Source organism: Durio zibethinus, chromosome 4 (genome assembly GCF_047325235.1).
Source record: "Durio zibethinus cultivar Kanyao isolate XHJ-2024 chromosome 4, ASM4732523v1, whole genome shotgun sequence".
In the NCBI taxonomy this organism is placed as follows: domain Eukaryota; kingdom Viridiplantae; phylum Streptophyta; class Magnoliopsida; order Malvales; family Malvaceae; genus Durio; species Durio zibethinus.
In genome coordinates this window covers 30,995,928-31,068,016 of record NC_143165.1, presented here as the reverse complement: position 1 = coordinate 31,068,016, position 72,089 = coordinate 30,995,928, and the positions used below count along the sequence as shown (strand labels likewise).

The 72,089-nt window shown below is 30.4% G+C and overlaps 2 protein-coding genes and 1 pseudogene across 7 annotated transcripts; 2 read left to right on the top strand and 1 right to left on the bottom strand.

The window, feature by feature from the left end:
* Positions 1-27,740: 27,740 nt before the first annotated feature.
* Positions 27,741-31,677, top strand: LOC111287983 (WAT1-related protein At5g40240-like). Of its 5 annotated transcripts, none has more exons than XM_022878710.2 (8): positions 27,741-28,064; positions 28,149-28,211; positions 28,373-28,486; positions 29,515-29,746; positions 29,849-30,007; positions 30,122-30,273; positions 30,529-30,709; positions 31,135-31,338. In XM_022878710.2, the coding sequence occupies exons 1-7, from the start codon at positions 27,886-27,888 to the stop codon at positions 30,680-30,682; spliced, it is 1,053 nt and encodes a 350-aa protein (XP_022734445.2). In that variant the 5' UTR covers positions 27,741-27,885; the 3' UTR covers positions 30,683-30,709; positions 31,135-31,338. The 5 variants fall into 5 exon arrangements, with proteins under 5 accessions (XP_022734445.2, XP_089615992.1, XP_089615993.1 ...); XM_022878709.2 differs by lacking the exon at positions 31,135-31,338 and adding an exon at positions 31,492-31,677 and having other exon boundaries at positions 27,788-28,064; XM_089759866.1 differs by having other exon boundaries at positions 27,775-28,211.
* A 1,678-nt stretch (positions 31,678-33,355) lies between these two features.
* LOC111287984 (WAT1-related protein At1g70260-like) lies at positions 33,356-41,614 on the top strand (annotated as a pseudogene). Its single transcript, XR_016341696.1, has 7 exons — positions 33,356-33,905; positions 34,010-34,072; positions 40,059-40,175; positions 40,256-40,503; positions 40,598-40,760; positions 40,850-40,996; positions 41,219-41,614. The product of XR_016341696.1 is annotated as a WAT1-related protein At1g70260-like (transcript).
* Positions 41,615-43,017: 1,403 nt separating this feature from the next.
* Positions 43,018-44,426, bottom strand: LOC111288150 (MLP-like protein 423). Its single transcript, XM_022878921.2, has 2 exons — positions 44,165-44,426; positions 43,018-43,593 (listed from the first exon to the last, which is right to left on the bottom strand). The coding sequence occupies exons 1-2, from the start codon at positions 44,349-44,351 to the stop codon at positions 43,319-43,321; spliced, it is 462 nt and encodes a 153-aa protein (XP_022734656.1). The 5' UTR covers positions 44,352-44,426; the 3' UTR covers positions 43,018-43,318.
* Between the last annotated feature and the right edge of the window lie 27,663 nt (positions 44,427-72,089).

Below are 72,089 nucleotides of genomic sequence, written 5' to 3'. Positions count from 1 at the left end.
CGAATTAATTACCTCAATTTTCCCATGCAAACTTTGTACGTGTCCATCCCTTCCTGCCATATCCATGCTGTCCTTGCTCGACCGAACCTGTTCCATCAAATCATTATATACTTTTCTGCATGGTACCTCGTGGCTGGGTTGTAAACACGAGTTTGGGCTTTTATCTTTGAGTGCATATTCCCTCTCGTTTAATCCTTTGTTGCTGGGCCTCGATCCATCAGCTACTTGATTATGTATCTTGGTAAAACTCCCCGCAAGTAAAACCTTGCCATTTCAATACTTAAATTGTGGAGATTCCCTCCCCGTAATAACCTCTCAATATCCCCTGAAAATTCGCCCTCTTGATTGGCGGAGTTCCGCGTTTCGTGCATGATCAAATTTCCTTGGGCAGTTACCAAATCCAACTTCCGGGCAACATGTTCACCGACTATCGTCATAGGAGGTTTGCCATTGCTGTTGGCTTCTCTGCCTTTTTCATGGCCCTTATTATCAGACTGCCCATTCTCCCACGTAGATGGTCTATTTTTTAGGGGTGAAGCATGAAGCCATGACCCATAATGTCTTGTTGCCGTGGGTTGACCTCCCTCTCCCTTCCTTCCCTCACATTCATCCTCTACACGGCCTAAGCTGCTCTATATTTCCTTTCCTCGATTACCATTAGTGAGTAGGACGGCCCTCCGCAACGGTTTTGTTATGTCCAATTCTACCCTAATTCTCAAGAAACGAGCCCATCCTCCATGTTCTAATGTTGCATCTATTGAATGTAGGGTTCCTACCTTTCCAGCTATCCTTGTAGCATTTGCTTGGTTCATCATTCTAAAGGCAACCGTACACTCTTGTCTAGAACAAACCGGTGGAAAAGACATAGTCTTCCGATCTCAACCCCCATCATATTCATTAAACATAAGCAACTATTTATCAAAACTCCAAGGCGATCCTTTAATCAGTCTTCTCATATCTGATGCGGTTGAGAACATGGTGGCGAATTTTCAAGACTTATCAACCAATGGTAAAGTTGTCAAATATCAATTGCAATTGAGATGGTGCAACAACTTCTTAAAACTCATCTATGGAATCGTTAAAATTGTCCTTCCTTTGTTGGAATTATGTGGTTTCATGATTTTTTCTGTCTCATCTATAAAATCTTCTACTTAGTACGAAACCGTTTGATCCAAACCAAATATCATTTTCATAGATAGTTGCAATAGTTCATCAATGACTTCTTCAAGCTTAATAAGTTGATTGTTTTCCATCTCTTTCTCACAAAAGAAAAAATAGCATTTTAGATTAAACACTAACTACGATTTTTTTGTCAAGAATTTTTTACACTTACAAACTTAATTTTAAAATTAATTTATAAATTAATTTTATCTAATTTTTTAACTTAATTAAATTTTTATTATTTTTAAATGATAACATAAATAATAATAAATTTAAATAATCCTAACTATTTACATTGATCATCATAATTTTAAACAAATAATAACAAATAAAGATAAAATTAAAGTAAATAAAATATGCTTTAGGCATGTAGGAGAATGAATATGTTAGCTCCCAAAATTGTAATTCTGCTTTTATTCAAAGAAATCTTCTTAGTTACTGTAAAAAAATATAAATAAATAAATATATATATATATATATATGTACATAACATACGATTATCCGAGAAAACAAAACAAAGATAATTGTAAATCCAACCAATCAACTCTAGCAACTATCCCTGCGTTGATTGGTTGTAAATATAAAAATAGCTTGTTAGAGTTTCTGCAAACATCTCCTTGTGTTAAAGGCTGAATTTTTCTCATGAAAGAACTCAATATGCTATCTTGAGTCACCATCATATATAATGTTGCTATGCAATTATAAGTTGATAATTTTTACTACTTAAACCTCTGTACAATTTATAAGTAAGATTTAAATTTAAATTTCTAATTAATCAAAGGCAAGTATGACAGTAAAAAAGTCAAACAGGACGAGCGCATAAGTAATCCACCATTACATCAAATCAACGAAACATCTTGAAATTAACTCAGGGAGCAAGTTACTTGACCATGAAACAAAGCCGAATTTCCTTCTGCTTCTTTTCTAAGCAGACAAGCTGAAAATTTTGGTATCAATCTGCATCCATCCATATACCAGAACTGCTTGAATTATAGTCTAAATTCACCGATCTACGTCCATCCATAGGCATCAAAATATTGGATTCTCTTGCAGCCACAGAGGGTATTTAGTTTGCAAAAATCTTAGATTTTGGGAGAAAAAATATCTTTGGAAAATGTTAATTTTTGGGATTTTTTTTTCATCATGGGAATGTTAGATTCTTATGTTTAGTTCGTGTAGTGTTAGATTACGTAATAAATGTTTTTTACTATAATGTTCTTCATTGTATATAAATAACACATGACAAACATTTGAACTACCAATTATGCTATTAAAATTAAACATGTGACAATTATTAAACAACAAAAATAAAGAAAGTTTCCATGTTTTATTATGTTAAAAATAAGGTAGTATATTATGAAAAACAAAGATATATAATAAGGTTCAAAGACGATTTTTTTTTTTTCATAATAAATTCAATCTTCAACAAATAAAAAAAAATCAAATAAACAAGCATGATGTTTTTATTAGATAAACGCTATAATAAATAAGAAACATGACATTTTTATTACTATGCAATGTTTGATAAAGAATCAAGCACTGCATTTTAGTTTATAAACAAGCACACAAGCATCACGTTTCGATTTTATAAATGCAGTTGTTTAATCAAACACAACATTTATGGAATTTTAAATGCAATGTTTAACAATTAAACAAGCACAACATTTTGAAACTACAAATGCAATCTATGTACAAACACGACGTTTCTACCATTAAAAATGTAGTGTTTGACAAATCATAAAAAAATTTAATTTAACAAGCATGATGTTTATCAAATGATAAATACAGTGTTTGATATTCTTTATAACTTTTATCCCAAATCTGTATACGAGTCTCTTGACATCTCTCAATATTTTTTATAGCCTAAACCCTACACTATTAAATCACCATCATTGTCGTTGCTGCACTGTTGTTATCGCCACCATTGTTGCCGTTGTCATTGCCGCCACCATTGTTGTTGTCATCATCATTTCAATTAACAAATCATTTCTCATTGTTCTTATTTTATTAAACAAAGTAAATAATAGGATATTCAAATATTGTTCTTATTTTATTTTTTTTCCATTCCATATTTATTTGTAGAGATAAATTGATATAATGGATTTTGAAAAACACATGTGTGATACCCCAATCCCACATTGGGATAATCTAAGGTTTTATAATGATATATAAGTAGAAGCTTAAATTTTAAACCTATGAGGCACCTTTTGTAAGATAAAATCATGAGATTTTCGGGTTAAAATGGATAATACCTTATAAGTTAGATGCGAGTCTCCAAAAATAGTATCAGAGCTAGGTTAGTAGTCGAACGGGAGCTAAGTCTCAATGTCTGGTGTGATTTTGTGATCTGTGTGTGCTTTGAGTTAAGCTTGCCCAACATTTCTGTGTATTTTTTATTGGACTTGATGGGGATGTCAAATTGTAACGTGGAGAGTTTGTGACACCTCAATCTCACATTAAAATAATCTAAGCATTACAAGAAAATAAAAAATTAGTGGCATTTTTTAGATGCGTTTCACTTGAAAACACCGCTAACTTCTATGTTTTTATAAAGCTCATGGTATTTTTTAACAAAACGCCATTAAATATATGAATATTAGTGTTTGTACTTTTAAATGCCACTAAAGAAACAATTTAGCGGCGTTTAACTATTAAAATGTCATAAAATAAAATCTAAAAATTAATTAAATATAAACATAAAAATTTAGTGGCATTTTTTTTATGAAAAATGCCATAAATTAAAATTTAACAACATATTTAGTGGTGTTTTAAGTAAGAAACACCATTATTAAGAACCAAATAATGGCATTTTTTCAAGTAAATGCCGTTATTATAAAGAAATTACATAGCTAAAATTTTCCCCAAAATTGAAATCCTTTTTTTCTTTTTTACAATTTCCTTTCCTTTCCCAACTTTTTTCTTTTTTGCAAACCTAGGCCATTTCCTTTTCCTTTGCAAAATATAATATGTTCCTTACTTTAAGAATCGATTTTTTATTCTACTTTTTTTTTTCAATTTTGATTTTGGTTTTAAAAAAAATGAAAGTGCTTTTCGCAAATATCATTTTTTCTTCCATCCTCTCTCTTGTTGGCTGTCTTTTTGAAAATATAGAGGCCTAGATTATTGATCATGTAACTGGAAAGGCCCTGCCATCCGGCCAGAAAGGAGAACTATAGTTGCAAGGGCCAATAGTAATGAAGGGTATATACTCTTTTTACCTTTATTTTAGTGTCCAAATGAGTAAATCTACTATTAGAATTATGCAATTTTGGGAATGAAAACTTAAAAAAAAAAAAGCACTTGGCTAATAATGGGAAGTTAGGCTTCTCCATAAAGTGTGGTTGTCAAACTTGGTTAATGATCTCTAGGCCATTAAATTTATTTTGAATATGTAGGATAGATGAATTGAAATAGAAGGACATGAATTTGGAAATTCATTTGTTTTCATATTACAATAAAAACTCCATAATAAATGAACAAAAGTGGCATATAATTTCCTCTTTGACATTTTACATAGTTCAGGCTTTTAGTGTTAATGCAGGTTAGGTAAGTAATGAAAAGTCAACTACTGAAACCTTGGATTCAAAAGGTTGGTTAAAAACTGGTGATATTTGTTATTTTGACTTGAGGGGCTTCTCTATATTGTAAATAGATTGAAGGAATTGATCAAATACAAAGCGTATCAAATAAATGACTTGCTCGTGAAGTTGATAGTGTTGCTTTAGTATTTTTTGAAAAAAATAATCTCATTGTATCCAAACCAAATGGCAGGTCCCTTCAGCTGAATTGGGACATTTACTTCATTCTCATCTTAAAATTGCTTATGCAACTATGATTTCGCATGTATTGAGCTTTTTTTGTTTCTTGTGAATGGTGATGTGTGCTAAATTTTGTATTTGTAACTATGACATTTTTCCAAGTAAAAACACAAACTTGTACCTGTATTTGAATATTTCAGAACATGGTTTTCTTGCCAAATACTTTTGGAGCATTCTAGCTCTAAGGAGTGAAAAAGTTAAAGAGTACATATGTTCCAGAATTGTAATTCTGTTGTGATGATAGTGGCATATATTATTTTCATATCAATTTGTTATATTTGAAAACAGGTACCTTGAAAAAGAAGTAAGGTAAATTCCCATGGCCTATGTAGTGGAAACCTTGGAAGTAGCATCACTGAGGCTCAAGTCATGGATTTTATTGCAAAATAGGCATACTTCTAAAATTGCAATTGAAATATTAGTTTTTTTTTTTTTTTTAAATATCAGGCCATGTTGCTAGATTCGATTTTCATCTTCTTGCAAGTTACACCATACAAGAAAATTTGACGTGTTGCTTTTATCAATTCTATTCCAAAATCTCCAGCAAGAAATATCTTGAGGAGAGAGCTTGTTAATTATTCTGTATCTGGTGGTTTATTTAAATTATAAACCATATCTGGAGGGGATTTCGCCAAATTCTGAGAAAGAGCTGCACTAAAATATGGAAACTTTCTTAGAATGTACCCAAAGCTGTGGATACTACTGATGGCCGGTTTCGAATTACAATGCTAATTGAAATCAAATTCACTTGAAACATATGTTTTGCATTTTATATTTCTAAATGGGTTATCTTACCCCTAGTGACTTTGATTCTAATTATGTTTTTATTTTGTTTAGTTTGAAAGAAGCAAAAAATAAGTTTTCACTATTCTAGTAAAAAAGCAAGCTGTATTGATTTAATAAGTACTTTATAATAACTTTTGAGTCTTTAAAAAATAGACCTACCAAAAAGTTTTGCCTTTTGGTAGGTCACTTTCAAAGCCTCAAATCCAACCACTAGAAGTTTTTCAATTATGAAAATGATGGTCTCCAATCAAGTCTTTCTCCTTTTAGATTGAAGGGATTACTTGACAGTAAATGCCTAATTTAGAAGAAACAATAGAACAACATGGCTTACCATAGCTTGAAAAGGAATGGCAAACCTAATTGTTATAACGAACTCCTTTTCAGCTCATGGATTGTTCACATTTGCTCCAGATAAAACTTATATAAAATTAAGTTAATTGCATTGGTATGACCCATTATAAAAAATTTAGTTTTAGGGTTCAATCTAATTATTTTGTCACATCTACAGATCACAAGCATCTTGTTATTAACTATTGGGTTTGGGAGTTATATGCAACATGCCCTTAGTGTTTATATCTCTTTTAATCAAAAATTTTTCTATTGATGTCATCCTCTTGAATCTTATTCTTATCCTGCTTTTGTATTAGAAAATAGCATGGGTAGCAATATTTTACATGTGTATGCCAATTGGATATGCACTCGGATGTGTTTATGATGGACTAGTAAGTTTTCTTTTCTAACTCTTTTATAGGTATTTGCTAAAATGATCTCTTTAATTCCTTTCTAGTTTAGGAATAAAAGAACCACCCTTATTTCAAATATGCCAAGTTTTGCTATTGTCCATATTTTATGATGCTCTACACTATGCCTATATGTTAATCTAAGATAACTAGCTAACAAGTTGTAGTCATTTAAATTAGCGTTTTGCATTTTAGGTGAAAGCCATTGTAATGCTTCCATTTGCTATTCTGGGTTTTATTATAAAGCCTTTGCAGTTGAAAGATGCATGCTGTAGACCTAGCAACTTGGATTGGTCCTATATAATTTTTTCAATTACTTTTTGATGATTCCATGATGCAGTTTTTGCTCTTGTTAAGTCTAAAAAACATTGATCTTTATAAATACAATTGTACCAAAAGTTTAAGGTGCCGCATAATTGATTTATCCTTTACACAATTTGTATTTTCCTTTTGAAACTTTGTTGCATGGTTATTTTATTTTGAAGGATTGGCATTCGTTTAATTATTGAAAGTGGATAATATACAAAAAAATTAATTAAACAATGAATGAAGCATTTGAATCCATTTGTTTTCTATGAATTTATTTATGAGCTAATATGATTTGAAATGGCTTATCTTATAAACTTCATTGAATCAAATAATCTTTATCTTTTTCCAATGCAATCAAACATGAACTTGATTGAAGATCTATGTTTTAGCTTTTCGTATATTCTCCTTTCCTCAAATTATATGGCATTGCATTTCAAGTCCAACAATTTCATAATGAAATATTCAAAATGGAATAACTATGATTGTGATAGGCATTTTCATGAAATGCACTTAGAAAGAGAGTGTACATCATTTTGTCTTGTGCATTTATCTTGATCATTGGTCAAAAAATATATCTTAGTTTGTTGCTTTAGTTAAATCTATTTCTTTGTTATTTTTGCACGTATGTAACAATGAGATCTTGTATATCTTCCTTGATTTTATCTTGCATTTACAAATTTTATGGTACTTTTTATAGCTTACCTAGTGACATTTTCAATCAGGACGGAATATGCATTGTTCATCATCTTTTTGGACATGAAGTTATGGAGAAGATAAGTGAAATATTCTGTGATGCATTTCTAATAGCAGATTTTGAGGTTCCTAAAGAAATGTTCTCTTTAGTAATGGAAGCCAAGAGAAGAGGAATGAGCATTGTAGGCTCTACTTAAAGCAAGTGTGACTACTCATCCTATGGAGTCTGTTGATGAACAGGAGAAGAACAAAGGTAAAGTACAATGTTATTGTATTAAATTTTATGTTACATGCATATTGGAACAAATTATATATTTAGATATTTAAATATTTATAATATTTAGTTTATGAATTTAAGTTCATTTTTATTTCTTTTACATTTTTTATTTAATTATAATAATAAATATTAAAAAAAGTAAATTTCTCAATTTAGCGATATTAGTGCTTAAAAATACTGCTAAATGTCAAATTTAACAACATTTTATCAAAAAATTTCACTAAATTTAGTGGTGTTTTATGTTGTAAACACCATTATTTTTTGCATTTAGTGGTGTTTTTAAGCACAAATGCCATTAAATTTAGTGGTATTTTTGATACAAATGCTACTATATTCAGAATTTAGCAGCATTTTAAAACACAAATGCTACTAAATTTAACGAAGTTTCTAATACAAATATTGCTAAATTTAACAGCATTTGTGCTTTAAAATGTCGCTAAGTTAGCTGTGTTGTTAGAAAAAAATGTCGTTATTTTTTTTAACGCAGATATAGCCGACACTCTTAATGGCATTTTTGGCAAACACCGTGAGTCTTTTAATGGTGTTTAAAAACTTCGCTAAAAATGAAAAAAAGTCACTAAAAACATAATCCTTTGTAATGAAGGTTCTGTTATAACATATAAATAGAGGCTTAATCTTAAACCTGTGAAGCGCTTTTTGTAGGATAAAATCATGAAATTTTTAAATCAAACCGGATAATATCTCACAAGTTGGGTGCAAGTCTCTACAAATATATCATAACAGAACCTTGGATTATCCCGATGTGGGATTAGGGTGTCACAACATGTCTACCTCAACTAAACATGAAAAAAAAATTTAGTTGACACATTATGTTCGAAGAAAAGAAAAATTAGGGGACAATCAAAGTTGCTTCAAGAAATTGGGAAGAAAATGCCTATTGAGTTTAATGTTGATACCTAGTCTATATTAAGTGATGGGTCGAAGATGACTAGCCATATTGGATGTCTCACCTGATAGACAATATCCATTAACTACAATAGTTGAAAGAACATTCCAGTAAATAAAAAGAACCATTTTAGGAATTGATGTGGTAAGTTATACTAATCAAACTAAAGTTATTACTTAATTGATGTTTATTGCTTATGGAATGCAATTACATTGCCTTGTTCCAATGTATTATTTTATTTTTTATTGAAATGATTTGACGTACTAATTGAGTATAAAAAGTTTGTATTGCAATCTGTTAATTTGAAATTCAAATACTTCAAAGGCAGATTGACTCAGAAATATATATTACCTAATGTCGATAATTCTAAACTTTTAGCTCATCCTTTAGCCATATATTCAGATGTAATTAATGATGCAAAATGGACAAAATTTGTTTTAGCTCGGTTATTAGATGAATTTAGTGTATGCATAGCAATCTTTTTTTATAAAAAATAATTGATGAGCAATTGTTATTAGAATTGTTTGTTTCATGTGTTCTTAATATGCAATAATTTTTATCCTATTTTGTCGTAAAAAATAAAAGAAACCTAATAAAAAATAAGGGCTAAGAAAAAGTATAACTATCGAGCATAAAACAAAGGGTATTAAAATGTGAAGCATGAACTTGTAAATTTTTTATTGTGTAATATACACTTGGTTAGGTTATTTGAAATTCATTTACATTGCAATTGCAAACTTATATTTTTATATGGTTGCAGGAAACATTTGGATCAAGTAACGGAATATCAAGATAGGATGTTTGGAAAAAGTACATGCATTAAAAACTAAAGAGTATATTGATGAAGCAATTGAAGAAATGGTTAAGATAATGGTAAGTTCATATATAACTCGTTTGTTACTTCCCCATTTGTATATGTTAATATATCATATTAACTTACGTAAGTATCTTGTGTTTTAGGTCGAGTTAGTTATGAGATGCACATCTGATGAAATTAAAATTGATGATGGCATTGATGTGTTGACCTTGGCTTTCAGTTCTAAAGATAAACCTAACTATGTTAGGGGTGTTGTGAACTATGTTTGTCTAACAAATTATTTCAAAATAAAACATAAACTCTGCATATCCAAGATTGCTGAATTGAGATCTATAATAGCTCAACAAAATTTATGAATTCTTGAATTTAAGGCACATTTGGCAATATGGCAATTAAAACAATGGGTCAGTCATTTATTGACAATGTAGGAATGTATTTATCGATGAAGTTTTTGACCAATCGTCTTCTCTGATAATATAGTTCTAATTGAATTAATTGTATTTTTTTTTTGTCATTATGATTTGATTTTATATGAGTACACTTGAATTATGTATGTAATAGGTTTTTTAGATTGAGATCAGCTAAATTTCACCTGTAAAATCTAGTATGTATGCACTTCTCCATTATGCGAAGTATTAATTAGTAGATGGAGCACTAATAAATGTGAAAATTAAAAATGGAATATTTAATTATCCATTAGCTTTGTGGATTGGGTAGGAGGAGATTATTAGATTTTTTTCAATGATGGAAATATTAGTATAGAAATCTTAGTTTACATGAGGTTAGCTTATATTTATTTAAATATAAATAATATATTATTTGTTTAATATATAATGTATACTCGTATTATAATTAATTTGTATTTCATTGTAACTTCTTTTACATACGTGTAAAAGAGAGAAAGATGACTGTTACCTATAGATTCATTAACTCAAGTTGTATATCTAGTGGCAAGAGCACTATACATTTGATTTGGCATGTGCAATAGAAAAAAAGTCTCAATACTTTCTCACACTTTATAATCCTATGTACGTGTTCATTATATACATTGTTAATTACTTTATATTGTTTGATACGGATTTGATAATTGTTAAAAGCATTACATTCTAACATTGGAATCGATACTCTTTATTCAGGGGTTATTGGCAGTTGGTTGTTATTAAATACACAAACCATACAATTTACTTTTTTGACTCAGAAAAAGATAACCTGAAACCTGCACAAAAACTTAAATATATAATAAAAAAAGACTTATCTTAGTTATGTAAAATAAGTTTTGTTATGTTTATAGTTTATTTATAAGTATAATATTATATTTACATTTACCTTTTGGTGTTGTTTTAAGAGATTGACTATTTGTAATAAAAAAAAAAATTATGTGGTTTATATTTTCAATATGTTTGCTTATTTTATTTTCTTTAATTGTTTGCACAAATGTGAAAAGCACTTGACAATTAAATAATGATTTGTAAGTTCCTCATCAATCAAAAACTCAAGAATATGAGTATTATATCATCTGTTTCATAAAAGAAATAGTTATTAACGATTTTATGAATATACCATATAAGGTTAATTATTATTTTAAATTATAGATACATGTTTCTCTATGGAACACAATTATGACATTTATATTGATTTACATTCATTCAATTATTTTTAGTGGATTGGAAAGGAACAATTCACATAAGAGAAAATTGATGGAGTGAGTCATGAATTGTGTGACTATATATCTAGATTTGTACATTGAAGATTGATGACAAGGAGCTTTTTTCCTCTTTGGTTGATGTAAATTCAATATATAATTTATATAGAATTTCAAATTTAAGTACAAAAATTTTCATTTATACAACATTTATGTGTGGCTTATAAGATTATTCAACATACGTTTGATTTGCATAGATGGTATTTTAGTGTTAAAAATGCAATCTTTAACAACAAAGATTGTGTTTTTATGTCAAAAAATACAGTGTTTGTTAATTTATCATAACTTTGTCGAAATTGATGTCAATTAACAAGCATGACTTGTTTTGTTAAAATGCATAGTATTTGTGTAAAAAATAATGTTTTTATGTTAATAAATGTAATCTATCTCACTCTATTAATAACATGTTAACTAATAGCATGACATTTTTTGTATAAAAACTTAATGTTTTTCTATAAAGATGACATTTTTATGTTAAAAACACAGTCTTTGTTTGTTTATCAAATTTTAAATTGAATTGTTAATTTTTTATTAATTTGATAATGATGATCTCTATAATTTAAAAAACATAATTATAAAAATTTAATTAAAATGTCAATTTTATGTCTCAACATTTGAAACTATTTACAATATCTATAATTTAAAACAACTACATGTGTCATGGAAGAATAAAGTCAAATAATGGTCAATAAACATTACATTCATTCAATTATTTTTGTATGTACTTTTTTCAAAATTTAATTGATAAAGCAAAGAAAAAGTGAACTTTGTGAGTATCTCTTGATATATACTCTCTAGCAAAAAGCATTTTATCTCGGAAGAATCCATCTTGTTGCATGATTTCATTGAAAAGCGACATCCACTTATCATTTTCGTCAACCTTTTTCTTGAAAAAAGATGAAATGCCTTTGATTTCTTACGCTACCTGACAATATGCAGCCCTAATATTACATATTTGCTCCACCAATTTAGCTAATCCATCAAAATTCCTATAATGCTTTTTACCTGACAACGTTTTACTTGTGGTAGGGGTTGTCGCACAAGCTAAATCTTTAACTTCATCATCCTCAAATCTCTCTTTATTTTGATCGTGTCAGTCTAATTCTTGTTATACTAAAAGTCAGCTTTATCAATAGAATGAAATAATTCCATAGCATTAGTTACGATTTCAACTCTTATTTCAATAGCTTTGCCTTGGTAAAAAATCTTGACAAAGTCATCAAAGTGAAGCAAAGGTTTGTTCCTTAACCCTTCAATATGGGGGTGAGTCTATGCAAAAGTTAAATTATACAAATTAAGAAATCAACAACTAAAGTAACTTCTACATTCTTGTTAACTACTTACCCGTACCCATTCATTAAAAATTTTTTTGTCAACAATTACACATTTGTTCTTATCGTTTTAGCTAAATCCACTTGCTTTGACTACCATACCACAAATAGCATGATATTGTTTCTTCAGTAACTTCACCTTTAACTCAATGTGTGGGTTTGCTTTCAATTGTGTTTAGAAAATTTTGACCTCCAAAATCTTTTCTAAATGTCCTAAGTAGCCAACTGTAAATGCTTAATTGCTAGCTTTTCATATATTATCATGAGTCGAAACATATGGGCATTGAAAAAGTATGGCATCTTTAGTCTTTATCCATGTGGGATTATCGATTGATGATGTTTGTTTTCTTTTTTTAGGTGTACTTCTTATGTTGGTAGCAAATGATGATATTTTGATATCCTAATAATATACTTAGATATCATACAATAAATGTATATCACAAACCAAACTAAAGAAGATGAATCAATAATTAGAGAAGGAGAAAAACAAATAAACATTATAATAAAACAAATATTATTATAAAGAATAATCAACTATATCATACACTTAATAAAAAATAAATATAAAATAAATATAAAACAAATGTAGAAGATAAATAGTACACTAAACATATCATACAAAAATAATGTCAACAATCAAACAAAAAAAAAATAAAACAATTTGTCTGTAACCATTAGATTATAACCAATTCATGAACATTTCCTCTGCTAATTGTAAACACTCATTTTTGTTTGGTTTATCCTAAATATAATTTTTTATTTTATTATTTTTATAGTTATTATTATTTTTCTTTTTTTTTGGTCTTTTTTGGCCAAAAGCCATCGTGTATTAAATGCACCAAACGCACCACCACTAACAGTCCTGACATGTTAGTCTAACTTGGTAGTGTGAAATCCAGACACCAAAGTCCATTAACCAGTTGAAAACTTGGTATTTGAATTTTAGAAAACTCTATAAATAGAGCTCATTTCTTGTAAAAAAAAAAAAACCTATCTAAGAAGAAAAAACTCGGCAAAAAATAAAAAAAAAACTAAAAACAAAACTCAGAGAGTACCTAGAAAAAACAAAAGAAAGCATTGTCAAAAACCAAAAAAAAAAAAAAACCCTTCGTCAAAACCTAGAAAAACCAAAACAATAAAAAACATTTTTTTCCTAGCCTACTAAAACGCCAAAAAAAAAAAAAAATCAATCCCTAGAACGAAAACCACAGTACCAAACAGAAAAAAAATCCAAAAAAAATTTGGCCAAAACTTTCAACCTTAATCTAGACTATTCAAAGCATTTTTTTGCAAAAAAAAGGTCAGATCGGGATTTAGGAAGCTAGGAAGATTTTTTTGTAAGTCTTTTAAATTCTCTGGTGACCGACAATGACAGCCAATGGTGAAAAGGTGACAACTAACGCAATGGGAAGTCACCAAAATTCAATAAAAGTGGTAGCCAAAAATCACCTAGAGAAAAAAGCTCTCTCTTAAAGAGAAAGAAACTAGAAAAAATGAAATAAAAACATTTTGGCTTTTTATAGTGCTGAAAAAAAAAATCAAAATGATGCCATTTCAAACCTAAGGAGTATTTATGCATGACTCAAATTTGACCCTGGATCTACGCAAATTGGCCTATGACTTTCATCTTTCCTCTGACCTAGATCACTCTAACTAAATTGGACCAGACCATCAAAAAGTTTATAAATAACCTTGGACCATGAAAAATCGCTAGAAAACTATTCGTTGGACTGGCTGAACCATCATTGGACCATTGATTGGCTGTTTTTTTTATTTTTAATTTTTTCTTTTATTTTTTTATGTTTTATATTTATAAAATAAAAAATAAAAAATTAAATTTATTGAAATATAAAATATTTATAAAATAAAAATATTTAAACTAAAATTTATTTACATAATTCTACCCTAAAATTTAACAAACTTTAAGAAAATTCAATTTTGAGAAATTTAAAAAAATAATTATAAAAGGAATATATAAAATATAAATAAATAAATTAAAAAAAAATAACAATAGATTTTCAAATAGTTGCGAACGTGTAACTTATAAAAGAAAGTTTTTTATTTTTTACCAGAATGAAGGCAAATTTATAAGAAAATTTTAAAAATATTTATTTTAAAGCAAAACAAAAATAAAAAAGATAAAAAAATAACAATAAAAAATCTAAAAAATTAGAAACGAGTAATTTTCTACAGAAGATTATTTCTGAATTCTACCAGAATGATGAAAAATTCAAAAAATAAATAAAAAATAAATAAAATAAAATAAAACAACAAATTCACAAAGAATAATAATAATAATAATAATAATAATAATAATAATAATAATAATATAAATGTTATAAAATTTACAAAATCAAAATAAATAAGAACAATAATAGGATTCTAAAGAAAATTACGAACAGGTAATTTTTTAAAAAATAAAATAAAATAAAAACATTTTGGTGTAAATTATTCTAGAATGATGGATAATTTATGACTTAAATCATTTTTAAAATAATAAAAAGTCTTCATGAAATTCTAAAGATTACGAACAAGCGATCTTTAGAAGAAATTTTTTAAAAAATATATAAAAAAATAAAATATATTTAAATTTTGCTAAAATGATGAAAATTTTATAATAGAAAAAATTTAATAAAATTTTAAAGCATTTTTAAATAAAATTTATAAAATTTTTTATCAATCTGACGACGAAGTCTCTTTAAAAAAACAAATGAGTTTCTTGAATACTCTTGAAGTGAGAAAAAATTTCTAAAGATTTTACCAGAATGATAAAAAAATCTTACAAAATTTTTTTATATTTAAATAATTAAATTAAATAAATAAAAAACAACAACAACAACAAAACAAACGACTATTTAATTAGAGACTAATTTAGTGCATCACAAAGTTATTTGGTATCGTCTTCAGACGGACGTTGCAGAGGTGTTAATTCTTCCTTATGGGTAACTGTACTCTCAAATTTAGCTCTACAATGTAGACCAAAACTTATCTTTTCGAAGAAGTCTTAACTGAACTTAGGATTTCTTTAAAAAGGTTTATTTTAACTTGGTGGCCAATCATATCTCAACAAAAAAGATTAGTGGTGACTTTTGATATTTAACATTTAGAGATTGAGTCCCTGGATCGATAAGTTATGACAGCTTGATGACTTCATTGGGGACTCATGCCAAAAGAGTTAAGCTAATGAGTAACTTTGTATTGCCTTAGGAATTATTTATGGTCTAATTTGTTATTATTTTTGTTTTTATTCAATCTTTCAAGTCATCTTATTTTACTAATGTTATTATTATTTTTATTGACTTACAATTATTGTGAAAAAATCAAATATTTAAGTTGGTGTAAAATGATTACTTGTTCCTTCAAACACACTACACGTGTATATGTATGCATAAGTACTCGATTAGAGCTCAATCCTTCTTAAGAAGAAGTAGAGTACCTATCACCTTTATGAGGTGATAACCTTCATATAGGCTAGCGAAAAAGTTTTCATTCAAATTAAACCTTTTTTGTTTGTAATCTATAATAGGTAAAGATTAAGGTGCCTTGCTAATCCAGCATGGATGACAATGAGGAACAATCTAAAAGCCTTTTAACCTATTTAATATTCAAGCCCAGCATATAAAAATCCTAAGAAACATGCCTTAAGATAGAGCTATGTCAACCCATTTTGTAGAGCTATGATCCAAACTAGGACACATGAAAGAACACTTTTTAACAATAAAATTTGACATTATAATTTGCATTGTTCTGTTTGATTCATCTTATTTTCATGCATTTGCATTTATTGATCTTCATATAGGTAGGTATTTGTTACATCGTAATTGTCAACGAGGTGATCACTTGTATCCATAGAGAGTTCATTATAAGCCATGATTGCACCTATCCAGTATGATACTTTTGATAGTTTAAAAGTCAGATTTGAAGACACCCAACGTAAAGAGAGAGATTGTTTACTAAGAGAACATGTATCCACTCTTTCAAAAATGATTTGTCTCAATCTTAGACAAAATGATTTCACTGAGTTGACCAGTATTTGGAAACATTGGAGTGAAGCAAAATAAGAGGCTTTTTATAATAAGTACAGAGATTTGGCATTAATTTTTTCAATGTTTATCAATAGTAATTTGGTTCTAGCCATAGTATAGTTTTGAGATCCCTCGAACTAATGCTTCGTGTTTAATGAAGTGGATATGGTACCAATAATTAAGGAATATTCAGTTTTGTTTCTCCTCAGTCATTCGAACCCAAATAAGATCTACTAAAAAAATAAAAAGTCAAGCTATAGTAAAAAGCTTGCCAATATAATGAAAGTCATTGTGCAAGAGGTTGATAAATGTGTGAAGTAAAAAAATGAAGGTACTTATACACCTTGAAATTTTTTACGAGACCACCATATTGAATATATGGAAAATGATTGAGTATGAGCATGATGGCATTAGCTTTTCATGGGATGGTGATATTTTTTAAATTCTTAAGGCACATTGAAGCCGTAATTGTAGATTTTTTTGACCAAGTGGAGCATTAGATAAATGTGACACTAGTAATTCTAGTCGAAATTATTGGATCTTTGAATCATTATCGATGAAAAAGTAATAGGTGCTTCATCAGATGTTTACAATTGTTGTATATTTGGATGAGAAGCCACTTCAAAAGTTAAAATGCTAAATTTTGTAAGCCTTACTTCACTACTTACATACCTATCAAAAGTTTCGCAAAAATAAATGACTAAAGCCAAAGTTAAAAAATGACTAGATTTTAACTTTATGCAAGTTTACAAGTTAAGATGTTGGTTGGAGAGCACAGTGGATGTCATATGACTTGATACTATTCAATTGTAAGAATCAACCTTAGGTATCTCTTTTAGGTTTATAGGGTGCTGTCAGTTATGTTCTAATAATGGTGTGAAGGCAATCAGTTTATGAATAATTTATCCCAATGACACATGGGCTCAACCAATTAGAATTTTTATATATTGAAGTAGGTATTCTGAATAAGATAGAGGATATCACTAAAGCTTAGAAGCAAACTATTTGGATATACAAAGGGAGACGTATAGATATTATCACTTAAGAATATTTTGTTTGGCACATTAGGTGAGCCAAAGACATTATGCTCCCTTCAACTAAAATTTTTAATGGCCTAATTGAATTTATACTATGAGATCCTTTGCTAGATATGAAAATTGCTAAACAAAATCTCCAAGAAAAGAGGACTGAATTGAAAAATGAAAATAAAAGACTTCACTAAGAGATGGAAAAATTAAAAAATGATTTGAAAAGACAAAATGGTGAGGTCCAAAAGATTGGTTAAGAGCTAGACATGTGGAAAGAAATGTTTGAAAATTCAAGCCATACATTTTCATCCATTACTATTGAGCTAGGATACCTCCAAAAAGAAATCAAGCAGTCATAAATTGAGTTACAAAATTGAAAAAAGGAATGTGATAAAGTCGGAGGAAAGAAAGACTCATTCCAAGTTTCTGTCAATGAATTAGGAGAACAATTGTCTCCCTAATAGATGTCGATGGAAAAATTGATTGATGAATATAGGCAACTTCAAGTATATGCTTAGTTTTGGGATTGAGGTGAAAGATTGAGACAAGTGTTATTGGCAAAACAAGAACATTTGAAGCATATGTTTGAACAAATTAGTAAAGCCATCTACAAAGTAATAAAAATGGAGGAAATGGTGAAATAATTGAAATCAGGAATGTTTTTGATTGGAGAACAAAGGCCACATCTGCCAAACTTTTTGGATGAGGTGCAAGACTAGTATCGACAGATCAAGGATTTCCTTTAGAAACTATAGATGTTAAAACTCTTCATGGATGTAATTTCAAGTTTTATAAGACAATATTTATTGGAGAATCCTTTTGTTAACATTTACTATGTGGCAAGTATTTCATTATGCATTCATGCAAGCCATTTAGTTTTACAATCATGTTTTGGTTTCTTTTCAAAATTTCTCTCGATGATGGGATGATTTTTTGCATTGATAATAAATGTGAAATAGTGATGCAAAAATTAAAAAAAAAAATTCTTTTAGGAAAAAAAATAACATAAAAAAAAACGATTTTAGAGACCCTACCTAGATATTAAAGAGAATTCAAATAATGTTTTGAAGAAATAATTTTTTTTTTAAATTTACCTAAATATTGGGGAACTAAAGGAAATTCTCTTTCACAAAAATAAATATAAAATATAATAAAATTTCTTTCATCCTTGATTTTCTTTAGAATGGGAGATAATAATAATAATAATAATAATAATAATAATAATAATAATAATAATAATAAGGTTAAATGCATGTAAGATAGGTCAAGTTGGTTAATTATTTGTATTTACATCATTTACTTATTTCTTACACTTTGACTTGAAATAATAATGTAAATTGTTGGTTTATAAATTTTGAAAATTAATTTTTTATGCAAATAATGGTTAATGTTCTTACATAAAAATAATTGTTGGTATCTTGTCTAGATATTAGAGGACTTTTCAATAATTACATTTTATGGAGGAATATTACACTAATTTTAAAGGAATATTGTGAGAATTCTAAGCAAAGAAATATTTTTTGAAATTGTACCTAGACATTGAAGAGTAAAAAAATGTTTCAATACTGAAAAATTTCATCTTATTCCAAAATAAAAGGTTGTTTGATAATAAAATGAATTAAATTTAAACGTGTATTAGATAAATTTAATTTATTGCATGGATTTAATTTACACTTATGTCATATATCTATTCCATATGATGCATGCTTGCATTTCATTTCTTTCAAAAAATTAACAAATGGTGGCCTTTTTACAAAATTCGTTTTAAAAAAAATGAAAAAACTAATATTCCTAAATAAAAATAATTCTTGAAATCCTACATAGATATTGAGGGCTTTTCAATAATTATTCTTTATAAAAGAATATTATGCTAAAATTTTGAGGAATTAATATGAAGTCCAAAGGAAAGAAATATTTTTTGAAATTCTGCTTATATATTGGAGAATTAGAAAATGTTTCGATACTAAGAATTTTCATTTTATTCCTAAATAAAAGATAAAAAATGATTTTTCATAAAATATAAAATTTGAAGGAATCATTTTTTAAATATTGGAATTAAGACATTTTTTTATCAATATAAATGATAACATATGATCTATTGGTACTACTTTTAAAACGGACATTGTGAGGGTGCTAAATTTTTTTAATGTATAACTGACTTTCGAACCTAACTCTATTTTCGTATACTAAAATATCTTTTTGAAAAACTTTAAACTTGTTTATTATTTTATTAAAAAGATAAACTTTTTAAGTAACAAATCACACTTAACAAAAAATATTAGTGACAACTCTACTTGTTTTCAAACTTTTTAAAATTTTCGTCCAATGGTCTTCAAAATTGTTATAACATAATCTATTATAAATATTATATTTATTATTACATTTTCATATTGAGAAACATCATTGATATTAAAAATATTTAATTTAATTTATTACTATTTTAATTAATTAATTACGTTTCATATATAAAAAATGAAATACTTTTGAAAATAAAAAAAAAATTCAAAATCCTAAATTTGTAGTAATCTACTATATTTTTTTGTTTTAAAAACATTGTTTTTATTATATTTAATCTATTACATGTAATGAGTAGCAAAATGGAAAATGAAAGGTGGAAAAGGAAGAAAAGTAAAGTGAGGAGAATAGGAGAAGGAATAAAAAGGGAGAAGAGAAGGATAAGGATTTATGGTAGGTGTATATTGAAAATGAAAAGGGCTGGATCGACACGGTACAGAAAGAGGATGCTGGAATGTCCCTTAATAGCTACCAAAGGGCCATGAAAGTTATAGCATGGAACTATCAAGGTTTAGGATCAGCCTTGACAATGGAGGCTCTTTGGGAGTTGAAAAAAAAGCATGATCCTCAGCTTCTTTCTTTTATGGAGACAAAGAATAAGGGAAGGAAGCTAGAAGTAGCGAAGAGGAAAGTGAAGTTCGAAAATAAGTGCCATATAGAACCAGAAGGAATTAGTGGTTGGATTGGCACTTTAGTGGAAGGAAGAACTGAAGGTGAATATTAAAGGAAAATGCAAGAATCTAATAGATATAGAGGTGTGTAGTAGAGAACAAAGATGTCAGTGTGTGATTTTTCTGATATATGGTCCTCTAAAGTTTGAAGAAAGACAAGGGGTATGGAAGATGATTCAAGACATGTCTAGAAACATTAAAGTTCCATGGGTGTCTGTAGGAAAGTTTAATGATTTTCTGTACAACTACGATAAGGAAGGAGGAAGATAAGAGCCGAGAGGAAAATAAAAGGGTTCAGACAGTGATTGAGAATTGTAAATTGGTGGATGTCCATTTTCAGGGACAAAGGTTTACATGGATGAATAAAAGAGATGAGCAGCTAATAAAGGAGAGAATTGATAGGGTGTTGGTAAATTTGGATTGGACTGAGGTGTTCCCAAGAACTTATGTGTTTAACTTGCCGATTATTGGGTTTGACCATTCACCTGTTGTAGTCTACTTGAATTATGTGGATAAGAGGAGTCTAAGGATGTTCAAATATGAGATTCAGTTGACTGAAAAAAAAATGCGGGCAGGTGATTAGGAAAGGATGAAGTAGACAAATAGAGAGGTCACATGCGTTTCAGCTAGTGCAAAGAATGAAAAGGTGCAAGAAACTATTGATCGAATGGAGTAGGAAAGCATTTTCGACCAACAAAAAGCAGATTGAAAAGATGATGAAGAGAGTGGCTAAAATTCAGGACAAAGATATGACAGATCAGTGTTGTAAAAGGGTAGAACAGCTGACTAAGGAAATATATGGCTTGTGGCAATGGAAGGAGAAGTATTGGTATCAAAGACCAAGGGTAAAGTGACTAAAAGAAGGGGATAAAAATACAAAATTGTTCCATTAAAAGACCAAACAGAGAAGGCAGCAAAAATAACATCCTAAGGATAAAAGGAGAAGATGGAGGTTGGGTAAAGGATGAGGAAGAGATTCTATAGCAACTTAATACCTACTATAAAGAGTTGTTCACCATATGTGACTAAAAAAACTGCAGATCATGGAAATGATTCCACAACTTGTAAATAAGTAAATAAATGAAGGGATAGTAGCAAGGTTGGATGATAAGGAAATTATATGCTCAGCAAATCGGTTAGGGGGTTGAAAGCACCGGGACCAAATGGGTATGATGGGGTATTTTTTCATAAGTATTGAGAGATAGTGAAGGAAAGTGTGATCAAGGCTGTAAGGAGTTTCTTCCAAAAGGGACACATGTTGAGGGAAATAAACAAAACTAGTATAGTACTAATTCTGAAGGTGAAAAGCCTTAAAGAAGTAGCTCAGTTTAGACCAATAGGCTGCTGCAATTTCTCCTATAAGATAATTGCAAAACTGATGGTGAATAGGTTAAAGCCATTGATGGGACGTTTGATCACACAAAACCAGAGTGCATTTATGGAAAAAAGGCAGATCCAAGACAATATTTTGGTGGCAAATGAAGCCTTTCATTATATGAAAATGAAGAAGAAAGGGAAAAAGTATGCTATGGCAGTGAAGGTGGATATGAATAAAGCATATGACAAAGTAGGATGGCACTTTCTAAAGGCAATTATGATAAAATGGGTTTTGACTCAAAATGGTAAATCGGATAATAGAGTGTGTTTCTTTTGTCTCCTACAAGATTATTGTCAACGGAAAGCCTTCTAGCACAATTATTCTATATAGAGGTCTAAGGCAAGGGAATCCTGATTCCCCTTACCTTTTGCTGTTTGTAATTGATGTTCTATCTAGGAGTGTAAATCATAGAGTCTAGAAAGTTAACAGGAGTCAAGTTAAGTAAGGATTGTCCAGTTTTATCTCATATTTTGTTTGCAGATGATGCTTTTTTTTTCCTAAAAGCTGCAAGGGAGGACTTGATAAGTTCTTATGCACAATGAACCGGTATTGTGAAGTTTCAGAGCAGAAAATGAACCTAAACAAATCCAACCTTATCTTTGTTAGGAAATCAACACAGTTCTGATATCATTTGCTAGAAAAATCAACATGCACACATAAAACTTACACGTAAAATAGCAAGCTTAAATCAAGAATAAAAACATATAAATATATTTATTTCGATCCAATTTAAAATGGTCTACTCCAAACATAATTCACTATCAAATAAATTTTTATAATTGTGAGACTTTTAGAATGAGAAAAGTTTCTAAAAACTCCTTACTCAAAACTTAACCCAAAATTCAATTACACCCTTTTAATAACCTACTTTCCTAGCTATTTTTTAGTGTCTAACTATCTGAGATTATCAAACCAAAACTAAAACATCTTATTTATAAGGGTAAAACCCATTACACCTTTACTAAACTCCCTATGTGGGATACAAGACAAACTAAAAAAACTCACTAATTTTCGATGTGGGATTATGAGATTCAAGGCAAATCTCAACAAATCTTCCATTGACTTAAATCTCCAAACACTTCAACAATATCTACAAAGCTGACACGCTTACTTTTTTTCTTTTCTTTCATTACAGGGATCCTAGCAACTGAGTCTCCATGAAGCATGTACAAGTGATTTTTGATCCTATTCCCTTGTAGAATTACACTATCATTCTTGTATACTTTCAATGAATCATTACTACCATAATATGTGTACCCTCGAGAAGTTAACTCACCCAAAGTAATTAAATTGTAGCTACAACTCGGTACATACCTTACATGATGAAGCGTCCTAATAACACTATTGTGAGATCTAAGGCAAACACTCTCAATGCCTTGAATCTACACCTTTTCATTATTAGGAACCATAATTTTCCCATACTTTTCATTCTCATCCAACTTTACAAAGTAATTTCTATCATTGCAAATATGAACTGTAGCAACAGAATCTAAAACTCAACCTTTATCACCTTTCAAAATCTAAGTCTCATCTACACAAGTCATCAAAACAACATCATCATCATCAAATACAACAGTAGCAATATCACTTTTTTCTTCATCCGATTTGTTCTCATCATTTGCTCTTTTGAAAGTAGCCACATCCCTTCTTAGCTTTCTACAGCGCACTTGGATATGCCTTTTTTCACCATAATAATAATATTCTATATCACTATAATCTCTATCTCTTGACTTGAATCTCTTTCTTGATCCATCAATTCTCTTTTGAGTCCTCCCCTCGATCAAAACCCTCTATAGCTAGTGTACTCCCCCTAGGTGATTAGTTCTATGCTCTCATAAACCTTTCATTCTCACGTAACAAGGCAATCACATCATCTAACCTCAAAGTAGACATAACCACCAACATAGTCTGAACTAAAGGCCTATAAGATTTGGATAAAAATGACAAAAAAATTAAAGCCTTCTCTTTATCTTTTAACTCATCAACAGAAATTACCAACAATTGAGAAACCAATCTATTAAACTTATTCAGGTGATTATGAAAACTCGTACCTTCTTTTATCTTTAGATAATACAAATTCATTTTCAAACATAATCTGTTAATTAATAACTTCAAAGCATAAATACCCTCAAGCTTATTCCACAAACTCTCAAAGTACTCTCAGTCAACACACTGTACTTTACTTTTAGAGCTAGCGTCAATCTAATAGTACTTAGACTTTTTTCTGAATTTTATTCCAATTATCATCAGATATTTCCTCAAGCTTATTACTTTTTAATGCCTGATCCAACCCTTATTGTACTAATAGATCTTGAATCATACTTTGTCATAACATAAAATTACTTTTTTCATAAAATAATGAAATCTCAAACTTAAGCATAGGCATACTATACATACATTCTTCAGACATCTTTAAACACTGCTTCAGATCTCTTGGGCCTATGAACCTTAAACCTCGAACCTCGCTCTGATACCACTTGTTAGAGATTACCACAGCTTTGATACCACTTGCTAGAAAATCAACACAGCTCTGATACTACTTGTTGAAAAAATCAACACACACATGCAGAACTCACATGCAAAATAGCAAACTTAAATCAAGAATAAGAACATATAAATATATTTGTTTGGCCCAACTCAAAATTGCCTACTCCAAACCTAATCCACTATCAAATAAATCTTTACAATTGTGAGACTTTTAGAATGAGAAAAGTCTCCAAAAACTTCTTACTCAAAACTTAACCCAAAACTCAATTACACCATTTTAATAGCCTACTCATAGCTATTCTTTTAATACTAACTATCTGGGATTACCAAACCAAAACCAAAATATCTTATTTATAAAGGTGAAACCACTTATACCTTTACTAAACTCTCGATGTGGGATACAAGATAAACTAAAAAAAACTCACTAATTTTTTATGTGAGATTATGAGATTTAAGGTAAATTCCAACAATCTTTAGCTCGAATATACCATAATAGATCAAACAAAAGATGGTGGATAGGTTGAAGATACAAAAGGTTGAAAATCTAGGGGCATATTTAGGGATTCCTTTATGTTGGGGAAAGACAAAAATAAAAGCAATGAGATTTATCAAGGATAAAATAGTGGGAAAGATGAAAGCATGGAAGAAGAGCTTTTATCTCAAGGAAGAAGATAAGTGTTAATAACTGTTGTAGTAAGTACCATTCTAATCTATACAATACATTACTTTAAACTACCAAAAAAAGCAAGTGAAGAAGTAAATGCAGCTATAGCAAATTTTTAGTGGGGCAGTAGCAAGACAAGAATAAGATTCATTGGATAAATTAGCCAAATATTAAATAAGAAAAAGAAATGGAAGAATGGGATTCAAAGATTTGAGTACAATGAATAAAGCTCTATTGGCTAAGCACTGTTAGAGAATAATGGTTGATTATGATGCATTATGGGTAAAAGTCATAAAAGGAATATACTTTCCAAAATGTTCGTTGATGGAGGCAAAAAAAAAAGCAAAAATGTCTTGGATATTGGTGAGTTTGTCAGAAGGAAATGAGGTTTTGAAGGAATACATAACTTGACAAGTGATGGGAAAAAAAGATGTGAATATTTAGAGGGATAAGTGGATACCTAGAATTGTGTTAAAGCAACCTGATGAAGAATAAATACAAAGAATGAGATTGCCCATAAGAGTATCAGAGATTAGTGATAGAGAAAAAAGAAGATGGAGACTAGATGCCATCAAAGAAAAAATAACTGCAGATGAGGTAAAAGCCATTGAAACAATCCCTGTATGCGAAGAAAGGGGGAAAGGACATAATTATATGGCTGAGTACTGCAAATAGAGAATACTTAGTAAAAGTTGGATACCATGTACTAAAAAAGAAGGAAGTGAAAAAAAAAGAATGCAAACTTTCATCTTCTCATACCATAAAGTATTTGATTTGGAAGACAATCTAGAAATTACCTTTCCACCTAAGATACAAAACTTTATGTGGAAAGCCTACACCAATTCAGCTGCAACAGCCTAAAACCTAGGGAGGAGAAAGGTAAAGAATAGTCTTATTTATCAAATTTGCAATATAGAACCTAAAACCATTGAACACTTTTTGATTCTGTGTGAATGGACATTGGTTGTGTGGTTTAGAGCTGATATAGGATATAAGGTGGATAGGGAAAAAGTAAAAACAATTAACTCTTGGTTGGGGAGGTTCTTTGAAAATAAATAGATGGGGTAGGAGGAAAGAAAAAGACTAGAGATGATAATTGCTCATACTTGTTAGTTAATTTGTAAAGAGAGGTGTAACGTTATCATCCAAAACAAAAAGCCAGAGCCAACAGAAGTGATAAAGAAAAAAAAAGTAGTTGGGAAAAGGTCAAACATAATGGAGAAAGAGACGATATTACAGACAATAAATAAGATGGAGAAAGAAAAGTGGCAGAAACCAAGAAAAGAATGAAAGATAAACTGTGATGGAGCTTACAATGAAAAAAGTAAAAATACTGGGATAAGAATGGTTATAAAGAACTATGAAGGAGAATTGGTGGGTAGAGAAGGGAAGGAAATAGTAGTACATGATATGGTAGAGGTTGAAGCATTGGTTGTGAAAAAGGGTGTGATACAGGCTAGCAATATGAGGTTTAGGAAAATACTTGTTGAGACAGGATCCAATTGTGAAAGATATTGAAAGAATGAAAGGGAAGTTTGAAGGATTCAAAGTTAATTGGATCAACGGGATTGCAAAAGCAGCAACAAATTAGATTGCACACCAATTCAAGAGGAAAATAAGCTTGTCAAATTGGGTTAACCAAACCCCTTTTTCGTCGGTGAGCATTCCAAGTAAGGATGGTTTGCTAGCACTACTCTGTTAAACTGAAGGATAGGTAACACTAAGTATTTAGAGCTGTTTGTTTCTGGGATTACTCAAAAAATACTTAGGATTTAGTTTTGTTTCACTATGAAGGGACTGTGTGAAAATAAATATAAGCTTGTACACGATGTAAAGGATTACATATGAAATAAACTATTCTTTGATTGAGTGGCTAAAAAAAAATTTACTACATGTCCAATATTATAGGTGTCCAATGTGTGGTTAAAAATGCAGATATAAGACTATTAAAAATAATCTCCTTCCTTCAACCATTATCACCTGAATGTTTTTTGTCATTAGTAAATGTGTAAATAATACATTAATATTTATAAATTATTCGAGTTCAATTCGAATAAAATTTAAATTTGACTAGATTATTATCGAGTTGAGTTTAAACTCGAATAACTTGACTTATCGATCAAGTCAAGCTTGAACATTCTTATATTAAGCTCAAATAGCTGACGAGTCTAATCGAATTTTAATATTTAAATATATTTTTCTTATTTTAATTAATAAAATATTTCGAACTCAAATTTTAGCTCGAGTACAAATAATCGAGCTTTTATCAAATATAAAAATCAAAATTATTTTTACATGTTAATCGAGGTTGATCCAGCGAGCTTAAGTAATTCGATTTTTTATTTCGAGTTAAGCTCGAGCTAAAAAATAAAATTTGATTAAGTTTAATTCAAGTTTCGAACTTCAATTTCAAATCAAATTGCTTAGTCGAGTGAACTCAAGTAATTCGATTTTTATTTCGAATTAAGCTCAGATTAAAAAAATAAAATTTGATCAAATTCAATACAAATTTTAAATTTCAATTTTAAATCAAATTTAAATTCGAATTTAATGCTATATCGATTCTATGTATTACTCTCTTAATCACGGGCAAATGGACTGGCAATGAAAAACAAATAAAAATGAGAGGCAATGACGAAAGGAGCTATGTCAGCAGCGAATTGGACAAGTCGCTTGCCTTCTAGCATAATAACTTGACTCCAAAGTCCAGTTACGTCAAAACGACCAAAGACCCGGAAGACAGAAGTGCAGCGCCAACTGAATTTCGTTCTGAACAAAGAGAAAGAGAATCGGAGAATGGGAAAGGAGATTGCTTTGCCTATGGTGGGCATGGTAATGGCAGAGTGTGCTCAAGTTGGACTAATGATAATGGGCAAAGCAGCCATGTCCCATGGGATGTCCAACATCATCTTTGTCTTTTATTCCAATGCTCTTGCCTCTCTTATTCTCCTCCCTTCTTCTTTTCTCTTCCACAGGTATCCTTCCCTTCCCTTCCCGCTTTCTCTCTCGCTCTGTAATACCCATAACACCATTTCGTTTGATTTCTATTTGCAAAGCAGATCAGGGCGTCCTCCACTCTCTTCCTCTATTCTCTGTTGGTTTTTCTTGCTTGGCCTTCTTGGGTATGTAAGATAAATGAAAATCATGATGTGCTTCTTCTTTTTGTTTTATTTAGTTGAATGAATTCTTGTTTCTTTTTAATCTCCTTGGTGCATGCACGAATATTGGATTGTATTAAATGTCTAGGGTTTGAGGATTTCATTGATATTTTACTTGTATGCAGTTGCTTTGCCCAGATTTTTGGGTATGCTGGGATATATTATAGCTCGCCTACTCTTGCGACTGCCATGCTTAACCTCATCCCAGGTCTCACCTTCATACTTGCCGTTGCTTTCAGGTTATTTTCTCCTGTCCTACTGTTTTGTTTGTAACTGCTTAATCTGATAACTCTCGATTATTATCATCTTTTGTTGTCCATTTCCTGTCTCTTTTTTCCCTCTTTGTGTTGAGGGAAGTTGATTTTTCATGGAACTAATGCCATTCAATTCATTTAGATTTAGGATAAAAAAGTATAGGTGGATAAAGAAATATAAGGAATCAATGTAGCAGGGCCAATGGTTGGAGCTATAGTTTGAAGTAATTTATCTGCAGCCTTCATTTTTTGTTTGTTTATATACCTCATAATTCCTCTTGGGATTGCTTGTGTAGTTAAGAAATATGGTTGCTTAGAGGAAGCAGATTGCAGTCCCTAGGAAGTTGCCTGCGCCTCTTATTAGTACAAAAGGGCATACATGGGAATTTATTTAAGTTACAAATGTGTTTAATCTCCTTGCCACAAATAGTGATATTCATCACTTTATAAGCTGCTTACAACTGAGATCCTTCTTATGACAGCTTTCCTTGCTTTTCATTCTCATTTTGAAACCCTGTTGGATAGCCAAGGACTGATACAGTATTCCTTTTAGCCAACAATTGTCAAGGTCAACTTAGACTTGGTGTTAGGTATTGTTATTGCATTCTTATTGGTGTAAATTGAATCCAGGTGATAAATGTGGTGTAGATATCTGGAAGAAATTTTAGGTTGATTGTGGTTCTTGTTGGTTTTTCGTGTTGTCATCCCCAACTTTCCAAAAAAAAAAAAAAAAAAAAAAAACGAAAGAAAATGAAAGATGCTTTAAAAGAATGGTTTGCTTTCTTTTAAAATCGATGTTATCCAGCTAAGATTCCTGCTCCTGTCCAATCTTTTCCCTGTTCTATTATCTAAAATTATATGTCAATACATGAGCAGTGAATGAACTGAATTGGCTATTTACATACTTGTCATGTACAAAATATTGTAGTGAAGTGCAGTTGTGTAACAGTAGCAGACGGGTAAAACATATGTTGTTGTAGATAGATTTAAATTGTTGCATTTGGTGATTTCAGGATGGAAAAACTGCATTTGAGAAGTAGCAGTAGCCAAGTTAAATCACTGGGAACAATAGTGTCAATTGTTGGGGCATTCATTGTGACTTTCTATAAAGGCCCCTCACTTTTGATGGCACCCTCACATTCAAGCTCACCTCATCAACTTCTCATGCAGCAGTCTAATTGGGTCATTGGAGGATTTCTCCTTGCTGCTGATTGCGTGTTTGCTTCTGCCTGGATTATTGTACAGGTTGAATCATCTTCTTTGTATGTGTGTGTAAAGTTGAAGCAAGTTTCATTGTGATTTCTTACTTTAAGAGAAAGGAAATGATTTGTATTCCTTATCTTTCAGGCATCAGTCCTTAAGAAATTCCCAGCTGAGCTTGTTGTTGTCTTCTACTATTGCTTCTTTGTGACCCTTCAGTCAGGAATAGTCTGTTTGGTTATGGAAAGAGATCTGAGTGCATGGAGCTTTAAACCTTATGTGAGATTGGTTGCTGTTTTATACTCAGTAAGTGGTTAGAGTCTAAAAATAATCTATACTGTATAATTTAGCAGTTGGGTACTGCACAGTTAGCCTAATTTTCACCTAGTTAATCAAGAGCTTTATCATGGGAAAATGTAGGCTGTGTTTGGTTCTGCCTTCCAACTTGGGGTTTCTACCTGGTGCCTGCATAGGACAGGGCCTGTTTTTGTTGCCATGTTCAAGCCTTTGGGAATTGTCATTTCAGTTGTCATGGGTGTTATCTTCACAGGGGATGCGTTCTATCTTGGAAGGTAATGTATTCATCATTTGCTATACTTGTTATTGCAGTAGTTTTGCTGTCTGTATTGTTATTACTATGATTGCTGTTGTTGCTGCTGCTGCTTTACGTCTTGGTTTTGTTTAGAGCTCTTTTCAGCTGTGGGATGTAGATGGGATTTCAAGCTTATTTCTCATTTATCATGTTGTTCTTTCTTGTGTCCACCCTCTCATTATTTATAAAAGAAAGTAAGACATAAATTACCAATTTTATTTCAAACATGTGACAGTTTAGTTGGAGCAATTGTCATTGTTGCTGGGTTTTACTCGGTGATGTGGGGAAAAGCGAAAGAAGCAAAGGTAGATGAGCATACTCTGGGGATGACATTGGAATCAAGCAGTCAAAATGTCGCTCTCTTGTCAAATAAAACTGGAGAAACATAGGAGTTTTTGAACAGTCAATCAAAACAGGTATCTCATTTTAAATGTAACAGTGCCATTATGTCATCTTCAGCTAATTTTGGGGATTTAGCTCACTACTCACTATAGGCTTGGATTCTTTTCTAGATAACACCCCCAAACCTCAGCATAAATAAAACAGGAAACCATTGACCTAAGAAAGACCATGTTTGTTTTACAAGCTAGCTCACCGGATTGGTTGGCCTATATCTCAAGCTGCCTTTGTTCATGCTATAGGAATTGAATAGTAGGAATCTTCAGTTTGAAGAGATCATTCAATAAAATAAGCAAATAAAGGGATTTATTCTTTGTTCTATAATATGAAGTCAATCATTTTGGTAATAAAGACCTAGGATTTTTTTTTTTTTTTTTGGCATCTTTTTGGATATTCACATTTACCTTTCACATTAGTTCTTAATCTCATAGTTATAGTGCAGGGCATATCCAGACTTCATTGCAGTACAACTGGTGTATATATAGGATTGCTTTGAAGGTTTAAAAAGAGTTGACAAGCCATTCTCATACAGTTTGGATTAGCGTAGAATTAATTAAGCTGGTAGCATTGATCGTTATGGTAACTGACTTCTGTCATTATTTAAAATTTATCTCAAGGTTATGAAAATATCCATATTTAATTATAATTTCTTTTTTTGTCACTCACATATATATAGTATTACCGGCATACATTACATCAAGTTGGTATTGATGGTTGGTTTGAATTAGCCATAGCTATCTGTTGTCCCCTGCTGCATTCTAATACACAGTGCTTTTCTCTTTTTCCTCCTAATTTATAGGTCAGGAGACAATATATAGGGTTATTTCAAATAATATCGGGTGCCTCCCGTGTATGAGAAGACATCTTTAGTACATTGCTTTTATCCTTTGAAACCATTGAAGCACACTTTTTATTCTGTCATATTTTGAATTATAATTTATCTGTCAACGAGTTGATAATCTGTATGATTTCCTTTTCTTTTTTAGTTTTTCTCTCCTAGTATGAGTTGTGCAAATCCTTGAGAATTTGCCCATATGTCATTTTTGACGTATTTGTTAGTATTATAATTGTTTAGCCTGCACCTGAAGGGAGGAAAAAGTTGAATAGAAACAATGTGACTGCATAAACATTTCTTTCTGGTGTAATACTGGGTGATGGATATGGGAGGCACGAATATGGATGTGAGCATTGCGTAGAAGTTCAGTTGTAATTAGGACTTACCAGGGTTGTGCAGAAAATACTAATCTTGCATAAACACATTAGGGGAAGTGCACTGCATCTTAAAACAACCCATTCGTTACTATTTCTCTCTTCTTCCAATACCTAGGTAATACATTGCAATTACAGCACTCGGTTGATTAGGGAGACGAAGAAAGTTTCAGTGTTTGTGATGTATGGCGGACTGGAAATGGATTAGCTAGCCTCTCTTCGCATATAAAATAATGATGAGGGTGCGATCCATTCAAATATATAATACAATTTTTTTAATACTTGAAGTTATCAGGATTTGAATTTTGATAATTATAATTAAAAGTTTAACATTCTATCAATAACAATAGGCAAGTAACTTCCTTGATAAGTAAATCAGGATTAAATTCTGTTATCAACCATAAATTAGCTAATGAAATACTGAAATGATAAGAGGTTTTGAGTTGTAGCAAAAATGTATTTATTTCTTCCATTAGCCTTCTTTAATCATTTTTGACCCTCTTCAGGTGGGTCCTAAGCACCCGATGCTCACCCATGGCCTCTAGGAAAAATGATAAAGATTTGGAAGGGATGGTTAGGTCCCCTGTTATTTTTATGCAAGTGAGTTGTCCAGTATGCTTAGTATTATAATGCTTTAAGGTAGGGCCATTGTCAATGTCGACCACAACTCCAACCCCCATGAAATCAAAAACATTTTAGATTATGACCCATTGTTAACTATTAAACCTTTGCTCAAAAAACATTGGTGTAATAAAGTATTGAAGCCAAATTAAATGAAAACATCCAAATCTCTATCCCTTAATCAATGTAAAAACAATACATAAATAAATGAAAACATGTAGCCAAGTTATTTAATCGAAACGAAACCAGCGTATTAAGAATTTTGTTTTATTAATTATGGTTTGGAGCATTAATATTTAACTAGTTTTAAGCCCATGCTATGCATGGGTAGAGCATTTGTTTTATATATATATATATATATATATATATATATATATATATATTATTAGTATCAAAAGAATCGTGTGAGTAAAATATTAGAAGGTTTATATTGGCTTAATAAATACATAGCCATATTTAATATACTTATTATTATTATTTTAATAACATTAGAATGTCGAATTTTGATTTTTATTAAATATTTAAGAATATTATGTAATTTAAAAAAATTAAATAAAGTAAATTGCTTTTTTTTCATTTCCAAATAATTGTCAAATATTACTTTTTTAAAAATTTAAAGTTTTACAGGTGTTATACATGGGGCACTTTTAAACCTCTCGCCTTTAAGCTTTCTTAGCAATCTCTGTAATTCACTTTTTTCCTTTTAAAGCACTTGATTGACTTGATCGTCAAATCACCACCCCTTAATCATACTTTCTAACTAATGGTATAAATCATTCCTTAAACGACTTAAAAATCACCTTTAGTGCTATCCGCAACTAAAACACACAAAAATATATATATATATATATATATATATCTCTGGATAAATAATAAAATTTTAATTATTAAAACTATAACCGAAACCAAAGTTTTAGTTGTACATTAACGTATGAATCTCACGTCAGTATCTCCCTGGATGCTTGGATCAGGAGTCAGGCAACCAAGTCGCTTTTTCATTCCCATGTAGCTTCACCCATATTTGAAGGGCTACTCTCACTGTCTTCTCCTCACAAAAGAAAGCCTCTTTCGTTCTTTATAAATACCCCACACACGCAAGCAGGCCGCCAAACAAAGAGAGGGAGAACAACTTAACAAGCCTGCTTCGTGACAGGTTTTTTCATTACTTGGTGAACTCTCTACCTCTTGTTGCTGTTTGTTTTGATATATCATCCAAAAGAGGGAATGGGTGAAGTAGTGCCGTCTAAGGTGATGGTGTTAATGGAGGGTTGCACCACAGCATTGACGATATTGGCGAAAACGGCCATGGTTATTTGTAGTGTACACCAATGCTATTGGTTCTCTCCTGCTACTCCCTTTTTCCTTTCTTTTTCACCGGGAAAGGTGTCTCCCCTCTATCCTTCCCTTTGTGTATCTTCACTTGCTCCTCATTTCTTGACACGTTGTTTCCATTCCAGTTCTTTATCTTTGTTTCTTTCTCACTGCAGAACAGAACAGTCGCTCTTCACCTTCCCACTTTTCGTGCGTATATTTTTCCTGGGTTTAACAGGGTCTGTTCTATCTCTTCCATCTATATCTCTTTTCTGTTTCAACCAAAGATTCAAATAACGGTTTGATAGTGGAATAACGGCCGCAAAATTGCGGTAGCGCTACCTTCCGCCACTGTTAATAGATAGAAAACGGTTGAAAAATTCATTCACAGCAAAAACGGAGAGTAACGGTCGCAAAATAACGGCGTAACGGGCAATAGTGGCAATAACAGACCGTTATTGTCGTTATTTCGTTTTTCTCACGAATCTAATAGTTCTAACAAAAAAATAAAATTTTGAGGCTGCAAAATAAAACAAAAAACCTGCAAAAGTAAAAGTAAAAGCCAACTTAAAAAATAAAGCTTACAAGTCACAATCTCATATCTTTATCATCAAAAGAAATTTTAAAACGAGCTAGAAAACAGATCAATTATTTCAACTTTCAACTTTCAACCATTCAAACGGCATTTTCGGCATTCAAATTGAAATCAACCTCAAGTTTTCAATCAACATTCAAGATCAAACAAGGTAAGAAAAAAAAAATTAAATTACCTTTTTTTTTTTTGTAAAATTTTTGTAAAATGATCTGTTGTATCTTGTGAGAGTTGAAAGACGAATAAGATATCTGTAGATATTAGATAAGTCAGCAAGTGGTAGTGATAAAGGGATGTGAAAGAAAATGAGAGATGAAAAAAAAAATTTTTTTGGAAAGTCAGATAAGGTAAGATGCAAGAAGAAGAAGATGATGAACAAAAAAATGGAGCGTTTCTAGAAGGGTCTCCGTTTGTTAGAAAGAATTAAACAATTTGATATATTAGGCACGTCGAGAGATTGGATGGGGTGGGGAGGATTGGGTGTGGTGGGGCATTGCGAGGAAGGTGAGGAGGGATTGGGTGTGGTGGGATGTTGGGAGGTAAGGTGGAGAGTGATTGATGGGGGTGGGGAGGGATTGGGTGTGGTAGGGTGTTTGGAGGGTGGGATTGAATTTTTTTATTTAGTTTTATAATTAATTTTTGAAAATTTTTTAGATAAAATTTAATTAGTGGTTTTGAAAATTTATAATTAATATAATATATAGATATTTTAAATGAAAAATTTTGATAAATTTTTTTGTATAAGTTAGATGAAAAATAATTAAAATTAAATATTATAATTTGATTGTGTTATATATTAATTTATAATTTTGTATATGAATTTTAATTTTTGTTGTTGTTTTGATATTTATATTATTATAAATTCTTTTGATATTTTATTAATTCTTGTTATTTTTGTGTAATTATTGAATATTGTGTTTATTATATAATTATTAAAAGTTGTTTGTGATAAAAAAAATTTTTATATCAATTATTGTATCAAAAAAATTAAGTTACTTAACAAATTTAGCATTTTATGATCTATTACTCTTATTAAGATTAAAAACTAAAAAATAAAAAATATAGGTTTGAAAATTTTATTAAAATATAAGTTTGAAAACTTTTAATTTTTGAAATTTTTTTTAGATAAAATCTAATTAGAGGGATTGAAGATTTATAATTAAAAAAAATAAGAGATTAATAATTTAATATGATATACATAGAGATTGTAGATGAAAATTATTGATAATTTTTTTATATAAGTTAGACAAAAATTAATTAAAATTAAATATTATATTTTGATTGTGTTAGATATTAATTTATAATTTTGTATATGAAATTTAATAATTTTTTTTTGTTGTTTTGATATTTATATTGTTGTCAATTCTTTTGATATTAGATTAATTCTTATTATTTTTGTGTAATTATTGAAGATTGTATTTATTATATAATTATTTGAAGTTATTTGTGATAAAAAAGTTAATATCAATTAGTGCATCAAAAAGATTAAGTTATTTAATAATATTCTTAAGATTAAAAACTAAAAATTAAAAAATTTAGCGTAAAATCAATTTTTAATGATGTAATAAGTAATATTAATATTTCTAAATATAAATTTATTTTGTTTTTATACAAAATAGTAAGTATGTCACCACGTGAAGAATTTTCGAGTAAAGGAGTAGATGGCACGTCAAGTGATGATATAGGTTGACATTTTGGAACCCCTGTGCCAAATACAAGAGGAAATATTTCATGTAAACTTTGTGGTAAAGTTGTAAAAGGAGGAATAACACGTTTCAAACACATTGCTCATAAAACTGGCAATGTTGCACCATGCCCCAACGTTACTGGTATGTTATGTTTTTTTAATTTCTTTGAAAATATTATTGTTAATTTCTTAATAAAAATTATAAAATTACATAAGCATGTGCAACTAATTTTCTCTTTTTTTTTTAACTATATTATTAATAGGTATAGTAAGAGAAAGTATGATGAAACTCCTTCAAGAAATCAAATCAAAAAAGGCTGACAACAAAAGAAGAAAAAATGAATTTTTATCACAGTTAAGAGGGGAAGATGATTATGAATGATTTATTGATGAAGACATTGCTACTAGACAAGCCGTGCGAGATAGTATCCAATCACAACATTAGTGGCACAGAAGACAAGAATTCAGACAAAGAACTAGTGGTTGGAATAACATATATGAAGAAGAACGAAGCTCTCATGGTTCGGTTGCTGAATATTTTGAAGAAAGAACAAAGAAATCAACTCCAAATGAGTCTGAATTTTCATTAAGGGGAACTATTCCTGAATTGATTAAAAGTAAAAGTTCAAGACAACCAAAAGTAAATGATTCATTTCTAAAGACATTAAGAAGAAAAATGGGTGAATCAGTATCAAAATTTTTGATATGTGATCGATTTCCTTTTCAATTAGCAAATTCCCCATGGTTGCATAATTTGATTTCTGTGGCAGCAGAAGTTGGCCAACATGTAAGACTTCCAACACCTTATGAGGTCTCAGATGTGTATTTAGAGTCTGAGTATCAATAAGTTCATGAATGGGTTAATGGATTAAAAGCTTATTGGAATGAATTGGGTGTCACTTTGATGTGTAATGGTTAGACCAATAGTTTGAATCAAATGCATATCATTAATTTTTTTGTTTACTGTAGTAAAGGGACTATTTTGTGGAAATCTATAAATGTCTCAAGTGTTCGTAGTAGAGATACAAACTTTTACTACAGATTATTGATGAAGTTGTGGAAGAAATTGGAGAAAAATACATTGTTCAAATAGTCACTGATAACGAGGCAGCACTTAAGGCCGTAGGAAAAAAACTAATAGAGAAGAGAAAACATTTTGTATTGGACAACATGTTCAGCTCATTGTTTAGACTTGTGCCTTAAAGATATTGGGAGGAAAAAAATGTGGCAAAAGTTTTGGATGATGCAAAGAAAGTGACTTGTTTTATATACAATCACATTTGGACTGTTAATTTGATGAAGAAATATACACAAGGGAAGCAAATACTTCGTCCTGCTCTTACTCGATTTGTCACTCATTTCATACAATTAGAAGAAATAATGAGGCAAAAGCAAAGTTTGAGAGAGATATTCAATTCAAAGGTTAGTACTTAGTAATTAGTACAATTATTTAAATCTAGCATCTTTTTATGATATTATTGTTTTAAAATATTAATTTAAAATATATTACTCTAAAAATTTATTGATGAATATATAGGAATTTAAAGATTCAAAATGGGGACAACAAAAATCAGGACCTGCTTATGAAGTCAAAAAAATCATTTTGAGAAAAGATTTTTGGAAAAAAGCAGGTGATATAATAAAAGTTTATGAGCCTTTAGTAAAAGTGTTGCGCTTTGTGGATGGTGATGGAAAATCAACAATGGGCTTTATGTACAAGGCTGTGGATAGAGCTAAACAAGCAATTCAATAAACTTGTCGTTATTCTGCTGAATATGAAAAGATTATTGACAATAGATGGAGTTTCATGCACTCTGACTTGCATTCAGTTGGTAAGTAAACCAAGAATATAGATGGTATTTAAAAACTATGTTTATTTTTTATACTTAAATTGCTTATATATTTATTTTTTATTACTTTAATATAATATTGTTATAAATTATGTTTAGGTTACTATCTAAATCCACAATTTCAATTTGGAGTGGAACATTCTGTAAATGTATTTAAGGAAACATTAGAAGGTATAAAAGCAGTTATTGAAAGATTAGAACCTTCGATAGATACTCAAATCAGAATGATTAATCAGGTTAGTATTTAATACTATTTTATAACTTTAACATTTGTTTTATGTATTAAAAATTAAATTATTTTTTATTTATTCATTTATTATTGTATTTTCAATCGATGTAGTTATTATTATTTCGAGACAAGCATGAAACATTTGGTAGTCCACAAGCACAAAGAGCTTTGAAGCAAATGAATCCAAGTAAATAGTAAGTTAAATAATTATAATTTATTTATATTATTTAATTGTATAGCCCATTGAAATTTAATTTAAATAATTTTATACAGTTGAGTGATGGATGATATATGGCACTTGTGTTCCTGAATTACAAAAACTAACAATCAAAGTGCTTAGTCAAACAACATCTGCATCAAATTGTGAATGTAATTGGAGCACATTTAGCTATATTCACACCAAAGCAAGAAACAGATTGAAGTTTGCAAGACTCTAGAAACTTGTATATACCTATTATAGTATGAGGTTGAGGATGGGACATTAGAAAAAAATGAGCATTAATGTAATAAATAATAGTTTTAATCCTATTAGCCTTGACCATATTTTTGAAGATGATGATCCACTAACAGAATGGCTGCAAGAGAAAGAAAATCCTTTATTAGATGGTCAAAACTCTGATTGGTTGCCTGCAGATAATTCTGATAATGAAATGAATGTTGAACGATCACGTCAATCTCAAGAGAGGAATATGTCTCATTCAAGTTCAAGTCCAACACCAAGTCAGAGTGATGATGATGGTGGTTTAAGTCCAGATGATGATGGTGATGGAAATGGTGATGGAGATGGTGATGGTGATGGTGCAAATTTGGTGATAATATGGATGCAAATCGACCTTATAGCCCACTTGGAGGAGAATTTGGGCTTGCTGCTACTAGTGAACTTTTTATTAATATGGCAGAATACAGAGAAAATCCATTTGCTGAATCTAGTGAGGGTCAAAGTGCACATACAGCTCGATCAAAAGGAAAAGCAAAGAAGCACCACTATGAAATTTCTAGAGGTTCTTCATCTTTAGGTGAGAAACCAAATTCTAGTAACTTTGAGTATAGTGAATCATCTGTTAGTACTCAAAGACATTACTATCCACCAGAACAACATAATTTTCAACCTCCTCATGGTTATCCACCTCCATATGGTTATTATCCACCTCAAATGTATCCTCCACCTCTTCAAATATATCCTCCACCTCAAATGTATCAGTTACCACAAATGTACTCTCCACCACAAATGTATCATCCTCAAATATATCCTCCACCTCAAATGTATCAAGAACAAAGGTCTCAAGGATGGAGATGGAGTCAACTTAGCTCTCAAAGTGAAGATAGAGAATCTGATCCTCCTCGTCATTCTACCATGTGGTAAATTTGAAATATGTATCAATAATTGTAGTTGATGGAATTTGAATTTATTATATTTTTAAGTTTGTAATTTTATTAAATTAAATGCTTGGTATTTAACATATTATGTTTTGTTAATATATGATTTGTCTAGAATTAATATTGAATATGAACTTGGCCAAGAAAAATTTTATGGATAAACCAAATATGAATACTTTTTATAATCTAAATAAAATTATGAATAATTTTTTTAGAAAATAAAAAACATAGAGTGTCATAAACTATTTTAAAAATCATTGAATAAGAATTTTTATAATTATAATTATAATTATTACATTTTATAATAAATTGTGCAAAAAAAAAAAATTTCACGACCGTGATGACCGCAGTGACCGCAATTATCTTCGTTATATCCGAAAACGCAATAAATGCTACGCGATCGAAAACGTAACCGCGATTGCTTTTTAAATCCCTGGTTCCAACTTTAAAGTGAAAATTGACTCTTGTTTTTGGTGTTGATGATTTGTAGGATAGCAATATCTCAGAACCTTGCATTCGTTGGGCTAAGCTATAGTTCACCCATCGTTGTATGTGCAACGGGTCTCCTAATTCCATTTATTTCCTTCTTGCTTTCCATCATTCTCAGGTTCTTAATTTTCTGCAAGCCATCTTCATATTTTTATCTTCAGCTGTTCAAAAAGTTGGCTGAAATTTCATTAATCGCAGGATGACAAGGCTCGATTGCAGAAGCTCCAGCAGCCAAGCCAAGGTGATGGCACCTTGATTTCAATCATAGGAGCAGTTGTAGTAGAACTATATAAAGGCCCGTTTATACGAAAATGCTCTTTTTTCTATGCCCACCCAACTTCAAGTTGTACAAAAAATTTTATTTTCTTCTCGGCGCCAGACCGTTGGATTCTTGGTGGGATTCTGCTTGCGGCTGCCTCCCTATCGATTTCAATATGGAATATTATTCAGAAACAAAATTTCAGTTCACAAATAAAATTTCATTCCCTTTCTTTTACCACACAAGCACTAGAACTTTTTTTTTTTTTAATTCCTTTTTGATCAGCTTGGAACCGTTGAACAATATCCTCAAGTGATAAAAGTGGCATCTTTTTACAGCTTAGCTGGGACTAACCAATGTCTGGTCTTCTCTTTAATTATGGAGAGAGACCTAAATACTTGCAAATTGAAACTCGACCTGGAGCTCCTACTTATTGTTGCGACAGTAAGAACAAAATCCTGAAATTCTGCCAATTCAAACCAAACTATTAATTAATAAAGACTAATAGATTCAATTAATAATAACGTTTATAGGGAGTCTTTGGGAGTATCACCCGTAGCAACGTTCATTTAGCATGTAAACGAATGAAGGCCCTTTTTATGTGTCCATGTTCAAGCCATTTGGGATAGATTTTGCAACATTCTATGGTGTCTGCTTCTTCACAGTCTTCATTATGGAAGGTAATTATATCATTTTCTCTGTTTTTTTTTTTTTTTTTGGTTCCCACATTTCTCAGCTACTATAACCCGAAGTGACATTAAGTTAATTTCATAAACTTGAACTCTGATAAATAATGGATTCACTTAAAAAGTTGACAGCTTCATAATTCTCTAATTTCCTGCAAATATGCAAAGCCTATAGGTACAAAAGTTTTCATCTCATTGATACAAAACGTTTTGCAGTGTAGTAGGAACATTTATAACTGGAACGGGGTACTATGCTGTGATGTGGGGGCAAAAAAGAGAAGAGGAACTGCGAGAAGAGCGTGATGTTGAAAGAATGGATGATACTTCAGACCAGAAGATCCCTCTGTTGCAGGAGAATGAAGATGCCCAAGTCTAGAGCACCACAACAATTATTGAAAGCAAGCGGAATGGTACTTTTTTTTTTTTTTTGTTGTTTAAGTGAAAGCTTCAGTAGCAGCAAGTGATCTGATCACTCAAATCAGAAGGTGCTGTGATTTGCTAGAAGGCCCTTCAATTACCTGTATATAATGATATGCAGGCCGCTCACTGTAAATTGTAAATCTTCCTGCTGGGTTTCTCTCTCTTTTTTTTTTTTTTTTTTTTTTTGTTTCTCTTTTTTCCCCTGCTTGGTCGTGGTTTGAGGACAGAGTCATCAAGTTTTAAATGACCCAGTCAAATATGGTTTCTTTGTGAATAAAAAACTGCAAAAATGATCAGGTCATATCTACTGCATATCATGGTGTGGTGAAATCAGTTATAGAAGTAGTAGGAGAGCGGTGAGACTTTTGGTTGCTTTATGGCTGGCTGGTGTTCAGTTCCCATTCATAATTCTTAAGGTTGTATCTAGAAGTTCAAAAACTATGAAATCCTTTCTTGCATATAAACGCAGAGCACATCTTGTAATCAGAGAAAATTGAAAAAAAAAAAAAAAAATCACCATCAAGTATTGATTGTTCTGTCTATTCTACATCATCAAATTAAGTTAATTAACCATATATTGATCCCACTAGGCTTAACTCAAGTTCCAATAACGGTTTGCCCATCGGATATTCATATAAAGAATAGGCTACAGATGAGATGAATGAATTATGTAGTGAGAGGCGGTAAGCCTTCTACAAATAGAGGATCCGTCGACCTAAATTTATTTTATTTTAAATAAGTCATGGACATTTTACTATTTTCCCGAATTTTTAATTTATTTAATATAGTCTATGAAGTTTTTATTTTCTTTTAATTAAATCTAATTTAATTTTATCCAATTTAATTTTTTACAAGCTACATTGAATGTGATATATTTATTTTTTTTAATATGTTGACAATAAATACAAGTATTGTAATTTTTATTTAATTTGAATTAGATACTTTTAGTTTAGTATTAATTCTCTAATTAATTAATTTTATATTTATATATTATGATTTTCATCTAACAATTTGTCATAACCATTAAATTGTTAAGAGAAATTTATAAGGTTTGATTAATCTAGCCATATTTTATACTTTTATATAATTATTACTATTTCATTACTTAATATATGGATTTAACTATTAATTACAGGATGAATTCCCAACAATCCATTCATCCGTCAATGTTTTTCTAAGTAATCGAGGAACCATGATGCTTAGCAAAGCCACAAATGAAAGGATTCAATGATTCATTGCCATTTGTTAAGAAATGCTCCTCTTTTGGTCACATCGCCATTATTCAGCTCTCTAATCTCTCTTTTATATTTAAGCATTAAGATACTTTCAGTTTCCACAATAACTCATCCATTTTACCATTTTAAATTAACTAAAGTTGAAGAGTTTTTTCTAATAGATGGTTAATTTAAAATCTTTATTTTTTAATAGAGATAGTTTTAAATTTATTTACTTAAATGATGTATTTCATGCCATGTTAATGCTACATCGATTTTTATAAATAATTATAAGGGTTTATGACTTTTTGAAATGGTCAGAGAACACGGTTTAACCCCTTTGTTCGGCTGGCTTAGTAGTTTGTTTTTTCAAAATTAAAATTGGCAGAATTAAATTTTAATCATTCAAATTAAAAATTATTTATTATATCATACAGTAGCAACGAAACTCCTCGGATAACAGACAAGATAGGGACAATTAAGAAAACTAAGTACATTAATCTTGAAATACGAGGCAACAAACTGATCAAAGCTCTTCCTTGTCTCTTCTTGCTATAGCAAGAGGTCACTAGTCATGGAGGCAAACTTGGACAACTATTCTCAAGTAGGAATCCGCCTGCTTATTATTTACTAATAATAAGACACCGCCATTAAAAGGGGTATAGGTGGCCTGGTCTGGCGTCTATGCCTTGGTGTGAAGATAGTCATCGATCTCCACAAAGTTCTTCGTTGCAAATTCCTTAATGACGCTTGGATCAGGGATCTCTTCACTCGCCTTCTCAAATTCACAGGACCATTTAACCAAGCTTGACTCGCCTTCGGGAATGACAATGATCTTAGCGATAAAAGTCTTGTAGTATTTCAGGAGATCTCCATCAATGACGCTGTAAACATATATCTTCCCAGCTTCATCCACTGATTCAATTTTCTCCTTTGATACCTTAACGATTGGAGACCCTAAAACGAAAAAAACAACGACGAAATATTCAATTTCACTTATACTAGTATGTAATATTCATTTGCACTCCTTAATTTAGCTACAACCTTGGGTACATTTGCATCAATGCCACTTATTATTGCATTGGGTGCAATAAAAGGCGGATTTTTTTAACAAAAGAGATCGTGATATGAAAATATAAAAATTTAAAATTTGAATTTGTTAGATATCACTCTTAATACTGGTTACATGTATGGATTCAAAAAAGGTGGACTTTAAACTCTTTATAGATGCAAAACTCAGTTATATTTTTTTGGGTCAAGTTCGATGTCCAAAGAAGTTTATATAATGTAATTTTACACAGTCATGCATGGGAAATTAATCAACTTTTGGTAAATTTGTTAATATGGAGGTGCTAAATCCTTGACTATATAACTTGCATTTTCAAAAACTATTATTTCTATCAAATTAGAGAAGAATACAATCATATACTACAATAAATATCATTTCTGGCTCTGATTATTGGATTAACAATTAAGCTAGTTCTCTTGTCCAAGAGTGAGGAGTATAAAATGTCAATAACTATTTTACCTTCAGCGTAATTAATGAGGCGGATAGATCCAGGGGCCTTGCCATCGCCTTCCAGCACTTCAATGCTCCTGTAATCATGGGACAAGGCTTCAGGAAAAATTTTGGTAGAGTCCCTAATGGTTCCCCACACCTTTTCTGCAGGAGACTTGAGCTCAATATCCACATGAAGCTGCCCTTTGCAAGCCATTGCTGTATGCTACTTATACTATATCCTAAAAGGAAACCAAAATTCTTAGTTTAGAAGAGAAGTTTTCTGGACTTACTTCTCAGCATAGGCCTGAATATATAGCAGTAGAAGCGATAATTGGTCTCTGAATGAGGATCTGAGGGCATTGAATTTCTCTGGTACCAGTTCAACTGCCCAATTGGATTCAGCCACACGCAAGGCTCCTAGCAAGGGAGACGATCGGGCCCCATTATTCATGGCGTTCATTGATGCAATTTCAAAGTAGTCGGTGAAGCAATAACTACTGGACAGTAGTGCCAACTGAGATCGTATTACTGTTTGTAATGGATGTTAATGGATGAGTACGGAAATGTAGAGTATTTTTTATTTTTATTTTTTGTTTTTTTATATTATATTTTGATTTATATCCATGTTTAATGAATGTTTTAAATTTATTCATATTTTTATTTTTATGAATATTTAGTTGGTATAAATAATTTCAATACTCATAATTTTTTTTAAAATTAAATTTTATTTTGAAAAAGTTTTTAATTTATACGTTTAGATAATTTTTTATAAATATATATTAAAATACATTTTTTAATAAAAATAGATTAATTGTAATTAATTTATAATATTTAATAAAAAATTTATTTATTAATTATATATAAATATATATATAATATGATTATAAAATAAGTATTATATTATTTATCTTTATATTTGTATCTAATAAAAATTTAAAATTAGATTTATTTCTATATCTATAATGTGATATCATTCTTATTTCAATCATCATTCAAAAAAAAAATTAAAATTTTTATTAGATATAAATAAGATTGAAATCCCAAATTGTTATGCCATTCATTTATAGTCATGTCGGGGTGGTAGGTGAGGCCTGCCTGCCATTAGACTTATGATCAACACATTAATTTGCTTCATTTCTGTCACTCTTATCGAGTTTTAATGTTCATATCATCAAATATATATATATATACATTAGCTATGTTGATGGATATCTAAAAATATTATAATTTTTGATAAAATTATGGAAGTTTAAGAGATAATTTATTGAGTTTTCAAAAATTAATACATAAATAAATAAAAAAATATTTTTCTTCATGATAAGAGATCATGAAAATGTAATTTTGTCGTTTGATCAAAATATAATATCATCTTACAATTATTAATCCTATTTGGGCATTGAACCTTGAACAGAGTTTTTTAAGTTCATGCCTATTCAAAATATTGTTTTATTTATAAAATATTATTTATTTTTTATTTAAAATATATTTAAAAACATTTTTTAATATTTTAACACTCTCGTATACAAAAACAAAATTACATGAATTTATTGAATAGATCTTGGATAAAATTTTGAAAATATCAATCAGGCCTTATTCGATTGTGGACAAATGTAATGATGATAAATTCGTATTAATTATAACCAAATGTTGTTGGAACATGTGGCACGTGATTCAGTGCTATTATGCTAATCAGGCCATTGAAGTGCATGAGAAGACCGTTGAGAGTTAATTAGTAAGTCGCTAAAGTAGAAACTAGTTGGTATTATGCGTACGGAGGAGGGTCCAGGGCCTGGCTGTACTCAAAAGCTGGTTACTAGCCAAGCTTTCCAGCAATGTCGACATTGATTCTTTTGTCACCTTCATTTTCCAGCCAGGTCCAGGGTCCTGGCTGTACTCAAAAGCTGGTTACTAGCCAAGCTTTCCGGTAATGTCGACATTTATTCTTTGTCAGTTTTATTTTAATCTTGGATATATTTAGAATATGTTTGAAATTTTTGCTTTTTTTTTTATTTGATACAAAAGCCTGTACTTCTATTAATATTTAAGTTTAAGAAAATAATGATGAAAAATTTTTATTAACACTTAGATTATCAAACTGTATTATAAGAATGCATCACCTGGTCCACAATGCCAAGTCATTTTAATTTTTTAATTTTTTAAATTTATTTTTAAAATTAAAAAATAAAAATAAAAAAATGACCAATGACCAATGATAAAAATCTATTTTTAATTTTATTTTTAATTAAAAATCAAAAATCAAAAATATTTTTTCTCAAAATTTTTATTTTAAAATTATAAATTAAAAAACCAAAAACCGAAAAAAAAAAATTCAAGAAGAGAGAATGATGAACAGATAACAGGGAGCAATGGGACGGAGAGGGCTTGCTTGTCGTCGACTTGCCGCAGCCATCCTCTTCCGCCCTTTTATTTTCCACTCAATTTCTCATTCTCATCTTTTTGTTTTTTTTTTTCTTTTCTCTTTCTTCTTTATTTCCCCTTTCCTATTTTTTTTATTTTCTCTTTTCTAATTTTTATATTTTATTAATTTTAAAAATAAAAATTTTAGAAAAAACAAGAATGATGTGGCATGTATGTTTCGATCACATGGTGCATTTTTGCATGGCTTTTTATTTTAATTTTTTTATCATGATGCACAATTGAGTAACAACATTAGTCAAATGTATAATCCAACTAACGAAAAGTAAAATTCAAATGTCTAATTATTAATTTTTAAATTTCATTTACTGAATTTTATTATAATTTGAATAAAAAATTTGCAGTTAACCCAAATTTATTACAGTTGTTCACGGGATACATCATAAGAGACACCTACAAGGCAAATAACACATAGATGATCAATTCTAGGAACATATAGAGAAAAAAAGAGCACACATGTAGGACTGGTGAATATTGAGGGATCCGCAGGAGCAAACTTACCAATTGTATGGATCTATAAACTATCATAATGCCGTTATCTTAAGTTCCATATGCAAATGTACAAACTTACTTAACTCTTTTTTCTCCAGTAGGATATAACTTATATTAACTAAAAAAGAGATAATACATAATAACGACACAAATTTCTTACACATAATAAAGTTTTAATAATATGAGAATTAAATATAAAAAAGTAAAATTTAAAAGAATAAAATAATGCATATAGTTGTTAGTAATAATAATGTAGTACAAGACTAAAAGATATAACTTGAGGAGAATGATTGTGACTCAGGAACTTTTTGTAGCTTTCTTGTAGAATTGTTGGAGTTGAGTAAATTTGAACCTTAAAATCTAACAAGATGGCTTTAAGGTGTAATATTAGGCTTATTTCACCCCTACTAATTATAGCATGCAAAATGGTTGAACAAAAATGCCTTTAAAATATAATAAAGCCTTATTTGTTTCTATTTTGTATTAGTATAACAAATTACTAAACACATTTTAGTACGATTGAAAATAGCTTGTATTTGTAAAGTTTTTTGTAGCAAACAATGCTAAAGCTATTTGCCTTTGATTGAGAAAAGAATAGAAGAAAGATGAAAGTAATTTTGAATCGAATTAAATGATCAAATGATCTAACATTAATTTTTATTTATAAAGATTTAATCTAAGGTTGTGACTTTTTTATTATATTATTTTAAGCAAAGATTACTTTTTTTTTATTATAAATATGTTTTTTTGAAAAATTACATATTAAATAATCAAACTTGTCATTCAAAGAGAAATACTTTTTTACATGTATAGAAATTGCAATTTTCCATACAGAGCAGTCAATTACCCTAAAAAGACAGTAGATTGCCTATTTGTTTTTTTTTTTTTAATTTTCAAAATATTTTTAGAAGTAGGGTAGTCAATTCCTTTCAAATGTCCAAATGCATCCTATGTGTAAGCAATTGGCATAGCAATAACTCCTTTCAAACAAAAAGATTTCTACATGCAACTTCTTATAGAGCAGTTGATTCCTCTTTGATAGTAGTCGACTGCTATGCCTTTTGTCAATTTTCAAAAGACTCTATATCATTGGCAATCAATTTCATTAGGGTTAGGAACCGATTCCACATTTTCCCAACTTAGCAATTGATTGTTTTAGGTAGCAATCAATTGCTATTTACACAAAAACTTTGTTTTAGCTTTTATTTAGTAGAGCAATCATCTTTATGTCATTGGCAGTTGACTGCTCTTCCTTAAAATATAAGGTATTGTACTTCTACTAGCAAGGCAATTGACTGCTTATATATGCAGTTTTTTAATATGACTCTTTCAAGTTTAAAATCATGTCTATTGACCATAAAAACTTTACTTTAAGCTTATATTATAACTTAATGTGATTTTCTCTTTGATTAAGTTTACTTAATCATATTTTTATTATTTTGAAAATATTTTCTAACAATATTTACGATTTATTTGTATGAAATTTAGATATGTAGCAATGTCAGTTAATATCATGATGCATTCTTAAACTATTGCAAATCCACAAATCTCTTCCACCTATTTTTAAATTGGTTCATGCAATCATGGATGGCATCTAATAGATTCGAAGTTCAGATCTCAACACATATACTTTTTTCCCTATTGTAGACACTTTTTTTTCAAGCTTTAGATTTTGATTTGATGTGTTTCAAATAAAGATAATGAAAAATAAAAAGAATAAAAAATAAATAAAAATAGAGTTTTAGTCCTAATAAAATTCTAAGATAAAGAGGTTTGAATTCTAAAACTATGATAAAAAGGATTTCTTTTTATTTTTTTTAAAACCAGGATAAATAGATGAATAGGATAGGGTTTTTTTTTTTTTAAAAAAAATAGGAGATCTTAATTTTTGAATCTTTAGTTGATTTTATGCTTAATCTGTATATAAACCATTGATTACACAACCAAAGGGAAGGATAGACTATAAGAACAAAAAGAGCACAAGAGCAACAAAAAATTCTCAAAAAAAATTTTTGGCAGAAAAAAATAACTTCGAATTTTTTTTTTTTTTGGAATTATGAAAGTGGGATTTGGCGTTGCTAGAAAGATCTCAGGAAGTAGAAAGGTGATTAGGTATTTTTGGGATTTTTTTTGCATTTTTTTCTCTCTAGAAAATTCTAGAAACTTGAAAACCCAATCCTTGGCAACTAGCCTAAAAATTGGTGAATTTTTTAATGGATTTACGGCTTGAATCCTAAATTTTGGTACCCTTTTTGCAGAAACTTATGCCGAGAATCGCTTAAAGAAAGAAATAGAGGAAAGGAGAAGAGGAAAGAGAGAAAGACTAGGGAAAATCTGAGGAAAAAAGAAAATTTGACCTTTTATACAAGTGGGAAAATGATGCCATTTTGAGCTTTAACCTCCTTCAAGATCTGCATGTTTCCATTTGCCCCGACTTGATTCATTCCACTAACCTAGAAAGCCGTTCTTATTGTGAATCGACCGAGCTACTAAGCTTGAGCCATGACCCAGCCAATTTATTCCTTTTGTAGAGCCGAGCCTAGGTTTTTATTCATTTATTTTTTTTTCTTATTTATTTATTTACTTGTTAAATTAACATTGTTTATTTATTTATTTTGTGAATAAATATTCTTTTAATTTCCAATTTTTTAAAAATAACAATAATTGAAATTGAAAAAATATATATTGAAAATAACAATTGAAAGTATTTGTGATATATATTTGTGAAATTGAAAAAATAACAATTTTTAGGACAAGTTGAAAGTATCAATTTTCTTGAAAATAAAATTTTCAAAAAAATATTTTTTGAGGAAAAGTTAAAAGCATTAATTTTTCTTAAAATTTAATATTTCAAAAAATGGATTTAAAGAAAAGTTGAAGTATCAATTTTTCTTAAAAATGACAATTTCAAAAAATATTTTTGAGAAAAAGTTGAAAGTATCAATTTTCTTTAAAAATAAAAATTTTTTTCAAAAAAATATATTTCAAAAGAAATGTATTAAGGAAAAGTTCAAAGTATCAACTTTTCTTAAATAAAAATCATCCTAATTTCACAAAAAACGTATTTGAAGAAAAAATTGAAAGTATCAAATTTTCCTTAAATAAAGACATTAATTTTTTTAAATAAAAATAAGAAAAGAAATCTTAGGAAAAGTTGAAGTATTAATTTTTTCTTGAATTTTTTTGTTAAATAATTCGATGATGAAGCCGTTGTAAGATAAATAGTAATTTTTTTGTATACTCTTAAGGTGAGGAGATTTTCTTAATTTTTTGTCAAAATTATTAGAGTTAATTGAGAACAATTTTTAATAATTAATTATTTGATAAGTTTTTTAAAAGGTCAATGGACAACATGAAATCAAGTTGATACCATTATTTGATAGGCATTGTAAATGTGCTATAACCTTTTTCACACATAATCGTACTTTCAGACCTAGTTCTAGTTTCGTAAACATTGAATCTACCTTTTAAAGATACCTAAGTTAACTTTAAAATTTCTTTTTAAAATGGAATAGAATCAGTAAGGTGGCCAACCATACCTAAACAAAAAGATTGTTGGCTACTCTCAAGTCAATATCTGGCTATAGGTCTACGGATTTATATGTTATGATAGTTTAGCGACTCTATTAGGGACAAACTGAAAGTCAGGCTAGCGAATAAATTTGTGTTATCTAAAAGCCTAATAAAACTTGATTTTATTTATTTATTATGCTTATTATGTCATTCATATGTATGTGTATAACATGAGTTCTATACCCGAGCTCTATCCCTTAAGAAAGAGTTAAGTACCAACTCTTTCACGAGATTTTAATGCCTCCGCAGTGACTAGCGAAATACCCCCACTGAAATTGAACTTCTTTTATGTGTAACCTGAAATGGATAAGCACTGGATTGTTTTACTAGTCTGTGATGGACAATGATGTAAGGAGCAATTTAGGAACGTTTAGATTTTTAACTTTGAACCACATATAATGAACCTTAAAAAGGCCTAACCTATAGATAGAGCCATCTCCTTCCTCTTAGAATTGATCGAAAGCTTAGGATTCACTCTTTTTTTTGTGTATGATATTCTAATTCATTTATTTATTTTATTTTTCCTTATTCAATATGCTAACTAATCTTTTCTTTTATTCATTTTGCATGATTGATACTCATATCATAAAGTTGCATAAGAAATATTTACCTGAAAAGACAGTCTTCAACAAAAAGTTTTTCATAGAGTCCATAAAATGACTAGTCTGCTTTTTATTTGTGTTAGCTCCTTGCGAGTCACGAAATAAGGTAAAGGTTTAGTAAAAAAAAATCTAACAAAATGAGAGGGATTGTCTAATAGTCGATCATGTTTCTACCTTGCCTAAAAAGATATCTATCCTCCTCAAATAGAATAATCTAAAAGACTTAGTTTATGTATGGAAGAAGATGAGCCCATCAAGACAAGAGGATTTTTGCTAGAGACATGGACACATAGCTCAATTTCTTATGGTGAATGTTTAAAATCAATTAGTCAGAGCTGTAGTTCAATTTTGGGATCCTTCATACAAGTGTTTCATCTTTAATGAAGTTGATATGACACCAACCATTAAAGAGTATTCGACTTTGTTAGGCTTACACCTCAAGGCTCCTGACAAGATATATGTCAAGAAACACAAGTCAGGATTCCATAAAAATCTGATGAGTTTTATAGGTATAACCAAGAAGACTATAGATTCATATACAAAGAGAAAACCATGGTAGATTTGCTTACCTTGGAAGTTTTTTCATGATTTCCTAGTGCAACACTCCAATGAGGAGCAAGGGTTAGATCTGTTTGCCTTAGGCATATACGGAATGGTGATTTTTCCAAATATTTTGGGTTACATTGAGATAACATTGGTTAACTTCTTCGAAAGTGTGTTAAATGGTTACAACTCGTCAGTGGTAATATTAGGAGAAACTATTAGACCGTTGAGCTATTATCACCCGAACGGAGGGCATTTCATAAGCTGTATATCGCTATTTTATCTATAGATGAAGTCATTTTAAGTGTAAAAAACGTGTATTCTCAAAACTTTATTTCCATAATCGAGCTCCAATTAAAAAATTATGTAAAAGTAAGTGGCTATAGTAGAAGTATAAAAAAAAGTAGGTCACTTTCTTACAAAATCTGACAAGTACTGAGGTAAAATGGTTAGTCCATGGATGAATCGGGAACCCATGTTATATCAATGCAGAGACGAGACTGTGGTTCCACTTCTAGGTCTATAAGAAGCAATAAGTTATGCACTATTTCTAGTGAAAAAATAGTTTGGGGTAGAGTAGTTCGTTTTTGTTACACATAAACTTTTTCAGTCAAATTTTTCTTACAATGAACTGAAGGCATTCCAAAAGATGAGTGATGTGATTAAAGCATGAAAAAATCCCCGAAAGGTGAGTCCTGGATCTTTCACTGATAAAGTTACTCATGGGTACTTGGTTTGGAGAGTAAGATGATGAAAGGAAGTTATATTCACTCATAAAGATTGTCAACAACTAATGGGTGAAGAACTTGAAGAAATACCATTAGAATTACAGCTTGCAAAAAAAGAGTTCGAGGCTAAAAGAGATAAGTTAAAGCAAGAGATCTAAAAGCTTCAAGAAGAGAAGGTTCAATGGAAGGATAGAGTTGAAAACCAAGAAGTCAAGGTTTGCAAGGTTGCCGAAAAATGCAACACAGCTGTTAAAGACCTAGTGGAGCTGCATTAAGAACATAAGAGGTTATATGTAAAGGTAAAAGCCAAAGAGATAATAATTGTTAAGCTAACTAATGAGAATAAGCTATTGGAGCAAGAATATGTTAAGTTGGAAGAAGAAAGCACCCAAGTACACATAAAAAATAACATGCTGAATAGTTACATAAGTAATTGAGGTAAAGATTAAATAAACAAGAAAACTACATTGCTACATTGGTCAAAGAGCATATAGAATTATTGTACCAAGTATGGTGTGATAAAAGGGAAAACTTGGGAAAACAGAGGTATGTTGTGCACTTGACAACCTAGATTTGCAAATAGGCATGTAAGGCAAGAGAAATGGTAGATAGAAACACTGAGGCAAGTGGTGATCCCATTAGGGAAACATGGGCAACGTTTGCTAAATTTCATTGAAGAAGCAAAGGATCAATATGAACAGATTAAGTGGTTCTACGGTTATAAATCTGGGATGATAAATTTCATGTAAATAAAGTTCTTGTAATAAATGAAATCTTTTTGGTTGAACACTGTCTTAAGGCAAATATTTTTTACATGCATGCATTTTCATTCATTACATTTAACAAAATAATCATATTAGGTTTTCATGACATAATCATATAAGTTTGCAAATTTTGAGATATGGTATTAAAGGTTCAAGGATAGCTTAACCATCGATAACTTGGGGCCAACCTACTTATCACCCTTATAATACATGATCACGAATGAGGTAAATGGAACAGGAACAAATAAGCCATATAGATAAGATCGAGAAAGCTCAAGAAAAGTTGAAAGGAAAGTTAGCAAAGATGATAGAGAGGCTAAAGAAATTGGATAAGGGTAAGACAATAGAAAAGACCTCTAATTCAAATGAAAGATAAAATATCATGGATCCTAAATACCTTTTTAGGTTTAATCCAAGTTAAGGTCAATCTTCTCAAGATGCATAAGCCCCACACATGCCATTTTCTAGGGCATTTACTTACACCTATCTTGAAAGGCCATATCATAGCTACACTAACCCCACTTTTGGGCCAAAGTTATTTGACCCAATTAAAGTCCTTGATTTGGATGACCTTAAGGAAAAGGAAAAGTTGAAAACAAAAAACCTCTAAGGTGATAGAGGAGTTAAGCTAATAGCAAAAGATGAATATTTTAAAAGAAAGAGTTTGAGCTATTGAAAAAATAAATTATTTTGGCTTTATGAATGCAGCTGGACTATGCTTAGTCCTAGATGTGGTTATCTTGTCGAGGTTCCTAAATTTGAAAATATGACGGGACTAAATGCTCGGTAACTCATGTTAACATGTATTGCTATAAAATGAATGCCCATGCTCATGATGAGAAACTGCTGATGCATGTGTTTCAAGATAGCGTTATAGGTTCAATGGTTAGATGGTATGTGCAGTTGGACCTAACCCGTATCTATTCCTAGAATGATATGGTAAAGGCATTTATCACCTAATATAGGCACATAATAGACAATGCTCTTGATTGTCTTTCCTTATAAAGTATAAAAAAAAAGGTCATAGAAAGTTTCAAGCAATATGCCCAAAGATGGAAGGATGTCGCTGCTTACGTATAACCACCCCTCACAGAGAAAAAGGTAATAGTGCTTTTTATCAATACTCTTAAGTGTCTCTATTATAAAAGACTAATAGGGAATGCCACGAAAAACTTTACCGACATAGTTGTCTTAGACGAGATGATTGAGAATGCCATTAAAAATGGTAAATTAGATGAAAGAGAGATGACTGGTGTAAGAAAGAGTGGCCCACCTAAGAAAAAAGAAGGAAAAACTCATGCTGTGAGTTATGAAGGCTAACAATTTAGAGGTTATATTTTTTTTCATAACCAACCCATGTATCTAGCATAAGTAACTTCTACCTATTACCTATATTAACCATTATACCAGTAGGATTATAGACCAATTTTTTGACCACAAGCACTAACTCATATATACAACTCGTCCACTATACCTTAAGAAGATTTGTTGTTAAACCAAATACATAGCCAAATAATTTAAGAAGACTGTAAAGTAATAAGAAGAAAGTCACATTTGACCCAATTCGTATGCTTTATGCAAACTTACTCCCACAATTCATGGAAAAAATTTAGTAACCCTTATCCCTGCAAACCCTGTGAAACCACTTTCCTCCAAATGGTATAACCCAAATGCCCACTATGATTACCATTATGGAATTATAAATCATTTTACTAAAAATTGTATTTCTTTGAAACATAAAGTACAAAGCTTGATTAAAAAATAAATGATAAGCTTTGAAGAAGAAGAAGGGGCATCTAATGTTAATGGTAATCTTTTACCAATCCACACTGGAGCAACAATCAATGTCATACATAAAAATAAAGCTAGCTAAATTAAGAGATGAGTAGATAAGATTAAAACTCTTCTAGCTAAAGTGTTTGATGCCTTATTAAAGGCAGAGATGCTGTATCCCATAAATCCATGTACTTATTATGGAGAACATGATCCAATGCAAACGTGTAAATACCATAAGTGAACTATAGGGCATTCGATTGAAAATTGTAACCAATTTCACCAAGTATTGCAGAAGTTGATGAACTCATTCTAAGTTAAGTTCTATGAAGATGAAGAGAGCTCAAGAAATATGAAAATATCCACTACAGACTAGGCTTCAAGATTTATCCCAAAACTAGTAACAATATATTATAAGAAGTTAAAGCCAGTGAAAAACCAACCCACCTCTAAACCAGTTATAACCATCAAAGCCCCTAGTTTTTTCTTATACCAAAGTAATAAAGCGGCACAATGGAAATACAACTATATGTTGTAATGCCAAGATTAAATGGTGAGAAGATTTTGAACAATCTTGACTTTGCAAACATAGTTGGAGTGAGTGGCATGACCAGAAGCAGAAAATGTTAGTTTCCAAAAATGTTGAAAAGGCTAAAAAAGAAAAAGCAAAAGTTAGAGAAGAATAAAGGAGTAAAAAAAATTCTGGGGTAGTCCCAAGTCAAGAATACCAAAAACCTATTTTTGAAAAAGAAACCTATAAGTTCTCGAGATTAATTAAACATAGTGAGTATAGTGTAGTGAAACAGCTAAAGAAAATGCCAATTAGGGTTTCACATTTATCACTATTACTAAATTTGAAGTCTTACCATAATGCTTTATTAAAAATGTTGAATCAGGTATACATATCTATAACGTATCTTTCAAATACATAGATAATCTTATAGGGAATCTGATAGCCTCTTAAACTATAGTACTTTTAATGATAATGAGATCCTTTTGAACAGAAGAGAAGCACTAAGGCTCTTCATGTTACTATTAGATGTACAAACCATAAGATGGTAAAGATTTTTATTGATAATGGCTCTGTAATTAATTTAGTACGTATGTCCACTTTGGTCAAATTGCCAAGTGATGTCTTATATGAGAACTGGCCATATGGTTGTTAAAGCTTTTGATAGAGTTAGGCATGAAGTTGAATGTGACATTAAAATATAATTACAAATTGGCCATGTGATGTTAATGTTAGGTTTCAAGAGATAGATATCTCACTATCGTATAGTTGTTTATTGGGTAAACCATGGATCCATATGGTGAGTGCTATCCCATCTTTATTAATCAAAAAGTAAAATTCATTGTTGATGGAAAGCTAGTGTGTGTGTGAGAAGAAGAAGATCTGTTTGTGATTTAACCAACAAACACCCTATATATGGAAGCTACAGATAAAGCCTTAAAATGTTTTTTATAGATCTTTTGAGCTTGTTAATGCAATTTATGTTAGTGAAAGATCTAAATTATATGCACCACCATTGTTAGCCCTACCAAGATGGTTGTCAAATAGACGATTAGGAAAAATTGGTGTCCCGAGAAGGGACTAGAAAAAAAATAGTAAGCAATTTAGACACTACCAGTTGTGATCAACTACAAAGAAAAGTTTGGTTTAAGGTACAAGCTTATGAAAATGGATAAGAAAAAGATGATGGAAGACCATAAGGGGAAAATGATAGGTAAATTCAAAGGACAGAAGCTGGAATAAAAAAATGATTATCCCCTATCGTTATGGCACTTTTCAATAAAAAAAGGATGTATTTATCCTAAAAATGGTAATCAGAATGTTAAGCTAGATACCATCCAAGATAGAAAGAAAGGTGATTGACAGTCAAGATAAAGAATTGTTGACGTATCTAATTCCTTTAGGTTTAGAATTGAAGAATTGAGAGATCATAGAGCTGTCTATTGTCCTTGAATTTTTTCAAAAGTAATGTAGTGAATAAAACTCCTATGCTTTTGCCTAAAAGTATTAGGATATTTTTATGTATAGGCCATTAATTTTTATTTCAGTAAAAGATCAATGTGATGCATTTCCATTTCTTGTTTCCATTCTCTTATTCTCATTCTATACATCTTGCCAATATTTTTCATTTTTTGCTTACTCTCAGGTACCCAAATAATAAATATTAAGATAATCATGATAGTAACCTAGGATTTGACTTTGAAAATCCAATTTATATTGATGAACTTGATCATTAAAAAAACTTAGATAATGACACTTTGCCTTTTAATCTGGTAAAATTTATGGAATAAGAGAAAAAACCAATTGAACTTTATCAAAAAAGTACAAAATTAATGAATCTAAAAGATGATAATAATAAAAAAAAAAAAGTTAAAATGGGCATGTCATTACCTCCAAATGATAAGCTGAGATTAAAAAAATTGCTTTGTGAATATGTGGATACCTTCACGTGATTTTACCAAGACATGCCAAGACTGAGTACTAAAATAGTAAAGCATAAATTGCCTTTGAAACTAGAGTGTAAGTCGATGCAATAGATGCTATGACGAATGAAGCTTGAAATGTTATTGAAGATTAAAGAAAAAGTGAAAAAATAGTTTGATACAGGTTTTTTAAAGGTGGCTAAGTATTAAAAGTGGGTAGCAAATATAGTCCCAATCCTAAAAAAAAAATGGAAATGTTCAGATGTGTGTTGATTACCATCATTTAAATAGGGCAAGCCCAAAGGATAACTTTTCTTTGCATTATATCGATACTTTAGTAGACAATACAGCCAAACATTCCATATTTTCTTTTGTGGATGGATTTTTAAGGTATAATGAAATTAGGATGGCTAGGGATGACATGGAGAAAACCACATTTGTAACTATGTGAGAACATTTTGTTTCAAGGTGATACTTTTTAGTTTGAAAAATACTGGGGTAACTTACTAAAGAGCCATGGTAACTTTCTTTCATGACATGATGCATAAGAAAATAAAAAGTGTATATGAATGATAGGATTGCAAAATCTAGGGAAAAAGAAGATCATGTTGCCAACCTTAGGAAATTGTTCTAAAGGTTGAGAAAATTTAAACTTACATTGAATCCATCTAAGTGCACATTTGAGGCAAAATCTAGGAAGCTATTAGATTTTGTAGTAAGTGAAAGGAGAATAAAGGTAGATCTTAATAAGATACGGGTTATCCAAAATCTATCAGTTTTATGCACACCAAAAGAGGTATGAAGTTTCTTAGGGAGATTGAATTACATCCCTCAGTTCATTTCTTAAGTCACTTTTAAATGTGATCCCATCTTCAAACCATTTTTGTAAGCATAGCTTTGGCAAATGGGATGATGAATGTTAAAAAGCTTTAGACAAGGTCAAAGAGTATCTACCAAATCTATTTATGCTAGTGTTACCTATTCTAGAAAAATAGTTGATTTTATATTTAATAGTGAATGAAAGCTCGATAGGATATTTGTTAGGGAATAGGATGAAATAAGTAAGAAGGAGTGAGTTATTTACTATTTAAGTAAGAAATTCACTAAATATGAGTCAAAGCATTCCTTGTTGGAAAAAATGCATTGTACCTTTGCTTGGACAACCTGTTGGCTTAAGCAATATATGTTATTCCATATCACGTGACTCATTGCAAAGTTGGATCCTTTCAAATACGTTTTTTAGAAATCCTTTTATTTGAAAAAATTGATCAATGGCAGATAATACTTTCCAAATATGACATCATTTATGTGAACCAAAAATCAATTAAAAGGAGTTCCATAGTTGAATTTCTAATGGAATAGGCTACTAATGATTATGAGCCAATAAAGCTTGATTTTCCAGATAAGGGCCTAATCATTGTTTACCAAGTTGATGAAGAAAAGCCTACTGAGAAGCCTTGGTGGATGTACTTTGATGGAGTTGTAAATACTTTAAGACATGAAATTATAACAATCCTGATATCCCCATAAAGAAATTATGTCCCTATTATAGCAAGACTAAACTTCAATTACACTAATAATGTGGTTGAATAGGAAGCCTGTGTTATAGGTTTACAAGCTATAATTGAAAGAAAAAATCAAAATATTAGAAGTTTATAAAGACTCAGCCTTGGTTATTTACCAATTGAAAGGAGAATGGGAAACAAGGGATGCAAAATTGATTAAATACCATAAGTGTATCGCTAACTTGGTTAAATAGTTTGAAAAGGTTTAATTTAAACATCTGTCTATAGAAGAGAATCAAATTACTAATGCCCTAGCCATATTGGCAACTGTGATCAAGGTAGAGATAGATATTGAGGTTCAACCCATTAAGCTTGATGTGAAAGAATTCTTGATGCATTGCTCAAATGTTGAAAAAAAGGTTGATAGAAAGCCCTGGTAACATGACATTTTGCATTATCTAAAGAGTCAACAACACCCAGAGCATGCAACAGAAAATAACAATAGGATCATTAGAAGACTAGCCATTGGATTTTTCCTTACGGGAATATTTTGTATAAAAGGAATTGAGATCTAATTCTCTTAAGATGTGTGAGTACAACAGAGGCACGAAAGGTTCTTGAAGAAATTAATGATGGGGTTTGTGGAGCTCATACAAATGACCATATGATGGCAAGATAAATTATAAGGGCATGGTATTATTGGCCAAAAATGGAAAGTGACTACATAGATTATGCTACGAAATGCCAAAAATGCTAAATCTATATAGATAAAATACATGCCCTTTCAAATGCTTTACATGTTATAGCACATCCATGGCCTTTTTCATATGAGGCATGAATGTCATCAAACCTATCACACTGAAGGCTTTAAATGGACATATGTTCATTTTCATAATGATTGATTATTTCACAAAATGGATTAAAGTTGCATCGTATACCAATGTGACCCAATTGGTGGTATGTAAGTTCATTAAGATATACAGATATGTGCTTCCAAAGAGGATTATTTCAGATAACACCAAGAATCTTAATAGTAAGATAATGAAAAAGATATGTGCCCAGTTTAAGATCAAGTATCATAATTTGGGACCTTATTGTTCAAAAATGAATGAGGTACTAAAAGTAGCAAATAAAAATGTTAAAAGGATTCTTAAGAAGATGACTAAGACTTATAAAGACTGGCATAAGTAGTTACCTTTTGCTCTGTATGCTTATCAAATATCAGTACATACCTCTATTGAGGCAACCTATTTTTTTAGTTTATGGGATAGAAGCTGTGTTGCCAATGGAAGTAAAAATTTCATCTTTGAGAGTTCTAAGGGAAGTTAGTTTGGAAGAAGCTAAATAGATTCGATAGCATTATGAGCAACTAAATTTCATTGAAGAGAAAAGACTAATAGCGCTATGTCATAGTCAACTACACCAAAAAATAATGATATGGGCACATGATAAGAAAATTCAACCTTGATGTTTTCATGAAAAAGAGTTGGTTTTGAAGAGGATTCTCCAAATTAGCATGACAATAGAGGAAAATGGACCCAAATTGGAAAGGTCTATATGTTGTTAAAAAAATTTTCTCAGGAGAGGCTTTGATCTTGAGAAAAATGGATGGAGAAGATTTGTCAAATTCAATTAATTCAGATGCTGTGAAGAAAGTTTTCTCTTAACAAAAAATAAATAGAAAAAGTAAAGAAAATGAAAAAGAAGGGCATAAATTGAAAACCTGCAAAGGGTGGTTTGAGCTAAAAAAGGATAAAAAACAAAGAAAATAAAAAAAGAAGGCTTAAATTGAAAACTCACAAAAGGCAATTTAAGTCAAGGAGAGATATCTAAGTTGAAAACTTGAAAAGGTAGCTTAGAAAATCAAAACATCACTTTTGTAGCACAAGTGGCAAATGTGATTTAATGAACTAAAAAAGATTAAAGACTTCAGTTGGATGGTTTTTAAAAAAAAATTTTGATTGCTTCGGTTCATGATTATTTGATATTGGATTGGGTATCTATAGCCCATTTAAGCCCATCTTTGTAACCCATTTCAACAATTATTTGTTGACTCAATAAAATATACTTCTTTCTTGATATCAATACTTACCTTTCCTAAATTATTCCTATTTTTTCCACCTATGTCTTGCATTCATTCCCTTACCTTAGGTAGAAAAAATGTGTAATTACTTTACATTTGTCATTATATTGAAATAATAATGAATGAACAAATAATAATGTGAAATTTTTTTTGATTACTTTAGAAAGCTAAGAGTGGCATAGGCACGTAAAATAAAGTAATGAAAACCTGATGGAATGTTGATAATCAAAATATCAATTTTGTTGAAACTAAAAGACAAAGTTGATTTGATTCTTTGGTCAATTTTGCTCAGAAATTAAAGGATCCATAACTGGTGAGTAAATAAGAATAGAAAAAGGCTTGAGAACCTTCTCACCATAATCAGAAAAACTTGGCATTTCATAGCATCTCATGTATGCAAATTGGCATTTCATAGCATTTCATGCATACAATTCAAGAAATTTGCTTTTGTAAGAAGATGTTTCAAAATCTTGATTGAAACTTTCAAGAATGAAGGGGCATTTGTTTCAATTTTTTATATAACCTATATTGTTGTAATTTAGCTTAGACTAGATAATTCATCTTAGACTTTGGTTCAATCAAGGTTATTTTGTTTTCGTATTTTAGCTTACGCCAAATCCATTTCGACTTAGTCCAAATTATTTACTCTCAGACTTTGGTTCAATCCAGGTCATTTTATTTTCGGATTTGGGCTTACGCTAAATCCATTTCGGTTTAGTCCAGATTGTATACTTTCAAATTTTGGTTCAATCTAGGTCATTTTGTTTTGGGATTTCGACTTGCGTCAAATCCTTCTTCAACTTAGTTCAAGTTATTCATTTCAGACTTCGGTTCAATCTAGGTCATTTTGTTTTCGAATTTTAGCTTATGCCAAATCCTTTTCAACTTAGTCCATGTTGTTTATTTTTAGACTTTGTTTTAATCCAAGTTGTTCTATCTTTAGACTTTGGATTAGTCCAGGTCAATCCATATTCAAACTCGGTTCAATCCACACCAAATTATTATTTATTATTATTATTATTATTATTATTATTATTATTATTATTATTATTATTCTTGAGTTCGATCATGATGGATGTCTACGTCTTTACATAATTTCTATTTCACAAAAAGGATGCAAAGAAAGGCAACTAAAGACATCTATTTTTTCAGGCTTTAGATTTTGATTTGATGTCTTTTAGATAAAGATAATGAAAAATAAAAGGAATAAAAAATAAATAAATAAAGAGTTTTAGTCCTAATAAACATTAAGATAAAGATGTTTGAATTCTAAAACTATGATAAAAAGGATTGCTTTATTTTTTAAAAAAACTAAAATAAACAGCTGAATAGGATAGGGTTTTTTTTTTTTTATAAAAGAGAGGGATTTTAATTTTTGAATCTTCAGTTGATCTTGTGCTTAATCCCTATATAAACCATTTATCTTACAACCAAAAGGGAGGATAAATAGTAAGATCAAAGGAGCAACAAAAAATTCCTAAAAACTTTTTTTGGTAGAAAAAATAACTTGGAGTTTTTTTGGAATTGTGAAAGTGGGATTTGGCATTGCTAGAAGGATCTCAGGGAGCAGAATGGTGATTAAGCAATTTTTTGGGATTTTTTTTGCATTTTTTTGTTTTTGGGAAATTCTAAAAATTGCAAAATCTAATGGAATTTCACTACGAAACTTGAATTTCTCGACAAGAAAACTCAGTTCCCAATGACCAGCCTAGAAACCTATGAATTTTTGGCGGATTCACAGCTTAAATCCCATCTTTTAGTGTTTTTTTTTTGTAGAAACTAGTGATTGAGAATTGCCTCAAGAGTGAAATAAAGGAAAAAAAACACCGTTTTGAGCTTTAACCTCCCCTAAGATTTACATGTTTCGATTTGGCCCGACCTGATTCATTCCATTGACCCAAAAACCTTTTCTTGTCATGAGTCGATCGAGCCACTGAGATTGAGCCATGACCAACCGGTTTATTCCTTTTGTAGCCAAGCCAAGTTTTTTATTCATTTATTTATTTTTTTGCTTATTTATTTATTTATTGGTTAAATTGATATTATTTATTTATTTATTTAATTTATGAATAAATATTCTTTTAATTTCTAATTTTTTTATAAAAAATAACAATAATTAAAATTTAAAAATAAGATATATTTTTTGAGAAAACGTTGAAAGTATCAGTTTGTTTTTAAGATAAAAATTTCAAAAAATATTTTTTTAGGAAAAGTTAAAAGTATCAATTTTCATTAAAAATAAATATTTCAAAAAATGGATTTAAGGAAAATTTTTTCTTTAAAAATGAAATTTTCAAAAAGTATTTTTGAAGAAAAATTGAAAGTATCAATTTTCTTTAAAAATAAAAATTTTTTTCAAAAAATACATTTCAAAAGAAATGTCTTAAGAAAAAGTTGGAAGTATCAATTTTCCTTGAATAAAAATCTTTCCAATTTCAAATATATATATATATATATTTAGGAAAAAATTGAAAGTATCAATTTTTTCTTAAATAAAGGCATTAATTATTTTTTAAAAAATAAAACAAGAAAAGAAATCTTAGGAAAAGTTGAAGTATTAATTTTTCCTTCAATTTTTTTTTTGTTAAATAATCCAACGACGAAGCCACTTTAAGAAAAATAGTAATTTTCTTAGATAATCTTGAGGTGAGGGGATTTTTTTTATTTTCTACCAAAAGTATTGGAGTTAATTAAGAATAATTTTTAATAATTAATTATTTGGTAAGTTTTTTAAAGGCTCAGCAGGTAACACAAAATCAAGCTAGTGCCATCTTTTGATGAGAGTTGTGAGGGTGCTATAACCTTCATCATACGTAATCGTACTCTCAAACTTAGTTCTAATTTTATAGACATTGAATCTATCTTTTAAAGATACTTAAGTCAACCTTAAGATTTTTTTTAAAATGAGATAGATTTAGTTAGGTGGCCAATTGTACCTAAACAAAAAATATTAATGGTAACTCTTAAGTCAATGTCTAGCTATTGGTCTACAGATCTATACATTATGATACCTATTTTCAAGTTGTAATCTCATTTGTTAAAAAAAAAAATCCACAAATCTCTCCAACCTCTTTTTAAGGTAGGAGAGTTATTGGAATCTTAAACCTCTTATAGCATATGGTATCTTAATTCTTAAAGGTACATTTAGTAAGTGATACTTATTTAGCTAAAATCAAGAGTAAAGCAAAGCTAAATCTAATTTATTTCATTTGCTAAAAGGGGAAAATGAGAGAAAGTTAAAGCAAAATTTCAACTAATTCTCATTATGCATTACTAAAGTCATATGGTTACCACTTGAGTGTGATGTTGCCTCCTAAATATATAATATCTAGAACTATCAAATGAATCGTGTTGAGTCGGTGTAACCCATTTAAATATTACTCTATGTGTTAATGGATTGTATCAGCCTAGCACTATATTTTAACATGCCATGCTATATGGCCCATAAAAGGCTAAGGGTATGGCCCTTTATGGCACATGGCTCGTAACTATTATAAGTCATGCCATGCTTGGCACAATATTATTTTTCATGCTAAAATGAGCCAAACACAATCCATTAATAATATTTTAAAATTTTAATTATCTTTTAAAAAATTCACCTATTATTTTTAAAAATAACATGCAAGAGATAAATAAAAGTAAAATAAAATAAAAAAGACACATAATTTATGTAGTTTGATAAAATGCCTACATCCAAAAAGAGAGGAAATAGAATAAACTAAATAAAAATATTAAAATTAAAATCCTAATATTTCAAAAAAATATGCATACATACAAATAAAAAATATTATAAAATACAAGATTATTATTCTATTTTTCATTCTCATCATATGATAATTACTTATATAATGTGTTTATCTTGTACATTTATTTTATACCTTTCATTCTTTAATAATTTATTTTGTTAATTGAATTTGTATTTAACTTGAAGACTTAATTTATTTTTATCATTTTATTTTTCTAATCACTAGTCAAATATAATTTATCTATCAATAATTTAAATATTTAATAAGTAAATTTATTTAATATAATTTTATTTTATAAATTACCAACAAAATAACAAAAGTAAATATAATATTGTAATGTAAAAAATAACATAAATACACTCAAAGGCTATAAGCCAACTTATAACAGTTATAGGCAAAAATAGCATAATTGGGCTTATGTGTAGTGCCATGCTAGCCGATGTGCCATTTGTTGGCACTGGCCCTTAACGGACCGTGTGATGCTGACTCATGAGACTAAAATCTTTTAACCTGATACGACATAAATATATGTATCATATTTAATCCAACCTGACTAATTAAAATGGGCTATGGCAAGCATGACTCATACAATGCTGAATCTTATTTTACCATAGACTGCCCATCCCATTTAAGACCTTTAATAATATCTTAGTTAGGCTTTGTGTTATAATATTAAGGTAATTTATCAAATGCTAATTGAGTTGCAGTGAGTGCTTATGCTACATCGTCATTATATGCCGATGTCTAGTTCATAACAAATTAACCTTTACAAAATTCAATGCTACGAAATGTCATTTTTCAATAGATGATGAAATTAAACTACAGCCAAACACAATTACCCTTATTTAAAGTCTTCATATCTATATGTTCATGTCGAGCTTTGAGCTGAGGATAAAGACCCTAAAATCATAAGAAAAAGAGAACGGTTAAGAGCAAAGGTATGAAGTATTCCTTGCATTTGTGCTCTAACACTCAAGTCAGAGATCAGACAAAGAAAGTCAAAAAAAGAAGAAAGTAGGAAAGTAAAATAAAAAATTAGATTGGATTAGATAGTACCTGTATGGCTCTATTTATAGGTGGAAGATGAGGGGTTTAGGTGGTAGGATAGTGATGTGGTCAAGTTAACATGGCATTGCATGTATTAGGTCAACCTAACATGTTAGGTCGGTGCAATAGTTAAAAATGCCTTGGCTATCTGTTGACAATCTCTAATGAGGGAAAAGACCAATTTATCTTTTAGACTAAAAAATATCCCTAACATTTTATCTTCTTATCAAGTAGTCTGAGTATCAGATTGATAAGTGCTTGAATGAGCCTTTTTTGTGTATATGTTTGCTAGTCTGACCTCGAGTTTTTTTTTGCATGGATTTTGAAAACTTATATCTTGGGTCCAACCTTACGTTTTTTAGGTTGAATGTTTTTAAGCTGATGCAAAGATTGGGTGGAAAACGTTTATGATCGATTGCAGGTTAAGTGAAGTCCTAGCCGCTTTGGATTGTGCAGACTTGTCATGTGGTCAAAGTCACGAGCTTAGTCTTAAGTGTGAGTTTCAGGTTGTATGCTTAACTAGTCTGTTTTGTGTTACTGATACGAGTGACCTTATGTTTAAGTGGCCTGAGGTTGAGTTGAGTAAGTTTGTGAATTATTACTAACGTGGCTTCTACACCTGACATAATACTTATGTTTTTCTTAGTGTTAGAGTTTGGTTAATAGATGTAGCACATGGTTGAACTAGTGACTAGTCTATTTAGTAGGCTAATCTAGATTTCAAAACTGATCTGATAGGTTTAAATAGGTGAAATGATCTATCCTTTACTATTTTAAAATTATATTTAATAAGGATAAAACTATTTGGATGGTAAAAATCTAGACTAGAAAGACGAAAGATCATTATTGATAATCGTTTAAACATATGGTATAATCTAGGTCGTTTATTTGATTTGAACGTTGACTACACAAAAGGCCTTTTAGGGCTTCATTTTTCACCTTGTTGTTTTTTGGCTTTCAAACTGACTTATTTTTGTTGACCTAAAAGCTCTCATTTTCTTTCATTGACCTTTTTTCATTCACCTTACTTTAGTACATTGTTTTTTCTTTCTTTTATAATGTCTTCTAGTGTGAGCTCTATAGGTTTAGAGAATTATAAAGTAGTTCCCAAGAAAGGTCAACTAGATCATGAAGACAAAGATAATAGGGTCCTCTAATCATCGTAGGAAGGAATAACTTAAAGGTAGCATTATGGCTGAATGCAATGACTGAAAAAGAGTATAAGATGGTAGAGGATAGTGCTTGCACTAAGGGAAAGTAGGTTTATAAAAGCATAAAAGACCTCATAGCTGTCATTGATTTTAATCTTGAAAACCCCTCAGTTCCCATATCTCAAGTTAGACTAGCTCCTCTAGCTAACCTTCCTTCTTTTTTTGGTATTCCTCATTATAAGGTCTAACCTTCTATTTTTTTTTCTCTATTCTTTCTATTGAGCTAGCTTTGATCGACAACCCTTATTTCTCTTCTTTGTCAAAGTAGTATCCCTACTGTTCTTTTTCTTTTGACATCGTGGTGCTTTTCATCATTATTTTTACTCAACATTCTTTTCTTGCTCAAAAGTTTGAGTCTCCTAACAATGAATGCTCCAATGATGAGTATGGTTTCGAAAAAAAGTAAGGTTCCAAGAAAAAGTAAGAGGGGGAGGCCAATCAGGTAAAGAAAAAAAGGTAAAGATGAGGATGAGTCATCAAATTTAAAGAACTTGGCTTAAGTCTTTTTTTTTTTCACTCTTTGCTTTTTAAGTTTAAACCCTAAAGATATGATGAAGAGTTTAAAGGGTAGAGCTAATCTTAAAGACTACCCTAACATTTGCTCTGCTTATTATATTTGATCTTTGTGCGTCAATTTTGGATTCCCAAAGAAGGGGTACAGTGTATCTATGCTGACCATCAAAGATTGGGTCATTACTTTTATAGAAGGTCACAGCTCTAGGTATACTGAAACTCTATAGTGGCTAGTCTAATGTTTTCTCTACATTTTTTTTTTGTTGAAATTTTTTTTCTCTAATTTAACTATCACTGAGCTCACTTACAATTCTTTACGGTACTTTGTTATTTTTGTAAAAACCTATGTATTTTTTTCTTTTCTCCATTTATTCAAGGTGTTTTTCCTCAGTTAAAAAGCACCCACACTATTAGAGGTGGTTTTACATCATAGCTCATCCAACCAAAAACATATTCGTAGACTACTAAGCTCATAAAAAATTAAAAGTTGCTCTATCTCTATATTCATAAAAAGAATAAGAATAATGAGCCTAAGGTGTGGGAAATTTTGAATGAGCCTAGGAATTTTGACGATGAACCCATTTAATTAATGATGAATGACTTTACAACTTGAGGTAAGATTTTGGATTTCACCAAAAAGGGAGAGTTGGTCATTGACTCATATGAGTTAACTTCTTAGAAATGGTGAGTGAGACTAGATACTAAGGTAGGTTTAAGGTAACCTCATAGAGCATTTAGTTTTATGAATTTTTTTTAACATTTAACTCATCTTACAGAGATTCTAACAATGTCCAACCTTTTAAGGGCTTCGAGTTCCACAAGTTTCTTCACCACCCATAGCAAAAGAAGGACTAAAAATAGCTTATTCAACTTTCGTTCTTTTTTGGGGAGTGATTAAAATAATTTAACCCCCGCCTCTCAACCACCAAGCTCCTTAGCTCAGGTTCTTACCAACTCCAACAGCAAACAAAAGGTGACAATAAGTCAAAAAGTTTAGGCCTTTCCCCTAAAAACATAAAAGACTAAGGCCCCTCATTCTTTGGCAAATCTTGAGGTCCAAATCTAGAGGCCTACCTTGGATTGCTTCTCTACTAGCCTAGAGTATGATGCCAATGAGAATTTATTTTATAGTGTTGACGTGGCCAGAAAGTTCATGAAGATGGCAGTCCTTCAAAGGAGTAAGTTATTTTTTAGTTCAATTTTTATATTGTTTAATGGATTCTAATATTTTTCAAGTGTAAGCTTGGTCTTTTCTTTTTCTAGTTTATATAAGCCTTCAACTATCTCCACCAACATAGCTAGTGAAGGCTTGCATCATGCCTACTTAACCCTGACATGCTTTTTGAAAACTGAAAAGGACCTAAAAAAGTATGTTTAGGAAAACTTATATAATAATAATATGATCACTAATTTTTTATCTAGATTTTTTCTCCTATAAAAAAATAGAGGAAGAATTTTGAAGACTAGGCAACCAAGCTAGAGAAGATTCAGGTCTAGAAGGCCTCAACTGAGTTAGTAAAGGAATATGCCAAGCTCAAACTTAACGAAGCTCAAGCTGAGATTGCCAAGCTGAGGTTTCAACTAGAGTTGAGTAGAAGGCCAGGGAAAAGGCCAAAAGAGAAGGCCAAAAAAGAGGGCAAGAAAAAGATCATCTAGGTGTTCATGGCTTCCCAAAGGTATTTTCACCTTTAAGTCAAATTTTGTAGCGATAACATTCTCGACACCTTCAAGCTCTACAAGGACAAGGTGTAGTTTAAGTACACAAGCATAAACCTTCACCTCTCTAACATCAGGCTAGACAATCTCAAAACTAGATCTCCAGTCCAAAGGAAAAGAAGAAAATGATGATGAAGATGATGATGCAACCATAGATGCCAAACTTAACGCCATCCTTGGGCCCGAGGTTGAGAAAGTGTCTGCTATTATTACTGCTATTAAGAAGAAGGGGCATGACTGAAGATGATGAAAAGCTTTCTATTTTTTTATTTTTTGTAAAAGATATTTGTTTATTTTTTATTAAGTCTAAGGTCGAATTTTTGTTAGGACCTCTAGTTGGATCACTCTATGAAACTTCTGTCAAATCATACCAATAAAATATCACTCAATGAAAATTATGTCATGAAATGAATACAAGTATTTTTTGTTCAAGTTTTAGCTCTACTTGTACTTTTTACTTTACTGTTTGATTCAGATTAAGTTTTAGCTTAGGTAGACCATGGGATCGGCCTATAAATTTCAATAAATTGACTTGAGAACATGCTGAATTAACTTGAGCATCCCATTTAAGAAATGGGATTTAATTAGTCAAATGTTAACTCAGTTCGACCATATGTTCTTTAAGATTAGATAAAAATTTAGCCTAGATTTAATTATCCAAGTCTAAGGTTGGGAAATTCGTTAGCTCAGTGGATGGTAGATACGGTTTATAGTTAAAATTTTTATTCAACAAGTATCTTTCAAAATTACAAGTATGAGCTCGATTCAGTATCTTTTACTGGTAATACACTTTATAGTTATTCGCATTCCATGTCTTTGAAATGGAATTACCATTCATATCTTGCAATCTGAAAGTTTTACCATGGATAACCTCTTTGACAACGTAAAGACCTTCCCAGTTTAGGGCCAACTTTCCACCTCCATCGTCAACTTCTAAGGCTTCCATCTTTCTAAGTATTAGGTCACCTTTTTTTTTATATTTTTACGTCGAATCCTTTTATTGTAGAAGTTGGTTACTTTTATTGGTAGACTGCTATTCAGATTCGAACTCAACATGAAGGCTTGGAAGATCGATCTCTATAGGTACCATGGCCTTTGTTCTAAATGCCAGATTAAAAGGAGTTTCTCCTATAGGGACCTTTGTAGTCATCCTTAAAGCCTAAATACTCCAGAGAGCTCATCATGTTATCTGCCTTTCATTTCATCTAGCTTCTTTTTTAATGTTTTTAATATAGTTTTGTTTGTCACCTCGACCTGACCATTAGATTGATGGTGGGTGACTGAGGTGAACCTCAGATCAATTTGAAGGTTGGCACACTACTCATTGAACCTTGGACTGTCAAATTGTTTACCATTGTCTATCATTATGATTGAAGTAGACCAAACTTACAAATTATGTTCTTTCAAAAAAGCTTTTCAACTTGAGCTTCTATTGTTGTAGCTAAGGCATGGCTTCGAGCCATTTAGTGAAGTAGTCTACTACTTCTATAACAAATTTTTTCTACCCTATGGCCAAGGTAAAAGGTCTGAGGATGTCTATTCCCCATTGCATGAAAAGCCAATGACTGATAATAGGGACTAGCTCAGTTGATAGCAAATGTTGTGTATAGGTGAATCTTTAGCATTTATCACATTTTTTCACTAGGTCAGTTGCATCTTTTCTGATAGTTGGCCAGTAGTAACCCTGTCTAAGTACCTTATATGCAAGTGATCGAGGTCTGAGATGGTTGCCATAGATTCTTTTATGTATTTTCCTAAGTACGTAGTTTGCCTCTTGATGATCTACATATCTCAAGTAAGGTAGACTAAATGATATCCTATATAATTTTCCATTAATCATAGTGTACCGAGGAGCTTACCTCATCAGAGCTTTAACTTAGACCTTATCTTCAGATAGTTTTCTCATTATATAAGTACATTTTGATCGGGGTCATCCATAACTCTCTTTTCAATTTACCCTACCAATTTTTTTATCTATACTTTTCTATGCTAGCTCTTATACTAAGACATGAGTTGAGCTTTCCATTGTTATTTTTAAGGCTAACTTAGAAAATGAATCAGCTAGTGTATTTTTTTATCTTGATATTATCCTAACCTTAGCTTTTAAGAAGGTGGCTGAAAGGTTAGTGCTTTATCTAAGTACTTTTTTATTCCTTTCTTTTTAGTTTCAAAATTTTCATTTATTTGACCAACCACTAGTTTAGAGTCACTGTATGTAATGATATTTTTAACATTAAGCTAGATAACAATTCTTAGGCTAGTAATTAGAGCTTTATATTCAACCTCATTGTTGGAAGTTTTAAACACAAAGCATAGGGCATACTAGAATTATAGCTCTTCTAGGTTGACCAGAATTAGACTAGTTCCACTTTTATGGCTAGTGGCTACCCCATTATCAAAAAGTTTCAACATTTCTTCTTCCCTATTCTTCTTAGCCTTTTCAAGTTGTTTGTTAGTCATTATCGAGGTGCACTTTACAATGAAATCTACAAGCACCTAGGATTTTAAGGCCAACTAAAGAAGTATGTATAGGTCATATTCACTGAGTTTTACTGCCCATTTAATTAGCCTTCCTGACGTTCTAGCTTTTGTAAAATTTATCTAAGTGGTTAGTTAGTTAGAACATGAATTATATGAGCTTAAAGGTATGGCCTAAGTTTTTTGGTTGACATGACTCTTGTATAAGCCAAAATTTTCATCCTGTTATAGTTTATCTTTGACCTTGTTAATACTTTACTCATAAAGTATATCGACCTCTGTTTTCCTCTTTTCTCCCTGACCAATATC

Coding starts and splice junctions, on each gene's coding strand:
- LOC111287983 (XM_089759865.1), top strand. CDS start 27,886: ATGGGAAAGGAGATTGCTTTGCCTATGGTGGGCATGGTAATGGCAGAG. Junction 28,212..28,372: donor TTCTTGCTTGGCCTTCTTGG/GTATGTAAGATA, acceptor ACTTGTATGCAG/TTGCTTTGCCCAGATTTTTG. Junction 28,487..29,514: donor ATACTTGCCGTTGCTTTCAG/GTTATTTTCTCC, acceptor TGGTGATTTCAG/GATGGAAAAACTGCATTTGA.
- LOC111288150 (XM_022878921.2), bottom strand. CDS start 44,351: ATGGCTTGCAAAGGGCAGCTTCATGTGGATATTGAGCTCAAGTCTCCT. Junction 43,594..44,164: donor CCTCATTAATTACGCTGAAG/GTAAAATAGTTA, acceptor TTTTCGTTTTAG/GGTCTCCAATCGTTAAGGTA.